The 72,089-nt window shown below is 38.2% G+C and overlaps 1 long non-coding RNA gene across 1 annotated transcript; it reads left to right on the top strand.

Moving 5' to 3' along the window:
• The first annotated feature begins 43,479 nt into the window (after nt 1-43,479).
• LOC116787762 lies at nt 43,480-50,581 on the top strand. Its single transcript, XR_004357442.1, has 4 exons — nt 43,480-43,502; nt 45,329-45,364; nt 47,896-47,954; nt 50,489-50,581. It is a non-coding gene; the product is annotated as an uncharacterized LOC116787762 (long non-coding RNA).
• Nucleotides 50,582-72,089: the final 21,508 nt, after the last annotated feature.

The raw sequence follows: 72,089 nt of genomic DNA, 5'->3' as shown, positions 1-72,089 counted from the left end.
ACAACCCCACGATGAGGATTTTGCAATAGGAAAAGGTGATGCAACAGAAGACTTTTGGAGAGAAACCCAAAGGAACAACAGATCCTCTTGCTTTCTATGTGCACAAAAAACTCTAGCTTGTACTTTTTCCACCTTCTCTGGATGGGAGAGAAGCCTCCCTGTGCCAAAGGTTCAAACAATACAGGCTCTCAGTGCAGAGGTAAGTGTAGTTCCCAGGGTGTTTTCTCTGTTTAGCTGCAGGATTGTAATGTTCTGTGTTTTGTCTGATCCAAATAAACCTCTTTTAAAGGTGCTTCAGTCACAGGAAAGGAGACAACAGTTAGGCACTTCCAATGAATGTTTTAAGTCTAATGACTTATGGTGATCAGAAAAAGGAATAAAATTTCATGGGTTTAAATAAATGGTGGACTTTTTCCTTCCCGAAACAGAGAACAATTGTTATAATTATGCCACATTGGCTAGGTCTGGACAAAAACTGTCTTAAGAGCTATATTCAAAACTGATTTACGTGACATGATGTATTTATGTGTCAGGAGACACCTGTAAATCTAATTTTAAAAAAAAGAAAGATTACACCCAATACCTATAGGTTGTATAGACATATGACTAATTGAATCTTCTTTAGCAAAAAAGAAAATATTAAGAAAATTAATGTCCTATGTGACTGACCCAGTGTAAATGGATAAATACCTACATAATGTATCTCATATATACCATTTGTTGTTATATATATGTAACTACACACATATAAAACTCATTTTCGATACTTCATAAAATTTGAAATAGTAGCACATTTAAAAATATGCTAGACACAAACAGACATTTCTGAACAGCAGAGCAGCACTAATCAGCCTAACTTAAAGAATGCTTTTTTAAAAGTTGCTGTGGATCTCATATTGTGATTAGACAGGAACTCTTATCCCCTGCATCTTCATTAGTCATGGAGGTTTGAGGCTCTCACACCATATGCAACCCTGGGTTGCAGAGAGATTTCCTCCATCCCAAACAGAGGATTCAGAAAGAAGAAAAAGAAGAGGCTCTGTGTTTCCTGCTTGGGAAATACACAACATATAGGAAAGATCTCAGGCACCACATTGATCTTGAGTTCTTCAGGCCCTGTTCCCAGTTCCCTCCCTTGTCCATATTTTCAGAGAAGCACTGCGGCCTAAAACTTCTGGAAGGAGATAAATACCCGTCTTGAGCAACTATAAAACCAAAAGCCATTTACTGGAATACACTGAAAGTCAAGGAGCCAAGGGATGTGCATTCAGGAAGATTGATGGGCTGAGAAAAGTAGGACTGGATACAGAGGTATCAAAACCACATCAGAAGAAGAGGAAGCTGAACAGCTGTGTGGGCAGTCCGTGTCACAGACCTGCCATACCTGCCACGACAGGCAGTGCTGCTGAGACAGGCTGCAAAACAATGTCCTCCCCTCCTCCTAAACACTGGCTGAAGGATATCTGACAAACCCCTCTACGCCTAAAGGAACAAAGCATCTTTCACTGTGAGTTAAATGATAAAGGGAGAGGTCCCTGAATGGTGGTTGAAGACAGAGTAGTATTTGGACATGTATAATTGAATATCATATGAATGCTTGTCACATCGTGTCCTGAAGTCATATGATATTTTATTGTCCAATTACTCCATTCTTACCTGAAGGCTCCTTGAGTTTGCTCTTGTCATTCAGCAAATCTCTGCTTTTGTACTTCTTTTACAGTTCATTTCTTCCTCCTCATTCCTTCATTTCAGAAATGAGGAAGGGGAGGGAGAGGGAAAAAGAAAGCAAAAAAACCAAAAAAGCATATCTGGAAAATGCATTCACTGATCAAACAAATCTGAGCAGGAAGCCTTCAGGAGAAGGGTCAGACTGGAGAGGGAGAATCACTTCTTATGAATCACAGGTCAGATCTCATACAGACAGATAAAGGCTCCATCTTCTCCACTGTAGTTATGTTTCATGGGTGTAAATGCAGAGAAAAGAAGTTCAGGCTGGCTTAGTCACACTGATCTGCAGGAAGAATCACTGAGAAAGGGACATTGTGACAGTGTGAATGCCCATCCCATATGAATGCCCATAACTTTTAGTTTCATAAGGGCAGGATAGATCTCAACAACCATAGGCCTTCAGATACTATTAAGCCACATTTTTGCAAGGCATAGAAAATATGACAGTAACTCACTATTACATCTGCCCTTTGTCCTTCCTGGTCTCTCTCATGCTCATCATTGTATATTTTATCCAAGTAAGGAGGATGGAACAAGTCAGGATCAAATGGTTAATTTGGCTGCTTCTGGATGCACAGATATTTGCTTAGAAAGATGTGAGCATAAAGAATACAGCAAATTCTTTCTGTTTCACTATTGTACCTCAGTCTTTTTTCATTCCCATCTCCAGGATGGCCTGGAATTTCCCTGGATCTTCTTTCAGAGAAGAAACTTTGCTCATAAGAATGGGCTTTTCAGAAAGAGCAGAACAAAAACCCACCCTATTCAAGTTTAGTAGAGGCTGTTTTAGATCCTGTTAGGGCAGGTTTCTCTTTCAAAACCTGGAAATATATTAACAGAGCAGAATGTGGTTCTTCTCTGACTATGAAGAAGGAAACATGCCGATGTTAGTTCAAAATAATCAGCCTGAATTTCTTTAAGCCTTGTCTATACAGTTTTTCCATCAGTAAATTAAACCTTTTCTTATCACTTTACCCTTCCTGGTAACTGTTTACATGCAGCATACAACATCATTGATAAAAATATGGAACAGTTCCTGGAACAAAAATTTTCAGTGCATTCTCTCCTGGAAACACCAAAATTTATTGCCCTTACATTCAGCAGGGAGGAATCAAGCTGCAAAAGAATGAGCTGTCCATGCAATGCTTTTCCTTAATGTTTTATTGATTAGAATGGAATTCCCCATTTTTCCTTCTCCCTTCCTCATCACTCAACACAGCTTCTCAGGAGCCAAATCACTCAATCCAGCAAACTCATACCGTCCCTAACACCTCCTCTTTTCTCTTCACACATTTAAACCTTCCCTTTCTTATCACCTCATGAGAACAATTTTTTAAATTTTCCTATAGGTTTTGAGAGTGATGAAACAAATTTGCCATTAGGTTTTATTCCTACAGGCTCTTAAATCTTCCAAGTCTTTTCCTTTCATATACTGATTTTATATTCTGGATTTACAGGTATTTTATTTTAGGTCTCCCATTACCATCATCTATTACAATGCACAAACTCAAGGAGACCTTCACTGGCTTCATTGTAGCTCTGCAACTGTCTGTATTTACCACTGATGAAGTCCAATTTCAGGATCACAGACTTCAAAAACAATTGGTCAGGAAGCTGCATAGTAGTTTACATGGAAGACTTTTGCTTCTCTAGAAGCAAAAGAGGGATGTACAACTAAAATAGAAATTCATTACATTTCAGGGAAACCCTGAAAGTGCAACTTCTGCCTTCCTGAGTAATTAGGAGATAAGACAGTCTTGTAATGTCTGGTGAACAACTGATGTCTATCAGAATTGTTAAGACAATTTTTATCTTTGTTTCCAGGACTACTGTACTAAATAAACTATTTCAGTTGTGACAAGGAAGAGAGAAAGTGTGGGGGGGAAGAGAATAATAGGGTCAGTAAAATAAGATTTTCACTGACAACTTTGTTCATAACATTGCAGCAAGACATAAATGATGATGAAAGGTGGTCTCATTAAGAATTAAGAATGAATGGGTTTCTTGGCAGAACTAAAGAAAAAAGGTATTAATATGCTGACTAATAAGATCTACAGATACCAGTCAAATAATAATAAACTGAGTTAGCCAAAATAGTAATAGATGTGGACAGAAAGAGCAAGCCATGCTTTTTGCATTTTGAATATCACTCTGTTTAACTCAGACCATGCTGTCCTTCATCTTATAGATGGTTAATTAATCTAATTTGAAAGTAACAGTAAGTAAGTGTAAATTCACTAGAAAAATAAATATAAAGTAGTGAATTTACATTTTCATAGAAGGAAAAATTCACAATGGATCTGACACAAGTAGTGAATTTACATTTTCATAGAAGGAAAAATTCACAATGGATCTGACACAAGAATGAAACTCAGGAGATGGTTTTAAATTGCATGTGACTACAATGAAAGAAAACCATCCTTAACTGGGCTGTTATCTGTATCTTCAACATAGTGGCGCCTGTTATCATTCTTATAAAGTAGTGTCTGGAAGCCTTTCTTTTAAAACCTGTTTTTCAGGTGTATACAACCCTGCTGTTAAACTGAATCAGAGTCCACAATTGATTTGACACATTTTCATTTGGTAGAAATACATTCTCTAAATTTTATTTTTTTTCTTTTTATTATGGAAATACAAAATGCCGTGGTTTAGAAAGGTTATTTTTCAGGTTCATAATTAGCACTTCTTATTTTGAAACAAAACTTACTAGGGCTCCACTCTAAAGAGGCATAGCACACCTGCAAATCCACTGATCTGAAGAGCAGGTAGGTAAACCCAGCCTAGGAGGAAAAAGAGGGTAACACATGTTATAAAACTGAATTTTATTGAAAATATTCCTGAATGATAAGGAAACATCCAGCCCTTTGTGAATGTAAGCTGAAGAGGTCTAATTGCTTATGAAAATCTGAATCAGAACTATAATTTGTAGCATCCAAACCATCATTTGATAAAACACTAAATCCACACAAAAGCAAAGGAGTTTTATCTTGGTATCCATCCCTAAGTTTTGCATCCATCACTGGGATCTCTATTAAAGACTGATGGTAATAGGCTCCTGCTAAGGGATCAGTAAAAATATATAATAGGTAAGTACAACAAATATATTGTATTTTTATCTTACAGGGAAGCTCCATGAAATGTTCTTTTTTTTGCTTGTTTATTTATTCTCAACTTCTCATTCCACCCTTCCTGACCCACCCACAAACATATCTTGCACTCATCTTGCCTGATGCCAGCAATATTATATGCATTATTCCTGAATGCTAATTCTTCTCAAGTAATTTCAGAGCAATCAGACTCGGGAAGCTTCTGGAGCCAGACTACATCTGAATCAATTTTAACAAGCATATAGCAGGAATCATACAAACAGGGTAATAATGGGACAAATAGAGGTATTTGAACAGCTAGAAGGTTTAACTGGTGTTCTTCAGGGTTTGCCAGACAAGTTAAAAGTGCTCATGGCACAGCTTATGATTGTACATCTGTTAGAAACAGGAGCTCTGAACACAGCATTTTGCTTCTTTGAGCTACTTACACGACCAAGGTGCAGAGCTAATTACATTCTTATGAATAACACCAAGAATCTGGGAAAGGAAAATCGTTTCGTGGCATGTGGCATTGTGTCAGTGAAGAAGAGAGGCATTTTTAACTAGGACACAACAAAGAGCCAGCTGGTGATATTTTTTCCCATTGCTCTGAGTGTAATACCACATGATCTGAAATTCTGAGGACCTAATAAATGAAATAAAATAAATAATAAAAAAAGTAATTCAATAACAGAATTTGTAATGGCAAAAAACACAGTACGGCATGAAAATTAGATTTTAAAGTTACAGTATATATAGAGGGGTTTTTTACAAGTATTTTTAGGCTGAACTTTAGGTGAGTGTTAATTTCTCAGTAATGAAATCATACAGCAGAGCCAAAAACTACATATCTGTTACCATCTTTACCAAAGTTGTTCATCTGGTCTTCTAACTTTGGCTCCTTAGCCTCTGTGTGTTACCTTTTCCTTATATTCTTTTTAACAACTGAGCAAAGCTCTGAAGTGACCTGAATATTTTGTGTTGTATAGGAGTTTACAGAAAAAAATATTCCCTCTTCTCCAGTAGAAGAAAATCCAGACTGAATGAGTCAATGGTTAATTCAGATACTTAATCTATAAATAGTACAAATAAAGCGTTCAGTCAGTTGTAGTGATAATTGTACTCTCTGGACACTTACTTGCCCCAAAAAAAGACCAGGAATTAACTGAACATTAAAAAATTCCGTTTTGTATAAATGAAAAAAAAAAAAAAAAGAGAAAAAAATAGATTTAGGGTTCCACTTATTTGCAGCAGAAAGAAGTGAGTTTATCAGATGCAGAGATCTCCAGGTCATTACTAAAAACAGCCAGAAAAACATGTATCATCCTTTACACAAACACATTGTAAAAATCAGTATCAAAACCACTACAATGTTCTAATTCTCAAGCCCTACTTAATAGCACCTGAGAAAGCAAGAAGTCTTTGAATTATTTCTTTGTCCTGTTTGCCTTTGTATGTATTCCATGTGATTCTAAAGTCTTTTATTTATTTTCATTAGCAGGGAGAAAAATTAAAAACCCATAACTTAAGTTCTCAAGGTTTGTTCTCAGGAACAATCAAGGGAACCAAACAGAAGAAAAAATCTGAAAAAGAAAATTTTCAGTAGAACTTTTTAATTTGGATTCCTATAGAGCCTTTTTCTTCCCAGGATATTATACTGATATCTATGAATCTTTATTTATGTAATATGAATCTATTTATCTCTTTATATTTTTTCTTTGAAACATCTTGGTCACAGGGGACTTGAATAGAAAGGTGGATGACCTAAAATTGTGGAAGAGTTCTCTGACTGTCTTGGTCTTCTGGGCTTCTTATTTGATGCAGGGAAATCTTTCTTCCCCATGCTACCAATGCTTACATCCTTCAGTACTATCAAGGTCTTCCTGAACCAGGGACAGAACCCCCAATGTCAGAATCTTTGGCAGAATCTTTGAAGTTTTGTTTTCCAGGAGAAACTTCAGACTTTCTGGGTTTTGTTCAGATTTAGACTAAAATTTCTCATGAAGTACTGAATTTTCCCATAGAACAGACTTTTCAATTTTGGGTCTTTTTTAGTATCCTAGCACATCTGTGTCATTATTCTGATCTCACCTGTAAGGGAGGTTACACACACTTAAATCTAGTAAAATCTTCTTTTAAAGTTACAAAAATCAAATAACCAGTTTTCTACTGTACTGCAGACATAACAGTATTTCTACCAATTAGGAAAACTGCTGACTGTTCATACTATAACCAAAGGTTGCATAACATAAAACATGGAAAGTATGGCTTCAGCTTGCTTTAAAATGGTTTATTTTTTTGTGTGTTTTATCTTCTAAGGTGAAATATTTATTACTCTTTCAGAAGGTGGATATTAGGTCACCAGTAGAGAAGTAATCATGATGTTTGCTGTGTTACTACAATGTAGATCAGTAATGACATTACCTCATCAGTAGTGTGACATACCATCAATTATTCTGTCATCATGGATTTGCAACTGAGTCACCAGAAGTAGATTGAACCTAACTTATAACTCAACAGCTACTTTCAAATAAATTTTCATGGCTATTCAAGGTAAGAACATATGGTCTTCTGGTATACGAAAACTGAAAAGTATTCCATGAAGATTTGAACTACTTTTTTGAGCCAGGGATGATTTTGCAATGGACAAGTACAGACTAGCATACCAGAATTGGTTCCATTTGTCAGCTGAGTTATGATTCTATCACACTATATATATCAGTCCTTTCAGTATTTCTGGATTTTTTTGCCAAAATTAGCTTGGCTTTAGATTCAGCAATTATTCAAACCAATGTAAAGGCAAATTCATGTGAAAAAAATAGCAATGTTAAGATCAGGGAATTTATTTGGCATCCTTGTTAAACCTCACTAAGGCATTTGATTGCAAGGAACATACTCAATTTTTTTATGGCACTCTGTATCTACAGCCTAAAGGAATATTTAGCTTTATCTCTTGATGTGCCTTCTTTAGGCAATAAATACACAAAGGGTGCTGGTTTAAGATAACATTTACCTCATGATATTTATTGCTAACCACAGTTATCTACTCATCTTCAGCAAAGTTCGTCCTCTAGATAAACTACATTTTTAAACCAAGTACCATTTGTACTCTTTTCTCCAATCATTCAATTCAATTTGAAAATTATAGAAGTTACATCTGAGCTGAATCATTTCACACATATACAAAGGCAAATGAGAGAAAGCGTAAGAATGAAGCTACATTTTATCAGCATCTTTGGGTGCAAGTAATTAGCTTGTTTAATTCTAGTCCTTGAGCTTACGACTAACCTGAATTTCCAAGAGAAACCAAATGAACCTTTATAACACCTTTCAACGCTGAGCCTTTTCATTTGTGTAGTTAAAACTAAAATAGGTGCAGTTTCTATTTAACAAGGACACAGTCTACCCTGATCACCATCATCTAAAATTTTCATTCCATTAACTTCTGTAAGGTTTTTCTGCAAAAAATACATCTGTGAGCTACATTTCCTCACAGTTGAGTGAGGGAGAAATTTGGAAGCCCATTCCCCCACTGTGGTACAGGTGCTACACAATGTCAGCCAGAGCTTACAACTTCACAATCGTTGCGTGCAACCACAGCACAGAGCATCACTTGTGGGGTTGAAAAGTGGGATGAACACAACACATGGCTCCAGTACTGAGTTTTTTTGGAAGTGAACTGTGGGCTTATACTCAACACATCTTTATGAATGTGTTTAAAAACATTCCATATGACTCAGTCTTCCATTTGAATACTAATTCCAATTTTTAACAATTTCATCTCCTGGACATGACAATAAATATCAATTACCAAATGCGACCTGGAATATTTGCAATATAGGCTTCATAAAATGTTGTTGTAACTTTAAAGATAAGCTAGCAATCTCTTGCCTCCAAAATAACAGCAGTGTCCCAACGGTGTTTGGTACATCTGACAAAGAAAAGAGTCAAGCATTAGGTCCAGGAGCTGGAATGTGTAAGCAATCTTCATCCCATCTGTGGATGCATGCCATAGATGGGTTGGCCAAAGTTACAAATGTGATTGACTTGCTACCTAAATTGCTCTCCTTCAGAAGCTGATGATTATGGGATGTAGAGCTGCACGTTGAGAAAGTCCAGATTGGCTAATGGCAATTTCCTGCTGTGCCTTTGACACCGCTTGACTCTAAATCAACAAAAGGTTCCTTCTATATAGTGAATGTCTACAATTTCATTTGACAATGCTAATTGAACACTTCCTCTGCAAAATTTTAACACTGACATAGAAGATGTAATTGTGTGTTGACTTCCCATAGTGAAGAGTTTAATTAACATGCAACAGTTCAGGGCAGAATCAAGTTTCATGTGCACAAAAGCCAAAACAACCTTTTTCAAAACCCTATTCATTTAACACTAATTGCAGAAAATAATGAGAGGCCATGCAATAGACCAAGGTGTTACTGTCTTTCAGGTCAGGTTTGTTTGCTGGGAAAGGAAGGTTTAATTTGAGTTGATCAGCTAAAACAGTGTCAGCTGTGTTCATTGCTAAATGATGCAGACATCTAGACAACGAACTCATAGATACTCTGACTAGACTGTTTCCACAATACTGGTAGGAAATAAGAAGACCTTCATTAGAAATGATCACAGAATTAAAGACAAGGAAAAAATAATCAAACCAGGAAGGTAGCTGGTGGTAGAAAACACAAACAACATATTCTTTCCATGTGCAAATTAGTTCAGTGCTTAAACAACACTGGTTTTGGTGTATTTCTTGTGTTTAGCTATATGCTAAACCTGCTACAAAAGCCACAGTTTTCCCTGGACAGGGAATTCTTTCTGTGCCAAACCATGTGGTGGTTTTATACTGCAAACAAATGAGAACTGGTAAGATCAACAGCTCATTTTGGGTTATGATCTAAGACAGTATGAGCGGTGTTCCCCAGAGATGCACAGCTGATGTTCCTTTCCATTGCACTGTGTATTAAAATCTTCTAACAAGTAGCTGTGACTACAGTCAGTGGAAAAGAAATACTCATCAATCTAGAAGGTAGAAATGAAAGGATAATCCTTTCCTCCTACTCATGATGGTTAATATTTCAAATAAAATTTTAGGTACAGTAGAATTGCCTCCTTAGGGCAATTAAAGCTCTCAAGTATTGGTCATACTAGAGACCAAGTTCCAATGAGGACACATTTTCCTAAATCCTTCTTGCTAATGAAAGAGCTTCAGGCTTTGTGCATAGTTTTTGTCAGCTGGAAGTAAAATTTAAATGTGTTATTTCTTTTTGTTCATAATTCACAAATGTAGGCCTTTTTTTTTTCTCTCTCTCTATTTCCCCTTCCCTCTTCCCCCCTTGTTACAGTTAAATAATGTTACTCAATCAGGGAAATAAAGCAAACTAAAATAAACAAATAAATCTCTTCTAGATCACCAACAAAAGGATAAAAATGCCAATAGTTGCCTTCAATATTCTTCCTCTGGTTCTTTTAGATTTACATAGATCAGGGTACATTACTACAAATAAAAATGTCACCAAAGTCAGATTGCATCTCAGTTACATTAGGTGGAATTAGCTGGATTTCAAAAAACAATCACTATATAAAATTTTCTTTGGTCATTTCAAAACTATTACCAAATTAAAAAAAAGAGAAAGTTACTTAGGTAATAGTCTCATGTGTTAACCTTTAATTTTTACATCCCCAGACCAAGTGGCTGCCTTTAACTCAGTGGTTAGGGTTAGATTTACAGTAAAAATCCTCTGTGTCTGTCATACTGAGGAGGATTGAACTGAGAAGGAGAAAGAACTCTGCAGTCTAACAGTTTGGATAGCCAGATCCTAATTTCTTGCTATTTGAGCACTCAAGTATTTTGAAGAGTAGACCAGGTTTCACAGGAGATATCAACATTAAGGAGTTGAAGAGTTTATGGAAGAAAATTCTCGGACTAGGGTTCATGGTAAGAAATAATGTTCTTCTAAATCTCTTGTTCTTACTAAATACTCTTTCAAGTATTTAATAATTGACTCAGAATGTTTCAAATCCTACATAACTCTGGTCTATTCAGCAGAGAACATGTTGTAACATAATCTCTCCTCAGTCTGGAATCAACCTTTTGCATATACTTTTAGTGCCCAGAGGGGAAAATACAGGGGGAAGGAAAGTTTTAAAAATTAGTATCATATCATTCCATAAAATTTTTGTTCAGACACTGGAGTAAATACCAAATTGGACAAGAACCTGACAGTGACTGACACTCTAATAATGAAAAATATTTCGATCCCCAGGAGTCATTACAAGCAAGGTATGGACAAATGTAATATCTACAACTCCAGAAAAATCAATAAATCTAAAGCCTACATTAATTGAGGCAAGAGATAACACAGGTGTGTGGATGATTAACAGCAGAACAACAAAAGTTCAAAGAGAAAGAAATTTGAGGTTATTGAGCAAGAAGATGACAGAAATTGCTTGAAAACTGGAAGTGTGGGAAACAAGAAGACAAAGTCAAATTACTTCCAGAATATGAACGTGGAGAAGTGAAGCTTCCAACAGCTGTGGAGAAGAGTGAACAGAAGAGATATCAAGAAGAATTGGTACTTCTATCTCCTTAGAAACACTGAAGTTTGAACTGGCACTAGGATGTCAAAAGGGAGATATAAAAATAACTTCATACTGACTGTCCAATCTGGAAATGCTGAGATAAAAGAGTAAGTAAAAGTAATCCACTTTAAGGGAGTCATTCATATCCTGAGGTTATTAAAGGGAGAGGTAAGCAAAGAAAGACAAAAAGGAATGGACTATACAGATTTTGAGGCAGTGAGAAGAGAAGAGAAAACTGGGTAAACAACAATCAGACTATACAGAAAGAAAAAATATAGACCACATTGGGCAAGAGGAAGGCTGATGTGAGGCTGTGTCAGAGGCTGTAGTGAGGTAGAAAATACTTAATTTATAAACTATGAGAAATAAATATGTGGAATAATGCTTAGGCAGTTTGGTTAAAGCGAGGAGAATGTCTGAGTCAGTTGAAAGAGGGAAAATGTGATTGCTCAGGTCAGATTCACAAAGTTTTGGAGCTGAGTGATTAAATGTCCTTTCAGGCTTAACTTGGTGGGTTAGGCTTTGGGGATGTAGCTATGGCAGTAGGAATACTTTGACTGAAAGACATGAGTGCAAAGGTAACATATTCAATGTGGAGAGTTTTGTAAATGCAAAGCCAAGAGAATAAGGAAAGGGCCAGACTCATGCTCTCTTTGAATGTTTAAAATGTAAATCTCATTAGATCATTATAGACCATGTCTGGTCCCTGGTAGCTCAAGCCAGAAAACAATGCTACCTTTTAACTGCTGCTATGCACAGAGAGATATTCCTTTAATTCATGCTCACAGGGGCAAAGTCAACAAAAATGCTCCTATGCTGTTCCCCACTACTGTCTTTGTCTGGCAATTACTGTGAAAGGGATAATATAATAGAAAGGACAAAACAACTACTGTGTCTCTATCTTGAACTGTAACTGCAGCTCCTTTAGCTGTTCAAAACATTTCTTAGGCACCCATGCTGAGAGTCAGCCTTGGCTGTGCTGACAACTCTGGACATTTTCAATGCAGTATAACAGTAGGAATTGTTCAAAGCCACAGTCAGGACTTCTTTATTTAGTTGTGTTTACTCCTGCTATGATGTTTTGGATTAGTTTAGATGTCAGAGTGATTTCATGCACTGAACCTGCAATATATTGAACTGCGACACGAGGTAACAGCTGTGTTGTATGGTTAACCAGAAATGTAAACCCATTACATGTCTGTTGATGATAACGTTTTTGGACAGCAAGCTTCCCTTTGAACAATGGCAATATCCATGAAACCTGCTTATTTCTTTCCCAATCACTATCCCCTATTCGTTCCTTCTCTCTGCATCCACTTCTTTAGAAGAAGGCTCCAAAAGGCTCTGGTCAGTGCCAAAGCCCTAAGGAACATAATTTGAACCAGAATTTAAGCCTATACATCAACCCCTACTAACACCAGCTCCTTATCAAGCAAATTATTGAACTTTGATTCCAGTATGAAATTTCATGTGGATTCTAAAACAAACTCTCATTTTAGGCTTTTATACAGTAATATTTGGCAGTGTTTTTCTCATGCACTTAGTAACAAGTGATCTAAAATTCCTAAGACTTGGAAGTTTGGGCCAATTTCCATTCAGCACATATTCAGCACACACTTGAGCACTTTCAATAGGTGAGACTTTTGCTTTCAAATTCCTTTTCAAATAGAAACTTTCCAGAATATACCTCCAGCCTCAGTGTGTAAGAGAAGCTCTGTAGTTATTGCCAGTCAACTGAGAGGGCTCCTTCCATTCCTTCCTTTGAACTCTGCCAACAAACTACTTGACAACTATTAGAAATCCTTAGTGAGCTGTGAGATTTGTTATGGCAGTTGACTGAGCCTGCTGAAGCTCTTTCAACCCCTTAAAGAAAGCTGAATGTTGCTGCCTTGAGGATGAGAACTAAGAGGGTAACAGGTAAAGTTAAGGAGGCAAGATCCAGGGTGTGTTTGTGGAAGACATTCCCAGGGAGATGGAAGGGTCATAGCTGTAGTCACTGATGATTCAGGGAGAAGCTAGTTTAATAAAATCAATCATAGAATGGTTTGGGTTGGAAGGGATCTTAAAGATCATATTGTTACAACCACATTGCCATGGCCAGGGACACCTTCCACTAGACCAGGCTGTTCAAAGCCCCATCCAACCTGACCTTGAACTCTTCCAGGGATGGAGCAACCACAACTTCTCTGGACAACCTGTGCCAGGGCCTCACCACTCCCACAGTGAAGAATTTCTGTGTATGTATCTAAACCTACTCTTACTCGTCCTGTCACTACATGCCCTTATGAAAAGTCCTCCTGCTTTCTTGTAGCCCCTTTAGGTACTGCAAGGTGCAATAAGATCCTTCCCTTATCCAGGCTGAACAAACCCAACTCTCAGTTTGTCTTCACAGGAGAGGTGTTCCATCCCCCTGAGCATCTCTGTGGCCTCCTCTGGGCTCACTCCAGCAACAACATGTCCTTCTCATGTTGGGATCCCCAGAGCTGGACACAGTGTTCCAGGTGAGGTCTCACAAGAACAGAGTAGAGGGGGGGAATAACTTCTTTTGATGCAGCCCAGGATATGGCTGGCTGACAATCAGTAATCGCAGCCCTCATACTCTTATCTTTCCCCTGGGAGCAACAACAAGCTTTGCTTTCCCAAGTTGGGCAGAGAGGTCGTGACCTTCCTGATGCCCTCAGCACCTCCTGGTTCCCTGCCCAGCTGTCTGCTGGGGTCGCTGCCGAATGGTCACAGCAGCAAATCTCTCCTTAGTACAAAGGCACCCGGGGGTTAAAGTGCTGCCATGAACACAGCCATATTTTGTGAAGCTTATTCATATATTCTATCATCCTTCAAGTTCCCTGGATATTTTTGTAATGTTTTGGAAACAAACAGCAAATATCTATCCAAGGAGTCCTGCGTCCTGCACTGCAGAGTCAGGAATACCGCTCAATTTCGTCCAGCTGGTGCTCGACAGAGCAGGGACGCTGCTCTGTTTGTTTTTAAATATTAGAGGAGACACTTTGACTATCATCTCACCCGATAAACATTTGGCCTTTTTTTGTACTGAGAGAAGAGTTTCCTTGATGCAACAGCAGATTGCGTAGCCATGCTCAAAGGCTCAGGAGGTGATAATGATTTAAAGTATCTGCCATAAACAATCACTTAGCCACAGCCAGGGGCAAGGGAGAAGAAAACATCAACGAAGTGAGAAGTGTCAGATTCCATCCTGGCAGGGGGTGGGAAAGAGATAACATCCTCTAGGCCACAGTGTCTGCCCATAAACACCCCATTTGAATTGGTCAAGTAAGCACAGAGTTGTGCTGTCCACCTTTGGCATGGCTTCAATAAATCAGAACTACAGAAAGATGCTTGACAGGCTTTTAAATACGATGGGGAGCTCTATGGTGAGGGAGAGGATGTTTTCCTCAAACTGTAAGATTTGGACTTTTCAAAAAAGATAAACAAACAAATCAATGAGCCCCTTTCACAGATCAGCACGAAGAAAGGAAATCTCCAAGTTTTTTAGTGCCAGTAAAAAGATACAAGTTGGGACAGTGAAAATGTTCTGAAAATATCAAAAGTGTGTATTTTGATTTACAATGACAATTTTTGCCATCTGTTTTACTAGCTGAATTTGTAATCCAGAGTTTATTTAATCTAAAAGCCTTTTTTTTTCATTTACAGAATGTTAAAAGAAAATTTTCTGAGAACCATTTCCCCAAATACACCTTCATGAAAAAAAAAAAGAAGATCCCTTTATGTGTCCTGCATTTATAAGAAAAGTCCAAAACTGTCTTTGACTGGATTCACTGCCCTTCTGTGCAGAGAGCTGCCACAGTGATGTCCTGGCTCCAGCTGACTCCTTCAGTTCAGGTAGGTGACACAAGGATTTGTAAGATGCACAAGGTCAGGTAGGGACATGCAATCATATAGCAGCTAATTTCATTTTGATACCAGCAGCAGGAGCAAAGCTAACGTCCTGGAACTAAACTAGCCAGTCACATTTTTTGGAACAAGCTTAAATTGGCAAAGTGACCAGTACAGTGAGTAAACCAGAAATACAGACTGGATATTTTGTTTTGTATGATTGCAGAATTTTGATCATGTATTAAAAGTGTTATAAATAGTTTTATTGTCTCATGAAGTCATATTTCATGTCCTTTGAACTGAACAGCTTTTGCTGCCCCAGTTGGAGAAAGAATAGAATTCAATATGTTAATTATGACAACTGATTGTAGTTATTTCAGTTATTTAATATGGGACTAATCATGTTTGATGGAAAATATTCTGTAGAAATTGAATTTGCTTTGTCAAGTAGATGTATGAGAATCAACAGATTTAATGCAGCTTTGATATTCTTCTCCACTGAAGGCAGGAAAATGAAAGCACTCCCAAGTAAATTAACAGGCAGGATGTTACTGTAGATATATTTCCTTTGATTATCAATGCAGAAGACTAGCAAGAAAACTAGACAGAATTTTCTCTTCCTGCGGGGATTCCTTTACATAGAGGCTTCCCTAGGACTCATTTTAGCTTATTCTATAATTGCATGGCTATAAATTTCCTGTCTGTCTCCTGCAAAGAATAATATGGCTACAGGCATATAGGAGGAAACCCAAAACTACACCACACCTGCCCGGCTATACCCATAAGTAGCTGTAGATGGTTTAGATACTGACAAGTTAGTTCCTCTCCTTTACTGACAAGATTTATAGGGAAAGGGCTAGGCTCAGTGAAAGGCTTCATTGTCTGCAAGTTAAATGCAAAAGTGCTTCATTTTTAGATATCTTGATCTCCTGGAGAGGAAATCAGAAATGTCTTAGTACAGCAGAGATCAAATTTTCCAACAAAAGGTTTTATGAGAATGAAGTACCTTGTAAAAACTCTGTGTGCCAGTCGGGTCATTTACACAACTACCTTAGAGAAATAGGAGCACAGGGTTGTAACCAGAAAAATCTGATACTTGACTGAAGGCTGCAAGCAGTCACCTTCTACTTCTTGCTGGTCTAAAACTCAGGACCTTCTCCTAAAAACAACTGCTAGTTCAGAAGACTTAGCATGACTGCAATTCTGCCTATCCAGCAAACCAGTTAGCTTTGAACATTAAAATGAAGGACAAATTTGAAAAAGCTCATAGGAAGGAATGATTCTGAGAAGAAAAGTCCTAAAGGTTCCACAACCCCAGTATGTGCTAAGCTGAAGGGGGTCAAGGATGATTTAATGAGAGTAACATGAACAGCAGTATGTGGTTAGTTTGCTCCTGTGTTTTAACATTATCTAGCAGTACTGTCATCATCAGGGAGCCCTGTGGTTAGTAAGGTGTTGCAAATACATCATGGATGCCTCATGTGAACAGCTCAGGACTCAGAGGTTCACCCCTCTGTTTATGTAAGAAGTCAACAAGGAGGTGTTACTGTTACCAGGGCTAACTCAGCTGTCCTGGGTGATGGAACGGGTTTGTCTGTGTGTGTTAAATGCCCTTTGAGAAATAAGCCTTTCAGAGGAGTCTGCTGGAAGGTTATGCATAGCTGCAAGATGATGCTTTGTATAGGGAAGAAATGCTAAGATGTGATGTTTGGGTAGCTAAGGGTGTGAACAGCCTTCATATAAGAATCTTTAAACTCTATGAACAAGCAAAGGTACTTCAAGGTGCCTGTATTATTCTCCTTAAGTATCCAGCTCTGGGGTACCCAGCACAGCACAGGAAGGATGTTGAACTGCTGGAGCAAACCCACCAAGATGATTAGAGGGATGGAGCATCTTTCCTATGAGAAACATTAAGAGAATTGGGATTGTTCAGCCTGGAAAAGAGAAGGCTGCAGGACAACCTAATTGCAGCATTCCAGTACCTGAAGAGACCCTACAAGAAAGATGGGGAGAGACTATTTACAAGAGCACGTAGTGGCAGGACAAGGGGGAATGGCTCCAAACTGAAAGACAGTAGGTTTAGATAACAAATTCTTTATTGTGAGGGTGATAAGGCACTGGAAAAGGTTGTCCAGAGAAGTTGTGGCTGCTCCATTACTTAAAGTGGGACTTTGAGCAACTCAATCTAGTGAAAAGTGTTTAACAGGGATTTGGAATTAAGTCATCTTTATGGTCCCTTCTGTCCCAAGCCATTCTATGATTCTATGATGCTATGATTCTGTGTTTCTATGATTCTTAGATCTAGCTTTGAAGCTGTATGAAGGTTATGGTAGAAAGCCCTCTAGTGCTTGGTATGTTTTTTCATGCCATTAATACCGTTTTAAGGTCAACAAGAGCCTTGATCCTAATTATCCATTCCAGTGACTGCATGAAGCACTGATAAACCTCACTCTCTTCACTCTCATGACCAGTGACAGGACTCAAGGAAACAGCATGAAGCTGAGTCAGTGGAGATTTAGGTCAGCTATCAGGAAAAGGTTTTCACCCAGAGTGTGGTTGAGCACTGAAACAGGGTCCTAAGGTACTGAAACAGTACCAATCCTGTCTGAGCTAAAGTCTTTGGACAACTCTGTCAGGCACATGGTGTGCACAGGACGTCCTGTGCAGAGCCAGGAGTTGGACTTGATGATCCTGATGTGTCCCTTCCAACTCAGCATAATTTATGATTCTATTATTTCCATGTCCTGCAAAATACTTTAAAAACCCGACACTTCAGAGCAGCAGCATAATACCCTGATCCTTAAAGCAGCACTTTAATTTAAACACAGTTTAATAATAAGCTCGTGTCTTATCATCCTCTCTTCTCTCATCCTTTCTAAGGAATTTTCACTAGACATGTTCCAGTTCTGCTGTCAGAAAAGTCATCATCCAAAATTAATGGAGAAGCTCATGTAAAGGCTGTCCAGTGAATTAAGTATCAAATATTGATGTGTTTTCCTTATCAAAAGAGAAAACAGCTTGACTGAAAAAAAATCGATAGCACATATTCCTCCAGAAACCAGTTTGTTTGTCAGGTCACACAGCAGTGCAATCACCTCTCATCTTCTGATAAAGTCACAGATTCATCTCCTTTATCATCAGCTGTCTAAAGGTTAGGTATCTGGCCTCAGCTCATCAGCTGGGCTCCCCCAGTAGTCTCTGATGAAAGACAGACTTCCTCTTCATGCCTTATACACATCTGTCCTTGGAGAAGATGAATTGTCCTTTGTAGGTGACTACCTTTTCATAAACTACAGTCCTGACATGGCTTAAACTCAAGGCCTAGCCCCTAGATAGCTGAAATGAGGTGAGATGTATCTCACCTCCAGTCAGGGGACATGATTTCCTACTTCTATTTCTGTTCTTTCAACCTTCTGTAAGTCATGCCAAGAACTTTTATTCTTCCCTGAGTGCCCATTGAAAACATGGGGACAGACATTTGTCTTGAAGGAATGCTATTCACTTCAGTTGGACAATCCTGATCCAAACAAAACAACCTCAGCTCAGAAAACTCTGCCTCTCCTTCTGTGTGGCACCTTCAGGTTTGCTGGCTTTCAGTCTCTGCAAATCTATTCCTTTTTGACGGTGACAGAAAACCTTCTTAACCCTGTGCATTATGAAAAGGAAGGACAACAAAGGCCCCTGATAGAACCTCAAAAGAAAAGAAGATAGTTTTGATAGTGAACTCTGAGATAATCCCATGAAAAGGGTCCTGCTCTATCCTTTCAAATCTCCTATCTTTCTGTTCTCTTGGAGAGAGGGAGTGTGGATATTCATGGATCCCATTGTCCAGGAATCTGTCATTCAGATATGCATGATGCTACCCCCTCAGGGAGAGTCTCAAGCAACTGTGAGCTAAAGGGGGATTTAAGGTGGTTTGTTTTTTTGGGGTTTTTGTTTTGTTTTTTTTTTTTTTTTTTAAGTAAAAACTGCCTCAAGGGTCTGGAGATGAGAGGAAAGAATTCGAAAACTTCCATGTTTTCTTCCATTAACACCTGGACTTTTCTGCATGCCTGATAAGTAAGGTAAAGTTTAAAATCTGTAATCTCTTTCAAGATCATGGATGACAAGCTCAGTAGATGTAATTGAATGGTATTTTTTTGTGAACCTATATACTATTTCTTCAGTTTTCTGTTTTACAACTTTAATGACCTTCCATATTTTAGATTTCAGTGATAAATGTAAATATATTTTTTTAAGGTTATAGTCTGATGATTGTATAAATTGGGTGGTGGGTTGTTGTTTGATTGGTTTTCTTGATTTTTTTCTATTTCTGACAGAGTGACAAACATTGTTTCTCGTTGTCTTTTGTGACTGATTTTCAGCAGCACTGAAAGTGCTCCATACTTTTAATGAGCCAGCCACATATTTATTTTAGATACTTAACTTCTGGCATCCGACTCTGAATGCCTTGTTCAAGGATCAAAGTCGCTGAATTTGACAGATCCAGCTCAGTTTTTTTACTGAAGGTTTTATGCTATTACACAATTTATGTGCACTATGTTGGTGAAACAGGTAAAAACACATTCTTATAGAGAAAATTGAGCACAATAAAACTTTGGCTGCTGAGGAGGTAGGAAGAGATCTGGGACTCCCAGTTCTAGTTTCAAGCCAAATCTGGTGGCTCATTCTGCTGCTGCTTCAACCTGTTTCCCAGAGGGAATAGGTGTTTCTTTCCTCCTTCAGATCTCACTCCCTGCTCCCAGCACACATACCACCAAGTATGTGAGATCACGAACATGATGTGCAGTTACGGGGTTAGCCAGAGTCTCATCCTGTACTTGTGCAGGTCTTGGAGCAAAGTCATCACTGGAAAAGCACTATGGAAGAGATGTATAGGCCTTGCCTGATGAGAATGTCCCACAAGGCCACTTCAGACACGAGAAGAAGAAGACGATGATAAATGGAAATGGCTCCAGGAGAAACAGAAAACAGGAGATAAACATGGAATTAGCTGCTGACCACAGTTGCCTCTGAGGAAAGTTTGTTCCAGGAAGATCAGGGTGTTGGGGAAAGCAGAGGAAGGGGAAGGGAAAAGTGAGTGAGCAGAGTAACACACAAGAAAGAGAGGGATCTTTATGGGGACACTCCAGAGGGGAGAGGCGGAAGAGGAACAGACAGACGCTTGCCTGACAGCAAGCAGCATTTCAGTCAAAACTCTACCCTTGTTAGACACCAGAATTTTCAACAGAAAAAACCCAAACACTCATTTTCATTGTTTCCATAGCTCACATCATTCCTGATTTAAACATCAGCCTTTTCCTGGAGCAGGATAAATGCAAGCTACTAAGCAAACTGTGGTTAAAGAACCCCACTAAACTGAAATAGAGAAAACTTTGATCACAGTGTCTGTTGGTATTGTTTTCTGAGCATTCACCTTCTCTTCCCATGTAGTTCAAAAGTAGGGATATCATTCTGTGTTTGAGATAATAAAGAGCTTGCTGGAAGGCAGACATCAGCTCAAAAAAATATCTACCTAAGCATGGTTAACACACTTTTGCTCTGAGGCTGCCTCTGTCAACTCAAAGGACCTGTCAGAGCCAGATCACAACTACACACATCTCTGTACTACACAGTACTACATAAACTTCTTAACTGTACTACAGCATCTACCCTACAGTAAAATTTATTACCTAGTAACTCTGTTTTCTTATTGATGGTTCCTTCACAGCGAGGGTCTCCAGGGTGAGCTTTGATAGAAGTTCTCCCTTTAATGGGCTACTTCATTGTGTCTCACCCTGTCTGGTGAACTAAGCCTCCAATAAAGTCTTTCACTCAGTGGAAAACAAATAGGTCTCCCCCTTTAGTCAGCTACCTCAACACATGAAGGGACAAAATATCTCTGAGAACTTTGGATCTCTGTCAAAATGCACCAAGTTTGACAAATGGGTTCAAAAGGTATTGTGGGGAAGGGGATGTGACAAAATGTGTAGATGTACATGAGTGATCCCATAAACTCTCTTTTCTTAAAAGACTAAGCTAACCCATCAATTTGTTACTATCTGAAGCTTTCTTCTCCCTAGTCCAGGGATCTTCTTTGCAGTCAAGAGTATAACCTTCTGACCTTAAGCCACCTCCCTGAATAACAACTGGCCTGTACAGCTAATCCTTCAATTTTATGAGCTGACCAAAATAAAGCCATAATTATGCTATTTGTATTTCTCTGTTCTACAATTTTAGGCCATCCTTAAAAGACATTTGCCAGATGTTTGAGTAAGATGCTATGTGCTTATGGACAAAATCATTTTCCAAAAGGTGAAAAATAAAGGCAAAAATAATTCACCTTTCTATGGGCAATATTTTCACCTACAAAATGGTATATTATTTAACATGTCCCCTTATTTCCAAGGATTCATAGCTTTTGTCCTTCATCAGATTTAGTTTTACAGCCAATGTTGTGGTTACAGTGTTGTGCTAGAAGCTGTGCAAACACAAACAAGAAAACAGATCTTACTCCCTTAGCAGGGAAACAGTTGATAATTTCCCTGCACATCCCAGAGAGAGACAGGATCATAATCCAAGTATTTATTTCCATGTGACCAGCTAGTTAATAATATAGCTCAACATTATGTTCAAAACAGTAGAGCAAAGGAGAAATCATAAGGCTTCATCATGTTTTTAAACAATGATTCCTTGGTGTTTGTGATTGGACCAAGCTGATTAAATCTGCACAGAAAATCTCCTTCCAAGAGTTTAGGTATACAAGCTGGACACCCTTTCAAGAAAACCTATTCACCTGCAGCCCATGGTACAGCATTGTATACATGAGCTTGGGCATGAGGACAGCACAGATACTTTACCATCCTACCTAAGCAACTCTGATGCTCAGCAGGACTGAAGTCAGTAACACAGATCTGCTGTACCCATCTCTGAACCCAGCTCTGGGGACTTCAGCATCATTCTCTTTCAACAGAGAACAAATCCTATCCATCCAACCAGAGCAAAATGGCCTCAGAAGGGAGAAACAGATATTACTTCTGTAGATGAGTGCTGGGATCCTTGCAGACAGGACTAAATTGTTTGGTGTGAAACCAAAAGGTTTTGCAGAATGTGAGCTGTTGGTGACCACCACCTCCCAACCAACAGTATGGGGAGTGCTAGACTCTCCTTTGTACGTTAGCGTGTAGTTAATATAAATGTAATTCTTTGAGACAAACTGGTATTTTGGGGGCTTTGATACATTGTTCCTTACACATTTAAAGCTTCACACATTTAGCTCAGAGGGATAGTAAATAAGTTGTTAAATTGCCCATGGCACACTTTGGCTGTAAATGTTATGTACCGATACTTTACAGATTAAAAATGTCACTGCAATTTCAGCTGTGAGGAGAAGCAGTTTCCTCCCAACAGTATAAATGACATTTTTACCCTGACGAAGAAAGGAGTTGTTGTTCTGCTGTTATAAAGTAGCCATGGCAGGAGGGGAAGAAAGCATGTTGGGGAAAAATAAGGTTAAATGACATAGAACTGGCCAAGGGGGATGCTAACATCCATTTTATTGTGATTTTCTATGAAAGGCTTCTGTCTTTTGTCATTCCTCCCTTTCTGTGAGGAGTAATGTCTCCATTTCATTGCTTTTGTAAAAAATCTGTTCCCTCAGGGATTGCTCTGGTAACACACTGGTAGGTTATCTACAAGATAACCAGAAGTACAGAAATGAAGAAGTATGTCTAGCAATTATAATTTAAAATTTAGAACTATGATCGTAATAACAATAATGTGTTTGTGGCCATTTCCTTTTTGTATTTCTCTCTCAGTGCCAAAAAGCAGAAATTTAAAATGTCCTTGCTTAAGATAATAGTGGTTCTATTTTTATCCCAATAATGTCAGTGGTGATTTCTCTTTGGCTTCTATGAGAACAAAAGCATAAAATTGTACATTTTTTTAAATGTCTCTAAATGTCTCTTTTCACATTTTTAACTTATGGAAAAGAATGGGAGCTACAAATAGGAAAACTCCAAATTCAAATAGTTATTTCTTTTCCTGTCGCTCTAGTCATGTATTTCCAATGTTTTGCCTAGCTTAAAACAAACACCTTTCTAGTTTCAAGACAGTTTCCAGCAGAAGCCCAAAATAAGCAGTGTAGAAGGCAGAACACAGGGGCAATTGTAGACTGAGCAGATGGGAAGAGAAAACGCCTAAAAGACAGAGGTGAAGGAAATGCCTAAGATAGTCTCCTATTTCAGTTTTCAGAGGATTTTCCAAGCTTCCCCACAGTGTTAGTCAGCACCCCATCATTTCTCTTCTCCATATGGTAACAGTGAATGAGCTAACTCTGAAAAAACACATTTTCTTCACTAGTTAGAAAAAGGCAACTCTACCAGCCCTTCATGGCGACACTAAATGTCAAATACACCTTCACTCCCACGTGGTCTGCCCAGCCTTCCAGGAAGGTAGCCAAGTGGAAAGGTTTGTTCTAGCAAATATGTGTCAAGGACAAACAGCTCAGTCTCTTTGGGAGCGTCCTCAATGCTTTTCATCCCCAGAGAAATAACATTTTCAAAAAAAAAAACCAAACATTATTTCTTTCACAGGGGGACTTGACTATTATTTGAACCTCCAGCATACTGGTAAGAAGGATATCAGAGTTTGTTAGGGTGCGTTAGGTTTGAGCTGATTATATTTGAAAAACCTTGATCAGCTTTGGCATTGCTGTCAGTTATGGCATATTACTGTTAATTATCAAATTTCATTTATTCTAAGGCAGCAGTGTTAAGATAAACTCAAGTTTACAGTAACTACTACAATTGTGTTGATTTTCCCCCCATTGATGGAGTTTCTTTAAGAGAGTAATTTCCAGTTTCTTAGGGGACTTAAACAAAAAGACATGACAGAGGATGAGAGCACTGCCCTGCACTCTCGCCTGTGTGACAGACTCGCTGCCAGAAATCCAGAGAAGTACTTTAGGCTTCATTTTCTCACCTGTAAAACACTGATATTTGGCTCCCTTCCACACATTGTGCAGACTGGAGTCTCCCATACTTGGAGAGCTCAGAGGGAAGGATCTGCATTTGTCTGGGATCTTCCCTGATCCACAAGGCTGCAACCCACTCTGGTCTTGAAAAGGCTTGGGCAATCTCAAGTGTATTTTGTATTAGGTAGCACAATCCTTCTAGTAATTTGTGCTATTTGTTGGCTGGACACTACTATCACCTCATTTTCCTAATTTCAAAAGATTTTATCTGCTGTTTGTAATCCCTTGTAGAGATGGCTGGCCTGTATGGCCAGCTTGTGACAGTGTACATCACAGAGGTCAAATCTGAAACTTTTTCAATTCACTTTCAGTATGTATAATGTGTAAAAAGTAATTTCTATTTGAAAATTTCACGACAGGACTTGCATTATACTTTGTACACATATGCAAGACCTCCATAAACTTTAGAGCTATACAGTGCTGTAACCTACATGCAACCTTCACACAGCTTCTGAAGACAGATATAAAACACATGTGCTTTTAAATTTTATATTATACTGTACTGAGAAGCAGGCTATATATGTTTGACCAATTAGTGACGTTTTAGTCAGCTGTGCTTAGTTAACATGTCATTAAATGGCCAGCAACCACCACATAAGTGCAGATTGTGAGGATTTGATTATACTTCTCTTCAGTCAAACAAAGTTTTGTCAGAGCTTTGATGTACCCCTAACTTTCTGATGGTTTCCATATTTACACCAGAAGGCACAGCAATTCTCAAACTGCTGCTCAACTCCCTAAGGAACTGCCACTTTGGACACCTGCAGTGCTCTCCAATAGGTTTATCCTTTCTCCAGCTACTGACTCTTAAGTGGATTGAATTTAACATGAATATATACTAAGAAAAGTATATTGAGAGATAACATTACTGCTACTATAACCTCATCAATGGCAGAAGAGATTTTTCCCCGATTTAAAGAAACAGTATAGAAAGAATATGGAAGTCCAAATTTATTTTTTCCCAGGCAGCTAAAGCATTGATTATCTTCTAGAGTAAACAAAACCAGCTCCTTGTGGAAGAATAGAATTAAAAAAGCCAGTGTTTAGTATAATTCAACATGTTTTTTTCAACACCATCAATCAAAATATATCCCTTTCAGGTCTTTCTCTCTTTTGTTAGCTGAAAATTTTAGATTTTTATGGGATTATGATTTTTTTCTTTAGCACCAACGCTAATAAAAAAAATCCAGCAAAACCAAATCCTCCAGGAAATCAGAGATGTAACCTGCAAGTATCAACATTTTGTTCTTTTTCTGAAATCCAGCCCAAGATGGGTGGATCTATAGGATAAAACTTCAAAGTAGTTGTAATCTGCCAGGAAGCCCCTTGGCATTAGTGCATTCCCAGACAGTATCTTCTGGTTTAGGAAAACAGTTGTAGCTTAGTGAAAAGAAACAGTTTGTGTGCCTTGGGACTGCTTCTCTAAGCAGACCAATAGCACAATATTGAGGGACAATAGGCAACTTATTTCAAATGCACACTTCTGATGTGAATTAAAACACTAATGAAGATGTACTTGGAGGAGTCATGAGGCCAGTACAGTTTCTGTGACAAAAGATCCTTCTAGTAAGCTGCTGATGGAAAAATGACAGCACTGCTTGTGGTGTAGTATTTTAAAATAAAATATCAGCAATTTTGATTTGCTTTAATCTTCTGCTCTGTAAATTGCAATTGCTGAGGAGCTGTTGCCATGGGCAGCCCATCTGCCTGAGTGCCCACTGCTCCAGGGCAGGCTGGCTGGGCTTGGGCAACCCAGAGGCAAAAATACTCCAGCTGCTTGCTCCCATTTACATGGTGAACTAGAATGTTTCCAGGCTGGGCGATAAGAGATGGGATGTACCCCGAGGGCTTTTGGGACCTGATGGAAGGAGGAGACCACTGGCTCCCATTCCCTGTGACTCCGTATGCCACCTATGTTGGGCAGAGCCAGCAGCAAGGAAACCATCTCTCTCCTTCTGCCTTTTTGCCCACGTAGAGGATGTCTGTAATGTAAGGGCTACCAGGTCCATGCAACCTCTGTGTACATTTCTCTGTATGAGGTCTCACCACAGTGGTGATTCTACATGTATACTTTCACTTGAACTCCTAGATTTGCACAGCTGAATTCTATATGTTTGAAAAGTGAGAGTTTTACTGGAAACACTGTCATAACTTTAAGCATAACAGGATGAATGATGCTTCTACAGCACTGAGGTAATTTTTATAAGGTAAATAAATTCCAGTTATTGATGTTACAGAAGGTGCCTCAAACAAGGGATAAAATTACTTTGGAGGTGTTCTGGCTTCTTCTGCCCAGAATGGCAACTTTTACTGTAAGTGAACAAAAGTGTATATTTATTCTCTTTGTGTGTCTCTTTCCACATTACTCATATTCTTGATGGGGGATGACAGTAATAAGATGTGTGGTTAATGTTGCAGCTATATGATAGCTGACTTACAAACACCTCTCAGCCAGTGACTCACACATCATCCCAGCAGGTGAACTGTGAAACACGTATTTTCCCCACTGTTTTAGAGACTGTTTTATTAAAATACTACAATGAGCTGGAACACCAGAACTAAGTTACTCATACTGCCCTGAATTTCAGCTGCAATTCTATACTGGGACATTAGAAATGCAATTATGTGAGTTCTGGAATAAAATCTTTTTATTATTACTATAGTACACTTTGGATTGGTTTTCAGAGGAATTACAAATTAAGTATTTTTCTGTGTGCTTCTGTACAGAAAAAGGCTGCAAAGTCTTGCAGTTTAGCAACATTAAGGATTTAGTTTCCAAGTAATAGGTTCCCAAATGGTCTGAATACAAAACCAAATATATAAATAAATGCTACCTGAATATGTTTGTTAATCAGGTTTAATATTAGCTATAGAAAGGCTCTGATATCATCTCACAGCTTTCTTATAAGTTGCTTGCAAGTATGCAACTTGGCTCATTAAAATACTAGATGACATGTCTACTCTTGCTTTGGGAAAATAGAGTCCTTGGAAAACAATGTACTTTAAATGATAGCCATGTCAAATCGTGTGTGTGCAAATGAGAGCAGCTCAAATTTTTCTAGTTTCTTAGCTCTTTGTCTTTGGCATTATGAATTTGGCATAAACATGAGCTGGGCCTTTTACCATATCTTGTCTCAAGCTCACATTTTTAAAGACTTCTGCCTGGACTATGTTGATCTCTGGGTAAGGTTTGGAAAAGTTCGGTGGTCCCAGAATGAAAGGTGTCATGGTCCATGTTAGCATGGGCAGTACAGCTGTCATAGCTGTTTAGAAATCTGTTTCTGACTGCCTTACAGATGTTGGCTGCTGTTTTCCTTCTCATTGAGTAGCTACTTGGCAAGCATTTTCCTCCTCCCTTAAGTTTTGGGAGACATAAGGACCAGGCAGCAGAGGGGACATGACCCACATGTGCTCCAGCGCAAGGCAGTCCTGGAGAGTCCCCAGAATTGCTAATAGAAATAAAACATCTGGGAGAGATCCCCATCAATGCTTTGGTGCTTCTACTTTTGAAAATGATAGATAAATTAAACATTTCCAAATAGGCCACTAAGGAAGAAGGTGACTGAGCACAAATGGGGAGTGATTGTGTGCAGTAACCATGTAAAACCTGCAGCAAGCCCAACATGCTTCAGAGAAATAAGACCTATTGCATACAAAAATTGATTATATTGCACATGGATAGATTAAGTCTAAGTCTCATGCCGAGGAAGTATCACAGTATATAGCCCTTTCCTGCCACCAGAATATATCATGTGGCCTGTCCAGAGAGGCTGAGCCAAAAATTTCAGCTGAAGTTAGACAAGGCTTTCTAAAAACTTGAAGGGTGAAAGTTAAATAATTAGTTTGAGGGTTTTTTGTACCTAATTACTCAAGTATATAAAAATACATCATACTGATAGGGATTCAGAGATAAGACTCCTCTTTCTCATCCAAATATCCTAACCAAGCTAACAATAGATTTTCCTTTCTTAACACATAAAATTTTAAATTCTTTCTGAAGAGTGTGCCACACTTTCCAGGTAAGATGTAGAGTACCACTGGCAAATCATCTGTTTTGCACTAGCAAAGTAACAGGTATTGCTGTGAATCCCTGGAGACTGAGCAAAAATCTGAGCACAGAGGTCTTATTAAAGCTAAGATTTCAACCACATATTTTACAAGAAAAGCAGGGACCCCTGAACGCACATGTGAAAATAAAGCTGCAGACATCTACAAAACTTTCAGGTGAAAGGACAGTTGTGGTTCCAAGCATGTACAGGGATGACTGACTTCCCTTTGTTTGCTCTGGTCATCTTGCCCATAGTATTGCTTATGTAGCTGTTATCTCCCAAATTTTCCCGGAAAACATATATTTACAGACACAGGGACCACCGTTACCGTGTTAATACATAGTCTGTTCATCACACCTTGCAACACATTCTACCTACCTGTCCACATCAGGATTACCCTTAATTCTACATCGTGTTAGCAGAGTATTCAGCTAACTCTTAAGACCTTTACACCTCCAGAGCAGATGTAGTTGCTGATTTTTATCTACACCTCAGGTATAACTGTGGCCCTGAGCCAATGTACACACAAAATACATAAAAATTAATGTGTACTTGATCCTGGTGTTGGCAGCAAAGAGGCAGCTCCTCTTGGCTCTTATTTGGAAACATTCAGCTGGGCATCAATGTATGCTCCAATGTAAGCTTCCCAGAGTTACTGTAAGAATTTTGTTAACCACAAGCAGCTCTGGTTCACTACTCACAGTTCCACCTGGTCTTGCAACATACAGGCAGAACCATTCATTGGATTTAAACACGACATTGCTGGTTAGTGAACTCCTAAAGGCAAGGACTTTGCCTGTATTGATTGTGGACCCCACACCTACAACAGGCTCTGTGCCTGTGAGCATGAATGTGCAGCCCCTAGACTTCATTTGAATTTTTCATGGGACAATTTCACACTACTGATTTGCTTGCCCCATTCTGTTGACAGCTTTTAGAATGAAACAGATACTTGGGATGAGATTCAGCTGCCTAAATCTGGTTATCTTTTACCACATGAGATGCTAGATGATACTCAAGACCGGAGCAGAACAGACATGGGCTCCTAAGGGACACCTGCAACCTCCCGAAGGGACAGTAGATGACCAGGAAGAATTCCTGGATCATCACAGATGACATCAGCTTCCTGCAAGTATCCAGCTGAACCAGGCCAAGATCCCGGTTGCTTAGTGCTGCTAATAGAGCTCATCAGGTGATCAAAATGTGTGCATTTTATGGAGAGCTGCACAGTTCCTTGGCCAATGTGTACTAGATCAGTAGTGGTGAGAGGGAAATGTCCAAAATCTTCATCCAGACACCAAAACTGAGTATCTTGACCTGTGAGTAGGACCTGTTCCTGAACAGACAAACACCAGATGAACACCACACATCCTACAGGAATGAAGTTGTTTATGCAATATAACACTGATTATGCACTATCTTCATGATTTCTAAGTATAAAGCATCATTTCTAAGGGCACGGCTAAAATATTATATGAGATCTTGGATTTATATTGTGGAAGTGGATGTCTCTCAACTCCAGTATTTAGAGTATATTTTTCTTCTAGGTCAAGTAATATCCTGCCATTTTTTCCTGCCTTTGAGACATACTCAGGTGTCCTCTGGCAGATTTAACAAATACATGAAGCTATCTACCAAATACCTCAAGCTGCCTGTGACTGCTCATGACCTAGTACTCATCATTTCTGTAACTGAGATGTGGTAAAAGATCAGGTAGGAGCAAAATGGGCTGAGTGGCTTTGAGGGTTGTAATAAGCAGTGTAAGAGATGTTTGTGTGGCATTTACTGATGTGGGAAGGATAGCCAGCTTGATGAGAGAGTTGGTAAAAAACAGAGGGAGGCAGTGGTATCTTAAACTACTGTTACAGCATCCAAAAAACAGGACTGATTATATAGTCTACAGTTCTGACCAAATCAGGGCATGAACCAGCTTTTTCACTGTAAGTTTGTGCAACAGCTGACGCAAAGACACACTGGCCTCTCACCAGGAATCCCAGTACCTCCCATCAAATGCAATGAACAGTCTTTTGGAGTGACTGAAAGACTGGGTCATCTAGACTGGTGTTCCATGGGAGTTTTCCTCTTCTACCCCCATGACTTCAATACCTGCCACCTCCTCAGCTTTTTCTGGCACTGTTTGCCTGTGCTTCACCCACTCATTTTCTCAGTCATCCACTTGAGTGGATGGATTGCGAATGAGAGGTAGGAACATGCCCAAGTTAAAAGCAGGATATTTATTTATTCTTATTAATTTCTTTATTTTTCAGAGGCAACAGGTAAAGTGATAGCAAAGGACTGAGAGCAAATCATGGACTGGGAAGGAGGAAAGAGGAAAGAAACAGTATTGATTCAACAGGCATGCAACCATCCCTGTCATGCTTACAAGCTGTTCTCCCTGAAACCAAATGCTACATCAGCCAGTGTCTCTGCTTACTTTGTGGTTCATTTCACAATTTAAACTCTGGGTTTTCATATCTCTCTGCACTTGCCAGCGAGAGAAGGGTTGTAAACAGGCTGGAAAACCCTGCACACTACAAGGTTTACAATTTGTAATAGCTCTGGTATGTTTGTGTTTAGAGATTAATTTTACAAAGCCAGCTAGAGCATGCTTTGTGTGTTTGTGCTTACTACTCTCCTGACATGCATTTTTCCCCACAGTAAGTGCCTGAAGTAAACTAATGCATCTAAAGTCCTACTGGTAATTTCTGCCCTCCTTGTTTATGTCACATGAGGGTTTGTGCTGGCTGGAGAAATCTGCTCCTGTGATTTCACTCAGGTCCCCTTCTTTCAGCTTTTGGCTGAGACTCAGCACTAAGAGGATGTGGAAAGCCCATGCTATGAGCTGCTGCTGGATGTGACTCCTGACTCAGCATTATGGCTGGGTGGACACAGGACTTTGTGGTCACCCACCCTGTCCTGGTGACTCAGAGATAAAAATGCATTCTCTGCCTGAACTCTGGTGTTTGCAGCCTGACAAGCTTCAGCCTGGAGCATGCAGTAAATCTCAGAGAGCAGACCATAAACAAAAAAATGCAGCCCAGTATCAGTCCAAGCAGGGCTTCTAATAGATTGCTGTGTTTCAGAATATGGGAGTGTGTGCTGAGTAATAAAACCAGCTTGTACTGATAATATTATCCATCTCTCAGCTATAAATATTTCTTCCTATAGTAGCCACCACCACAGCCTTAAATTACTTCTAGAAGTTTAAATAGGATATTTTGAAAAATTTCTTCACTGAATGGGTTGTCAAGCACTGGAACAGACTGGCCAGGGAAATGGTTGAGTCATGATCCCCAAAGTTATTTAAAACATGTGTAGATGTGGCACTTAGAGACATGGTTTAGAGGTGGACTTGGTAGTTCTGGGTTAACAGTTGGACCTGATGACCTTAGAATTCTTTTCCAATCTAAATAATACTATGATTCTACTGCACAGCAAACTGGGTAATGCTGCCGCTGGGCTTTGGCAATGATTCCAGTCTCCCATCTGCAGATGGAAAAGCATCTCTAAGTGCAGAAGCAAACTTACTGTCCTTTCATTTGGGATAGTCTTAGTTGTTTTATTTTCACTGTAATTTGATTAATTTTTTATTGCTACTAATATGAAAATAGCATTTGTCATCTGTGCTGAGGATTTCATTATATTAGGAAATATCTGTATTTTGAAAATTAGAGCCAATCACACCAAGCATTCTCTGAGTAAAAGTTCAGGAGCATTTACTACCTAAATATAATAACGGACAACTGGTAACTGAAAGAAAAAAAGATATTGCATTAATAAAATAGTAGCAAGGAAAAAAATAAAGCAGAAGTCACAGTACTCCCACAACCTAAATTCTGAGTAGCTGGAGAAAAAGTTAATGAGACCAACAGATTATCCACAATACTAGTGAGTTAGGTTGCTCTGAGGGGAATTGCCTGACTGTGCCACCACAATTTGTTTGAAAGAAGAGCAGCTCTCCTCTCCTTTCTTCTAGATATTATTTATTCACTCAGTATGTGGGTTTGGGGAACTAATGTAGTTTGCAAATTGGACTTTGTTCATTCAAGAAATGGTAATAAATTTGGAGATGCTGAAAGCAAATGCTTTGTTTAGGGCTAGATTTGAAAGGGTATTTCAGAAACTCGAGGAAAGGGAAGACATTTTATCCCCTTGTAGTCGAACACAACAGCACAGTAATCAGGATGCTCACCTAAAATACAGGATGTTTTATCTTGGATGAGAAAAAAACCCAGATGTCTGGCTCCTCTGTAGATATTTAATCATCAGTTTATAGGTATCTATAAACCCTGGTCCAGCGAGAAGGAAATTCAGCTGCATTCGGAGGGACCTCTTCAAAAATCTCTGGTCCCTCCTGCTTTGCAGTCCATGGATTCAGACTGATGCCTCTCTGGATGCTGTCTTTCATTTAAAAAAGTGAAAAGCACCTACAACAAAAGGACAGCTTTTCTATGCCTTGGTCAATCATAGCTATAGTTGGTAGGTTGCCTTGAGGTCCCAGCAGGCCTTCAGAATTTAAATTAGTTGCAGGTGGTGACAATAGGCAGATATGCTTTAGCTGTGGTCTGGCTCCATCAAGTTTTTGGCTTGCTTCTCCAAGGTTTTGGAATCAGGTTCTTCCTTTCAGCTACCCACTCTTCTCTGAACTCCACTCTGACCTGGACATCCCTGGTCATTGTCATGCACACAATGCTTCACTGAAGGCTGGTCTTATAGAGACTCTTTAGAAGAGAGTCAGTCAACATCTTTTGTGTTCTAAGAGGTATAGAAAGACACACTGAGAACCTACCAAACTCTTATACAAAATGCTAACAGAGAGCCCCTCATCTCATCTAGTATTCACCGTGTACAACACTGAAAACTCATAATAAGGCTTCATAATAAGGTTGTCTTGTTTTTCTCCTTTCTCATCTGCTCTCCACCACAAACACAGTGAGGTCACTGCCTGGTTTTGTGAATCACATCGGGTCCCCTTCCTTCCATTCCTATCTTGGACTCCTTGGGGTTGTAGGCGCACATCTGGGCCCTCAGCCTGCCAGTGCCAACATTTCCCTCTCATTTGGCCACCAAGAGTAGGCACACATCTCTCAGTGGTTGTGGTCAGCCCTCACAATGCCTTGGGCTCACTCCGTGATGCTGCTGTTCTGCTGAACCAGGGACCTCTGATTGCCGTATGGGCCTGGATAGATCCAAGATGGAAAGTTAAAAGAACCTTGGTAAAGGCAAATTGTCGATGGGTCACTCAGTTATGCTGCAGTCAGAAATCTGAGGGTTCCCACGAGCCTCGCTAGCGCACGTACGGTGTTGGTGCTTTAAAATGTCACAGCTGACAACCAGAAAGCAAGGCTTTTAGGCATGCTGGACTCATTCCCTGTATTTTCATTTGAGAGTGCCAATCTCTGTGGTATCTAAGTACTAGTTGTCCTTTTGAACAGCCTGTGTCACGTAAAAAGGGATCCATCATGCTTATAGTCATCTTTCTGAAAGCTGCCTGGCCTCCCAAGTTCACCAGTCTCTCCCTGCAGATGAGGCGAAGAGAGAAACATATCCAGAGGGTTAATTTTCACATTTGTGGGTTGTCTTTTTTTTTTTTACCCCTGTCTTGCAGTAGAAGGCAAGGAAGGTACAAGGTTCATGAGAGCTGTTCCTGCTTTGGCTGGAGGCATTTCAGACTGCTGAGTGAAAGTAGAAGAAAAAATCAGAGTGCAAGGTACATGTACCAGAAATAGTTAAAGAGCCCTTTTCCTTTGATATTTTGCTGGTTTGAGATCTGGTATTGCAAGGTGCTGTGGAGGGAGAAATTTCTGACAGTATGTATTTAACAGATCAGAAACAGTAGGCGTGAGATCTAACAGCCAGAAGCAAATCCTAGGCAAATTTAGACTAGAATTCTCACAGGCATGCCTTTTTAGCAATATAAGTAATTCACCATTGCAGCAGTTTGATGAAAGATGTGGCAAGTTATCTAATGTGAAATCTTCAACATATGAACAATGTCCAAGAGTGCTGTAGCTAATATGGGAATTACAATGCAGGTGTGCCTGGGGGAGGTTCGCTGCTAAATACAGAGAATTACATATGAAAAAACAATGTTTCTTTCTAAACCCATCTGATAAAATTCCTGAAGTGTACAGTGCCCAAAGATGGTAGCCATAGTGGAAGCATGCAGAGAATACAAAGAATTAGGAATTTAAACCTCCTGGAGCAGAGATGTGCTTGGTATGACTTTTCTATCAAGTTATGTATTTATGGTATTATGCATTTTGTTGTCTATATTTTCCTTCACAATTTTGCCCTTATTCTAACTGCAAGAAAATTCATTGTTATACCAATGACAGGAAAGCTCACTCAGGTTACAGGCAGAATGGAGCCAGTGAGTTTTCTGCCCTTTTCTCCCTTTGCTAACTCCCAACAAGTCTGATCACGTTGTCAGGCTGTAATGATAGCTGCAATGCAAACCAGTGCTACACTTCATGACCTTGAACTGAAGGCAGTTGAAAGATGTTTAGCAGCGACTGAATGACAGATAAGTTCACTATTCTGAATGGAATCCTGCTAAAAATGCAAAGATTTACATACACACAAAGTACGAGCTCCTCTCCAAACAGAAAAGAGTGCACAACCTTCCGCGTAGCTGCAATTTTACCTACACCCATCCCCATGAGTCCAGAGGGAAAAAATCTACAAACTCCCTGCTTTTCCCTTGGAGCCGATGATCTTATCCCCTTATCCTGATGCCTTTGTCAGCTATCTGTAGCTGCCTATGCAAAAACATCTCCCAGTTGTGGGAGTTTCAGTCACCAGAGTCCCTGGAGTGCCTCTTCTCCCCAATGTTTCCCATGGCACATTGCCACAGACCGGGAGACACAATACTTCCAGCAACCCAAGGTCCCAGATCGATTCCTTGGCAAAGGAATCCATGCCTGGAGCTCTGTCAGGCGCTGCATGCAGCAGATGGCAAGAAGTCAAGACATTGCGTTTGGTGGAAGATGTTCAACAAATGTTGTGACCAGAAGATTTCAGATTTAGCTTTCTAAAGGAGCAGAGCTGTACCACAACATTTACAGACAGCTCCAGTTGCAACTGCATAACACCAGCCAGTATTCAGAAGCTGTACCAGGAAGCTCTCCATGTTGCTACACTGCTTTATTAATAGCATTTTGCCAAGCTGCCCTCTGGGACAAAATTATTGTCTAGTGGTTAAATGTCTGCTGGTGGAGGAACGCTTTATTTTACCGTTTAACCGCAATCTGAGTTGAATGCCAGCGCACAAACCAGGAGGTACCTGGGATGCGTTACAGGCTGCATCTGGCTAGATTTTCTGGCCCTACAGACATGAGTGAGATTGATTTATTGATCTCTTCTCTCTCCCACAGCTTACACAAGCAGTGGCAACAAGCTACTCCCACACACACACCTGCACCTTGATTTACAACGTAAATATGTTACAACAAGTAACACTAAGATCACATCCATCTTTTCTTCAGCCTTCCAAAGCTCCTAACCAAAACAGCATTATCAAAACTCTGACAAGACCTTAATATGAAGTATGTCTGTCAAAGCAGAATAGGGAATATCTAAGAGAAGCCCATTTTGTTGTATGCTGTGAGTGGGTAAGTGGCTTCGGTATGTCCCATTGCTGATATCTTTTATACAACGATCTCCTTTTGTAAAGTAGGGCTGCAACTGCTTTATATGTTTCTGGCTAAATATTCAGTTGTCATTACTGTGAGAGGGGAAAAATAAACAAAGCCCAAACTGGCACAGTGAAACACCATCCAGAGAAGAGTTTCTCCTAATGGCACAAACCAGAGCGAGCAATAAAGGCCAGGTTGTCTGCATCTAATACAGATCCCATGTGTGTTTTAATAACAAAGAATAAAAATCAATGCATTTCCCTCCTGTATTGAAATACTAGGTTACAAAAAGTAATGACTAGAGCAGTAAGATGTAGCTGGAGGGAAGTTCTAGGAGAGGTTTCTGTTGAAATGAGACAGACATTATACAATACTGAGTCCTTGTCTGAACCCTTTAAAAGATGATTTTCAGCTTGTTCATACACTCGAACTACTGAAAAAATGAATTGGACTAATTAAAAAGTACTATCCTTTGGTGTTTGGCTGTTCTACAAATGTAGCAACATTTTTAAGCCAAAAAAAATCTCATGACATATGCTCAGTGAATCCAGTTCTTTGTGTTTTTCATTTCAATTATATGAAAACAAGGAGCACCTCACTTATGAGAAAAGGCTGAGAGAGCTGGGACTGTTTAGCCTGGAGAAAAGACTCAGGGAGATTCTGTTGATGTGTATAAATAACTGAAGAGAAGATACAGAGAATACAGAAGCAGGCTCATTTTGATGGTGCCCAGTGACAGGACCAGAGATTATTGGCAAAAAATGAAATACAAGAGGTGTCATCTGAACATCAGGAAACACTTTTTATTTGTTGTGAGGGTAATCAAGCACTGGAATAGGTTGCCCAGGGAGGTTTTAAGATCTCCATTCCTGGAGATATTAAAAAAACTGTCTTGGGCAACTGGCTCTAGGTGGCTCTGCTTGAACAGGAGTTGTGGATAAGGTGACTTCCAGAGATCCCTTCCAACCTCAATCATTCTGTGATTTTGTGACCAGTGATTCTATCTCCTTTTTTTGCTAATAGCTAATATATGTGAAAGTGGAAAATGAGTGCTACAATAGATGCACATTCCTACCTTTCTCCCATTTCTTCATCCAGAACATTAAGCATGTGGCAGTTTGAGAAATGAAAAACACAAAAAAACCCTTCCACATGTAACATGGGGCTTGCAGTAGAGTATTCTCATTACTATGGTCTGCACAAACATGTGAGACTTTCCTATGAATGGGGAACTATGACGCACAAATTATAAGGATCTCACATGCAAAGCAGGAAACTCAACAAGTCCATAAAAAATATATGAGTTCAAGTGTTTTCTGGAGGACATTATTGATTATGAGACAGCTTTACTTTTCCCTTTCACTCCCACTCTTAATTTGATTTTCCCAAGTCCTAACTGTTGAACAGGACCAAAGTAAAGGAAATAGGGCAAGTAAATATGTGTAAAAAATAGAGTAGGATGTGTCATCAACATGGTGGAAGATTGACTGGGACATTATTAGGTTCATTCTGTTTCCTCCATTTGCACTGAAATGATGTTTCCTACTTATGCTGAAGTTTCACTTCTGTCACTTGTATAACAATGGATGCAAAAAATGCAAAGAGCTCCTGTGGTTTGTTTGAGCAGGCTTCTGGAAACATGAAGAGACGTGATCAAAAAAGTATTAGAGTAATAGAAGGGTTGTCACTGCACCAAACTTCACACAAGCCAAAAGCCAGGAAGAGGAGAGCAGTGTTCAAATATTCAGCGTACTGAATGTTCAATCATTGCTAATTTTATTTCAGCCAAATCAGGTTTTAAGACTGACTAAAGGAAAATGAGGTGATTTCTGGACTTTGATATTCCTCACTCTATGTAGGAGATCAGATCATGCTAGTCAAAAAAAAAAAAATCAGGGAAGGATAGAAAAATATTTACCTCAGTTTTGTTTGTCAAGATTTTTGTTAATCAGAATAGAATTGTCAATATACATCTCTAAACTGTTTGAAATTAAAATTAGAGCAATGAAAGTACACCCATGTAGCACTATATAACATGTCCAGGATAGAGTTAAGGATCATTCTAAAATAAAGAGAATATTATTGTACAAAAACACCCTCAACAGCTTGAACACTGAGATTTTGCTTTTTTTTGTCTCATCTCTCTCTATGAAGCAGTCACACACTGGAAAGATTTCAGGATTTCAGTTTTCATGTTTTGTTTTTGCATGACTTGACTCTGAGCACTCAGAATACTTTAGAAACAGCAATAAATAATGTAATCTTTACCCCAGGTGAAACTAGATTATGTACATATCCTCTACAAATAACAGGGAAACTTATCAGACATGACAGTGATTTGGCCCCATGGAGCACTAACAAGAACCTAAATTAACATATACCAGGTCACAATTCCCAGACAAAATTCTCCCAGGGAGTAGAATTCGCAGAAACTTCCAATGAAGCAGTTGGGAGGGAAACTTCGTATTTCCCAATGATATAAGATTAAACTGGCACTTGATATAAGTGCTACTATCCATCTTTGAAGAATATATCTTGTACACAAAATGTAAAACCATTGAAAAAATAAAAATATTTATTTTTCATATGAAATGCTTATAGGTTTAATTGAAGTGACTAATTGTGTTTGGAATTTTGACGTGACTATAGTCTTAATACCTGGATTTCCACATACACCAGGCACTCTGCCACATTACCACAGACAACAGTGAGAACTCAAGAAAATAATTTCCCAGAAGACACTTTAATGGTAACCTTTAACTATTAAAATTGTTTTTGTTGGCTTTTTCAGGCCAATAGAACCATTTCCATGAATGTAATTTAGGAGCAATTAAATTACTGCTGTAACAAATAATTTCAGTCCCAAGAAAGGATGAAAGAAATATTTCGTTTGATTCTTTCTGAAGTGATGGTTGTGGTTTTTTTGGTGTTTTGCTTTTCCTTTTCTCCAATGTTCTTTTAAGCTTGATTTCTTCTTTTAAAAAATAATGCACTTATCTTCTTTCCTCCTTCTCCCCAATTTGACAGTAGACAAGAATGAAGAAAAAACCCCAAACCCATCCTCTGAGTGCATTTTTGATTGAACTAATTGATTTTCCCCACTCTAAAAAAATTGTCATTTGTAAAATCAATTTGGGTGCACGTTAAAATTTGCATATTGCTGCCTTAGTCTATCATGGTGCATCTATGGTGGAAACTAAACCAGTTCAAGCACTGTGATATAGCTACACGTGTTTCATTTTTTACATCCTTGGAAAGTATTTGATTTGTGTCAATTCTGACTCTTTTCGAAATGCCTTGGCATGATTCAAACATGGCAAGAGTCAGGACTGCTCCTGACAGAAAGCACGAGTAAAGTAAAGCCATTTTGAGTGAGGGCTGAGCTCCTTTTGTTTGTACACTGACTACTGCGATGTGGTCCAGAATCTGACTGCATCCCTCCAGGTAACACTTGTGGGTGATGTAGGACCTCGAGCTCCTGATCTTCTCACAACTCTGACTCCTCAGTTCAGTCCTCTCTGCAGCATTACATCAGCTTTGCAATGGATTGAGTCAATCAGAGGACTGATGTAGCAGGAATAAAAGTGGAAGAGAGAAGGTAGCTGAGGTGGTGTTGCTATCTTCATGTGTTGGTACATCCAATCTGCTGAAAAACTGCCTCTACCTTGCATCACTGCTGGCAACATGTCTGGGACAGCAAATAGCAGAGAAAGGGAGCAAAGATGCATGAAAATATTGGTGAAGACAGCCTAATGAAAGCTGAAAATAAAGGTGACATCCCTCCCTCTTCAGCTCTCTTGACTGTATTAACTAGATCTTCATGGATTTCAACAGTGGCTTATATACCTTTCTTACATATAGAAGTGTAGCTGTAACCCTCTGGTTACATATTTGAATCTGTGGTGGAATCCTACCCCAAGGGCAAAGTTAGTCTTCAAATCAGAATTTTTTTTACTTTCCAGAAAAAATAGAAATTCCTATTTTTTTTCAGCTGAAGAAAGAGAGATAAAGTGTTTCTTTTTACTAGGTGTTTCCTTTGTAGCTATATAACCACGACCACAATATTTATCACTGTAGCTGGAGGATTGACATGCACATATGCACTCAGCCACATGATCAGAATCAAGCTACAAAACCACCTGATGATACTGGAGCAGGAAGATGAAAAAGAGTGAAAAAGGAGAATGGATCCTATTATATGTACTCCAATTGATAAAAGGAGGATATTTTCAACTTCATGACAGTAAAGCATTAACAAACCTTCATGATGGTAAACTAGTATTCAGCTTGTTGTCAGCAAAAGAAGCACAAAATATTTCCATTCTTGATATAAAATATGGACCTGGCATACTAATCAGCCATTTGGAGCAATGGCTTTAAGGCATTTAAATACTGTAATTGTACAGAATGGGAGCAGAAGAAAAAAAAAAGTGTTTGTTTACATATATCTCCAATTTTCTTTGGTTTGAATTTGCAACACAAATATTTTGGAAATAATTTTGCTATGGCAAGAAAAGAGCATTTAGAAAAGTCATTACTAGAAGAAAGTTTCAGTAAAGAAGAAAGTTTCATTTTGTTTCAGTAAAACTCTCCACAGTATGAATTGCAAAAGTACATTAGTCTTATAACAGGATATCCAGAGCTTTCTATAACAGCAGCAGGAGCTATGCAAGCAAGCCTGAACACAAAGCTCTTTGCCAATGCATATTAACTTGTCCCATGTAACTTCTACTCTTCCAGTCATTGGCCCATGTCCATCCAATTTAAATGTCAAATACAGAAGGGAAAATTGTAAACCTTCTGTACTTACACAGTGCATTATTTTTTTTTCCCTTTCACTGAATTTTTATCCAGGGAAGAATAGGTCAGAGTTATATGCTTCATTGAGTCTGCTTGATATGAACTTTTTAAAGGTTTCAGTTTAATACTGTACACCTGGTATTACTGGGAGTTCAAACAGTTTTATATTTTTTCCCTACAAGCTCTCCAATGACTTTACAAGAACAAAGCCAATAAATTCCACAACACCAAACACAGAAGCAATTGGAAGCTGTTTTCTAATCCAGACCTACACAGTCGTGTGTCTTTCCCCATATCCCACATCCCTAATGACTGGATTCTCTCTCTATATAGATATAAAACAGTCTATCATTTGTATTTGAATCCCTTTCTTTAATATTATTAGACTACATAGGTACATATTTAAAGAGGTCAGATGGCTTGTTAACACAGCATATATGGTATTGTGTAGTTCTCAGCAAGCAGATTTAGAAGAATAGACTTTTAAAGACTTAAACATGAGCACTTACAAAGTTAAAGAGAAAAATAAAATGTTACTTTCTATTCTTAATAAACTCAATCTACCTTATGAAATTACCTCACTGAAGGAGAACAAGCCAGTGTTTTGCCCTGTCTCAGCATCACTACTGGATTGCAACTTTATTACTCACCTACCTCTTTGCTGGGAAGTTGTAGAAACATGATATGTATCCTTTCCTACATGTAGCTTTAGTTTCTTGCTCCTTTCATAACACTTAATTGATCCAGTAAAAGGGAAATACTTCTTCAGTCCTCAGTGTGGGATCCTACATATCTTCACAAAGGCTAAATTTATGTAAGAACTCTATTCTCAGAATGACTTAACAGGGAAAAACTGAATCCTTCAGAAGTCAGCTGAATGTTAACTCACTTTTGGTCTTCCTATAAGCCTTTCCCTCATGCAGGGAACCTGGGAAGTCTCTTGTCTTTGAACTAAGCTAATTTTTGTTGTCCTCTATAATGAGGATAACTTTGGGCTCATTACCCTGTTATTGTTTCTGTGCAGTGAGGCTGGGATACAGGTTCCTTCAGGCATTTCCTTTGCTCATGTTGTCTCTGCACAGTGGTAACACATTGTGGACTTTTTCTCCACATATAGTTTCCCTCTGTTCAAGTAATGTAGGCAAATGATAGAGGATATGATCCTCAGTACTGCATGGTTTGCTAGTTATTTCTCTCTGTAAAAGGAAATGCAGACCTTTGAGAGGATTAAACCAAAAATCTCATTCTAGTTATGTATAAAAAAAATGCAAATAGTTATCCTTTTAATACTAGAAAACAAAAGCAATCCATTTTTGTTGATGCTGTTGCAGGTGTTTTGAGGCCTAAACTCTCCTAGGTTCTTTATACACCCAAAGCTTTTTGCTGTAATTGTAACTTCCTTTTTTATGACAACCCACATTTCCCAGAAATTCTGTCTTACCCCAGAGAGAGCAAGAGAGATAGGAAAAGAGGATTGGAAAAGATATCCTCTTGCAGACTGTTAGGGTGGGATTTGTCTCACCTAACTCTAAGCATTTACACTAATAGGTGTCGATAGCTGAGCTGGTCACTCTGGGCTCCATTTGCAGTCAGTAGGGAGAAATTGTAACATAATTTGTCTAACCTGTTCCAGGTGTTTACTTTAGACAGAACTGAACTTTAAAAATACAGCATTCTCTGACTACGAAGGCAGCCCAGCTCTACTAGATCACATGTCAATGCCTGTTATCATTCCATTAGATGAAACATGGGTTTTCTTGCTTCTCTTATTTTTAACACACTTCTTTTTTTGCTTTCCGTTTTTCATAAGTCATTTTTAATCTTTCTTTTCAGGACAGCTTGTCCTTGCTGCACATGATCATCTAAAGAAAATGATTGTCCAGCCACTCCTGCTTGAGAAAACTCAGGGGAACTCAGCAGCACAGTCAATTGACAGCAATCAGCTAAATGATGGGAAAGGAGCTCACGGGAAAGTGCCTCAGATTTGGAATAGTTGGATACTTGTTATGTTGCACATGGGAGGAGAGTCATGCTGAGGAATGCAGTTTATTGCAGAGCATGAATATGCAGACTGAGGATTGACAGATTTCCTCTAACACATCAGTCAGTTCACCAATGTAGTGTGCTTTTCAAAAAAAAAAAAAAAAAAACCATGATAAAGCACCACACAAAGGATTTAGCTCTCAAAACACAGCAATACTTCTCACAAATTTTGCAGCATTTGCACTAGTGGCTGAATTCTGTTAGCATGGAAATATTTCTACTACTTTGCCACTGTCTACATATTGATGAGCCATGCTTCTGTAGCACAGAAGAGATCAGGATTGCAAAAATTGAGCAAAAGTCAAATTATTACATTCTAACAGTACCCTTCTGTTGCTATTGCATTACCATCAAAGCCCAAAATAGATAGTTTAAAACTAATTTAGATACATCTGCAGTATCTGCAGCCATATCTCTGAATAAAATTACCAAAGTAGTTATACCTATAAAATACTAAGGTTAAGGAACATATAAAATTAAACAATAGATATTTAGGGTTGCCCAGAGAGGCTATGGAGTCTTTATTCTTGGACATATTCAAAATTTGACTAAGCACAACCTTGAACAACCTGCTCTATTTAACCCTGCTTTGAGCAGGGGGGTAGACATGATGATCTCCAGAGGACTAATGTTCCAAATTCTGTTGTTCTGTGAATCTAAGCATAAAGTCACAATTAATTTTGACTTCACTGAGGTTACTGAGATGATGAAGGTAAGGGCACCTCATACCTGTGTGTGGTTTTTCAGAATTATGCCCCAAAGACAGGAGCACACAACCTGTGTTACACTCAGAATTGAGAATATTAATGTCTTTATTTTTGCAGTCTAGAAATTCTTCAGGTATAGCTACTTGATACATAAAATATTGAAACTTCTGAACAGAAGTTGTTTAGAAATCTTTTCTCATTCAGGGTAGTATTCATTTTGGCAGTACTTTCATGAAAATATATTTCTGGACTAAATTCATCACTAAAGCTTGCTTTTTCATCTGTCCAAAAATACAGGCACTTCTGAAAGATGATTTGACCTGTCCCAAGACAGGTAAAACTCCCCGTGGAGTTCTCCATTTGTTTTTTTTTGCAGTATGGAATGAGCCTATGCTTCTGACTGAGACTGCATGCATAAATTTTGATGTTGAAACCTGATGAGCACAATCTGAATCTCAGTGCAGATCAAAAAAAGTGCACCCTTGATTGTAGCAGTGTTCATAAGCAATTAAAATTTACTTTTTTTTTTAAATGTCTTTTGTCTTCAAAAACTGTCTCAGTGAAATTTTAGTATGAATTGTGGCTCGAAAAACAAAACAAAACTCCAAAATTATGAACACTCTTCTGAAATCCATCTATACTGGGTAATTTCTGTAAGACAAACATGAATTAAACACTATGAACAATAAGCTGCACATAAAACTGTGCTTCTATATTACTGAATTTGTTTCTAAAAAATTTACAGTACTGTCCTAAAAAAACCAAAAAAACAAACAACAAAAACCCTCCAAAAACCAGTGAAGTTGATTATATGACTTGTGAGAATTCTTTATTATTTCAATATCCAGTAGCTACCATGCAGAAGGACCAGTTAATTAACTATTTGTTATTCTAACTTCAATAGCTTATTTTCATATAGACTGGAAAGCCTTGCAGAGATTCCCCAGAGCATATCATGGCGATGATTTTTTAGAAAGACAACATAATCAGACATGAATTCCATTTCACTCTGACAAAAGTGCATTTTCTTTTGAGTTTTACTCTTTGGTCGCGTTACAGAAGCAGTTTTAGTAGATGAGTTTTTACAACCCACAAGAAGTGTATGTACAATAGACGTTTAAAGAGATGTTGAACATCCCATACCAGATAGTAAAACCTTGCTTGCTTGTGTTTCACATCATTAGGATGCCATGGAATAACAGCAGAGTAAACTGAGCTTTCTTTATTATGACTGTAATTCTTGATTATGGAAGGAAAAATAAATGTTAAGGATCTGGAAACAGATGATAGTTTTATAGTTAAACTCTGATTTGCACATAAAGCTGAGGAAGTAGAATACTTAGTTTGCCATTATGTCATGATTCATTTGACAAAAGTTGAGTGATTGTTGGGCAGAGTTAACCTTTTTAGAGTTCTAGGTGGATGTTATGAACTCTCTCATGGTTCTAACATAAGGACACCACAGAGCTGTCTTGGCTAATATTAGCTACCTTACAGTCTTCTCTTTAGATCCACGAATTACCAGCACTCAGAGTAGCTCATTCAACCATCCAAGATCTTTCTTAGGAACCCTGGGGAATCTGTGCAAGTGCTCTGATTGCTTTGAATGTGTTTCAGTTTCCTGCTCTTAGAAATCATTACCCCAAAGGATGGCTGTCTTAGGAGCAGCACCATTATTCATAATCAGCTTTATAAAAAGAAGATTTTAAATTAAAAAAGATATGTTAACTTAAAAACTCAGATTTCAGTAACAGAGAAACATTTAATAAACATGAGAAAATTAAATTCATTATTATGGGCATACTTAAGGATTTGCTTTATCATTCCTTAGCTTGTGGAGGTAGCTAATAGCAGCTGGCATAGCCTGGTAAGTTCCTAAAGGGAAATTTGTTCCATTTAATTTTTTTATGGGAAGTTTATAACTAATTACAATTCAAGGTCCTGCTCTGAATGGACATCTCTTTGTAATTTGGAAATGGGACCTTATACTGTACTACTGAAATTTATCTATCAGGATTCTCCCTTCTTTTTATAAATGTTGCTGAAATTTTAATAATAGAAGGTCCTTATAAAAGTTAAAAAATTCAGCTTGCTAAGATTTTTTTGCTAAGATTTTTTTACTAAGATTTTGTTCTTAGAACAAGAGAATCACATAAGGACACAAAGAAATTAATTGGAAGATTGTATTTTCCCCACTCATTGACTGAATTTAGATGAATCCATCACACTGAACTATAATACACCCAGGACTTATCTCCAAAGTTATTCTTCATAGCTATTTCAGCATTGTCCTTAGTGCACCAGGATCTAGGTGATGATTTTTCCCAGTGTTTCCTGTACCATGTGAGTATCCATTTACAACTAATATTTAAGTACCAGGCCCATAAAGGAAATGGGTGTAAACAATCAGAGTTTGGGGGTTAGTGAGATTCTTGAAGCTCTTGGATTTATTTTCAAGGCATTGTCCCCAGCCCAGTACAGGCTGATGCTGCTATATCTCAGCTGAAGTCAGTTGTCTTTCTTTTTTTTTTTTTTTCTCTATTAGTGTCTGCACAGAGATATACCCTCAGCAAGAGGAGTTGACAGAGACTGCTTGCAATCTCAATTTTAGGTGTTTAGGCCACTTTTCAAAGAAATGAGTTGTAGTTTTCCAGACCAAGGAGGGAGCAGGACCCAAACAGCCTGTTTGCCAGAGAGCATAAACATAATCCAGAACTGACACTGAAATATTTAAGCTGGAGAGGATGAGTAGGCAGAAGCAGTGCTTTGGAGGCTGGATTCCTTCCTCTCCACTTCAGGTGCCAGTCAATCGGCAAGAGAAAGTTGGGCATCTCAGAGGATGTTTCAGCTCCATGCACAAGCCAGATTGTTTTTCAATCTACTTAACAATCAATTCACCTTCTGCAGGTCTCTATCTGTCCTCATTAACTCTAATGAAGAGTCTACAATGACCACAATCCTTTCTAAATGTCTCAATTAAATGTTTAAATTGAGGTAAAATCTATCTGGTGCTGAGAGTCTCTAGAGCTTTTTGTCAAAGATATGCCTCAACAGATGCAGCTGCATAGGACATTTTAAATTAGGCATCACTGTAAAGTCTCTCATGAACTCTAGGCCATAGTCATTAAACTTCACGCTTTTGAGTTTTGTTGTTGATTGCAGAAACTTCTCTGTTAGAAAGTCGTGTTAAACCCCAGCGTGACATCCAAGGTTACACTATTCAAACTAAACTGCAGTTCATATCCAGTAATATTAGGAGCAAAATTTCAGCATTGTCTATATAACAAATTTGTACCTCGGTTGTTACTGTGCATTTCCCAAGCTTATATCAGGAACACTTGTGTTCTGTAATTAGTGTGGAAAAATGATGATCCTCATAAAGTCCAATTTCTCTAAAATGTTCAGTTGCCATTACCCATAGCTTACTATGTTTCATTCTGCTGAATACTAAGTTTCATTTTGCTGAAATGACTTGTCGGGCGTGGATGGATGTGAGCTCCAAATGGCAAACACAGATACATGCGCAGACCCTAACGAACCTGCGGTACAATTATGCAGAAGCATGTGTGTGGGTTACTGTCAATGAATAACAAAAGCATAGAACCTTAATTAAGAAGTGGGAATATGATACTGTTGGATGGTATTATTGCTTTTTCTGGGAAGAATTATTGCATCTTTAATCGCATACCAGGTTCTCAGAAAGTCATTCGCCTCAAGCAAGTAAGAAATTGGAAGAAGAAATGAGCACACAGAAGACTCCCAGAAATCTTGTTTTTCCAATGGGACTAAACAGAAATGTTTGGATGCAATTAATGTAGTTGAAATAAACGTATTGTGACACTGAATATTTTAGTGACACTGAATATTTAAACTCATTCAAGTGCAGCAACTGCATCCACTGCTGCTAAACTAAATTTTAAAGAAAGCCCATAAAATCCCAAGAGTTCTTCTGCCAGAACTATCTCACAAACTCTCCTACCATCTCACAAACACTTAACCATCATTATTGCAAATAGTCCTTTTCCTTAACCTTTAGCATTATTTTATTGTAACATCAGTGACTACATTGACAAGTCCCTTTCTGTATTGTTTGTTTCTGTACATGGCTGAAGCTGAGCAGAGAAGTGAGGAGCATGACCACAGTGTTTAAAAGCAATGTTGGTGGTTTAAACACATATTTACTACTGAACTGGATGAAAAGAAGGTTTTAAGAGGGACAAACTGCTAAGTGTGTAATCAGTCACTGGGTAGATCTCATTTTTTTTGAGTGAATGTTAATTAAAGCACAGAAATGTGGAAATTGGAAGACTTTATGGATCCAGACTGGTCTTTGTTTCCTGTTCATGTGATAATTGTATTAGGTTTTCAACAATAATATTTATACATGAATATTTACAGCAATGAATTCCACTATTTGATTTCACAAGGATATGTTTAAATCACCCACAAAAACAGAGGTAAGAATTTGCAATGGCAAATTGCACAATCAGAAATTATTAGTAAGTAGATCACTTATAAGCAGTTTGGGTAAAAATCCTACCCTTCTTCTCTAACTGTATAAGCTCTGATGCCCTTAGAATAACAGAATTCTGCATTCCTTGACTTTTGAGCTTTTATAGCCTAATAGATGCTGGAGTGTATCCTAAGTGCCATTTTAAGTTGTCTGAGCATGACTAAGCCACTAGAGAGCGTCCAGAGGAGGGTAACAAAGATGGTGAAAGGCCTTGAGGGAAAGCTGTGTGAGGAGCAGCTGAGGGCATTTGGTCTGTTCAGCCTGGAGGACACCGAAGGGAGACCTCATTGCAGTTACAACTTCCTCCTCAGGGGAAGAGGAGGGGCAGGCACTGATCTCTTCTCTGTGGTGACCAGTGACAGAACCCAAGGGAATGACCTGAGGTTGTGTCAGGGGAAGCTTAGGTGAGATATTAGAAGGAGGTTCTTCCCCCAGAGGATGGTTGGGCACTGGAACAGGTTCCCCAGGGCAGTGGTCACAGCACCAAGCCTGACAGAGCTCAAGAAGTGTTTGGATGATACTCTCGTGGTGTGACTCATGCAAACGGTCCTGTGCAGGACTAAGGGTTGGACTCGATGATCCTTGTGCGACCCTCCCAACTCAGCATATTCTGTGATTCTGTGACTTGCAGAGCCAAATCTCAGTTTCTCTTTAACACAACTGTAGATACAGGAAAAGATCCAGAAAAACCTGCAACAGAGCTTATATTGCTGATCCACAGCCACTGAGCTGTGCAGGACCAATGCTCACCTATCCCCTTTGAGGACAACATGGGCTGTTGCCATCCAGCGTCCATTCTGGGGCATTCTGAGAAGGACATTTTTAGAGACAAGTAAACAGCATCATGGTCAAGGAGGTGTCAGGTCTTTAAGTGTATCTACAGGGACCCTTTTCCTTCTTCCTAGGGGTTTAGCAGCCTGTGTAAACCTGGTGAAGCCATGTAAACTTGGATCAAACTTCTGTAAACACGGAATAATGTGTGGGAAAACAGTCAGAAGCCTCACCTATTGCTTCCTTACCCCAAGAACTGCACTTCAGCCATGTACTTGGTCCTGGTCCTTGCCTGCACTTCACTATAGAATTCCTATACCCCTCTTGCAGTTAAAGTCAGAAGGAGAAGAATGTAAAGGGAAATATTTTAACTTTTCTTTAAAAATGCTAGAGGCTGCTGGGTGTAGACAGTAAGGGAGCTGAAAATAAACAGCACTTCCTCATGCTCCAAAACACACCACATCCCTGCAGATGCCTGGAATGAGAAGTGCAGGAAAGGTTTCAGAGAGATTCTTCAAATGAAAAATAATGAGTCGCAGGGGATTTTGACAGAGAAAGATAAGGCTTGGGACCTGGCTGGTGGGATTTGAGCAGAAGATGCAATTGTGCCAAGCAAAACACACATAACTTCACATTCATTCTGGAAGCCATAAGAAACAATAGGGTATCATCATACTTGTGGTGTGGTTTGATTGATTTGTTGGAAAGAAAGTAGGGTTGTTTTATTTACTCTGAACTGGAGAGAAAGGAATGTCACATTGTCTTTATTAACCATATGCTTCCACCCTCTCCCACATTTAAATGCATATATATTGACATTTTTTTTCTACAATACACTTTTCTCCTAACCCTGGTTCCATGCTTCAGTTAATTCAGTTAAATGTAGGATTAAGAGTAATAAAGGTTATATTTTTATTTTGCATACACTTCATGCAACTTTTAATATATGTCCATTTATCTGAATGACTTTCTTATACATCTGTGAAGCAAACACAACAATACCATCCCAGAAGAGACTGAGTAAAGATGCACAGGAGACTAAAGTTGAGTTTTATTCAGTCTGGACTGTTTTTAGTAGTCATTTGGGTTCGTACTCATTACTGCTCATATTGGTATTTCTACATGCTGTGAAATCAGAGCAGAGATGGATATTGCTTCTAATCCAACTCTTTCTAAAATGCATGGAGGAGTCTCAGTTACTTCCACATCAATTTAATTTACATTTGTATGGGAGTAGGCAACTAGTTCCTCAGGAGTGAAGTGACATCTTTTAGAGGAACCCACTGGAGATTTCGGGGGCTGCTGCAAACATCCAATTAATTCAAGGAATCTACTCAACACTGTCTCCTCCTGACACTGAGACTGAATGGATTTCCTCCCCATGTATCTGATACAAGTGCTTCTGAGGTTGATGAAACTTCTTTGGACACAAATAAAGAGATGGGCATACTTTCAAAATTCCTAATCGCTAGCAGGAAATAACAGTTATATCATGATCTGCCAATTGGTGATAAACTATGATGCTGATGTAATCAAGTCTATAATGAAAACTATGTAGACATGGCAAAATGGTTTTATAAGTAAACAAAACCTTAACCTTATTTTGACCCATCAGAAAATTTTTGGGTTTCAATCTATACTTAACACAGTAAATGTGCCCGTCTCCCAGAAACTTCGGCATTGTAATAGCTTCTTGTTTGCACCCAGGTGTTTTGTTGAAAGGAAATCCAGGCAAATATTCCAGGCAAGAATTTCAGCATGTAAAAGAGAAAATTAGTGTTGATAACTGGGGAATAAGAACTCAGGAATGTGTCAGTGGAGTTTCTGGTGACTTTTTCTTGTAGCACTGAACTTTGTAGGAACTTTGGCATGACAGGGTACCTGAGTATTGCCTTTTCTTAAAATATGGAGGGAGGCTGGATTCTGTGTTACAGATCTCTGTGTTACAGAGAAATCCCAGGTAATTCCAGACCACAAAGAACTTGGATTGATAGCAAGAACTTCACATTTCCAGCTTTGCTGTCTGAGCCTGAAATCTACCTTCTGGTACTTCCTCAAGAGCTGTGGTCGTGTGTTACATTAGCTTAACTGTGGAGCCACTTCAAGGCTCTGCTTTGATAACAGGAGCTTGTTCACTCATATAAATGCAGTGCTTTGGGGAATTATAATGAATATGCTCTCAATGTGATTATTGACAGATATAGGGCTTATGAAATCAAAGGCATGAATCAGAATAGGAAGCTGTTTTTCTCATGCCATGCTCTGTATACGATTGGGGTTTTTTATGGTCAGGCACTTATTTAAGAAAATGTCATGCTCCATTTAGTGAAAGTAATGGAGCAATGCGTGAGACAGAAATAAAGAATGCAGTGTAGGGATGGAGACCTCCCATCCTAAATATGGTTCTGAACAACAACAGATTTGGTTGTTGATGGGGTCGTGTGTATTTACAATAGGACTTACTTTACTGCAGTGCTTTGTCTTTTCATCCTCATTCATTAAGTTACTTAATCCCCTATTTGCCTTTGGAGAAGGAACCACATAAATATACACTGTGTTCTCATTTATTTTTATATGGCACTGCTCATATTTAGATTCCTTCAGTGTGTTATGATTTGATCATTATAATGATCCCTAATACAAAGGTTACAGTCTGTAAGCTTGCAGTTTACATACACCAGAAAAATCCTATCTGTTGATATGTGGAAAATACTGAACTGTTCACTGCTTATGGGAGCAATGAGTCAAAATAAATTTTGTGTCTGAAGTTTTTGCCATCTCAAAAAATTTTAACACACGTTTTCATTCATTCATAGATTGTCACCTTTGGTAACCTTTGATATTCTCTGAAGTTGGACTCATTTAGGAAATGTGTTGTCATCTTATCATTAAATTCTCATTTTAAAGTTTTTTTGTGTATATTAGTAGGTTTTCAAGTGGTATTCATAGGCAGTGGTTAGGTTGTGTAACTCTTAGATGAGCATTCTGTGTTTACAAATATATTCTATTTTCTTTGCAAGTTTATTTCTTTAATGCATTCCCTCCAGCCACTCACACATGCAGGGAATTGTTTTGCAATAGCAACATGACACTATCTATCACAGCTAATCTATTCCTTGGCTGGTCAGCTATACTGGCCCGTGCTTTATGTTCTGCCAAACCTTGAAGGTGGGGAGATCATAATATTTTGATTATATCTAATCCACTCTGAAAGCATTTTCATTAATGGGCAAAATAAACAGAGCAGTGGAATGATATAGGACATGAAAGTGTAGGGTGTTTTCCAGCTGGGTAGAGCAGCTTTATAGATCAGCCAGACAAAGTAGTTTTCTGACAAACTAGCATAAGATATTTAAGTTCTTGCAAGATTGCAGGCCTATTCCCTTTCACAGCAATGATGAAAGATGTCAAGATGCTTACGTGTCTTTCTGGACCACAGCCTCGATAAATTACAAGTTTAGGAAACTCATTTGTCCTATGGCTTCCCTCTGGAGCACACCAGGTGTCGTGTACACACATCCCCTCAGTTACTGTGGAAAAGGATTTTCTGCTAGACAGTTTTCCATTAAAAGCACTGATATTTAGCCAGGTACTTGCTAAATTTTCTTCAGCTGAAGATTTGGCCCTATATACTCTGTGTCCTTATTTATTTGTTCTGTCTGAGAGTATAAGTTTACCATGATAACTCTGGATGGGTATTCCAAAAAAAGATTTATGTCAATAATTCAGCCAAGTGAATTGCTTAAATAACCCTCTAAGACAAGGTTAGAGGTTAATGTTAAAGTCTTAAACTGCTGAGATCCACACGTATTAGTGTCACTCTCACAGCTACATTCTCAGTTTCAAAGCTGAGTGGGAGTGCTGTATCCACAGTATGGAAAACTGATGTCCTCCCTTTTGTATGGATTCCTGGTATTGAATCACAGAATACATCCAGAAGATACTCCTAAATCAGGTGATAAATGACAAGATTAACTTCCCCTAACAGTAAGCATGATATATAGATCCAAATTCAGAAATTCATGGGCTCATTTCAGCTGTCCACACATAGGTATCCTGTGCCACTTGAGATGCCCTTGATCATCTGTGATATTTGCTAAGAGATGTGAATTATGGGAGACTTGTGCTCTCCTACGGTAGCTGGAGGCCAGACCAGGTGTCCTAAAGCATCTGAAACCACACTGTTTATCTGCATGTGGGCAGCCTCTCAGCATTACAGCCAGAAATTGGGATTCTGGTTCCTTGAATAAAAAACCTTGTTCCCCTAAAAAGAGTCTAGGCACCATGAGCATGATTCATTTGTTTCAACTTTGGTATCCACTGCTGTTTGAGATGCTCCATGGCATCCCAAATATGCGTCTGTATCTGTAGTTCCAAAAAATGACATAGGATTCTCAGAAAACCTGTGACCTTCTGTAGCAGCAGTTGGACATCAGATAGGATTTCATGAGTCATCAAAAATGGTTTTAGATGCCAGTTACTAGACCTTGAATTAAAACCTTAACTAAGAAGTAGAAGTTTATGTTATAAACATATAAAGCAGGGAAAAATAATCCTATCATTAAATAACAGCATCTGACATCTGGGCATTTTATTTTCCTTCCTACCAGGGCAGAGTTATACCTTGTAGTACATTCATGAGTCATTCTTCCAGTTTTACTTGATACACTTCCAGTAATTTTTCCAATGAAATTGCCAACAAATGCGTTTTTGTGTCAATAAGCATTTTCAGGATATAAATCTAAATACTGGAGATAAGGGAACAGTTTGGATTTAAGGCTCATTTGTTTTAAGGCCTTTGAACTGACATTATCAATTACCATTTCAATTAGTGCTAATTGAATTGCTGAGGTTTCTAGATGGTCGGCTGATAGCAGTAACTCATTTCATCTAGACCAAAGACTACCAGGATCTTTCAATCACAAACTCTCACTCGTGATTATCATATACATATACTAAAATGTTGTGTCAGAAAGATTTTAGGCATCAACAAAATGTGGGCTAACTAGGCAAAAAAAAATGCAGTTGTCAAATACACCCTGAAACTCATGGTGACTCTGCAACACCTTGAACACATGCAGGACTTTTTAAAAAGCTCAATAAAAGGAGTACAGTTTGTTGTAGCAGCCTGAAAAAAAATCTCATGACACTTCAGGAGGTATCTGGTATATCAGGCGTCATGGTCATAAAGCACGACTTCACCTGAGCATTGCAAGGAGATGTTCCTCTAATTTCTGAATTTCTGTGAGATTGGTGATGGCAATACAAATGCACATTCATGTATGTGCTTTTAACAATATTTTTCCAATGATCTGACAAATGTATAACCAATGTCTGCTTAATTTAGACATCCCAGAAGGGGTTCTGACATTTCTATGACTGTCACACATTATGTTTGAAAGGACATCATTAAAATAGATTTCGTTGGTAGTGAATTTGTACCTCCTTTCTTTCCATCCTACAGTTTTTTCCGTGTGTTTGTCAACCATCATGAAAGGTTTTAAACAGGCAATGTCACTTCCATTCATGGGCTCCCTAGAGCCTTCCTGAAGCCATTGTGCAATGCCAGGGTCCATCCAAAGGGCTTGATTGCAGATCTGGAGCCCAGGGAGCTGTGTCTAGTCCACATACCACAGCATTCTTTAGGTCTGATGCTCAGATATCTGTGATATCTGAGTGGACTTTGTTGGTATTGTTTGGTCTGTTTATAGAAACCTAATTAAAAAAATCTTTAAAAAAAAATCCTCAACAAAAAAGACTGTACACTTGGCAAAATGTACTCAAACCGCAGCTTTTCACATAGTATTTTCACTGTTCTGTTGTTTCCCCCCCACCATACCCCAGTATCAGGAAGTTCCATTGAAGCAGATGAAGAAAATAAAAGCAGTGTACTAAACTCTTTCAAATCTCAGAAGGGCTTTGAGGTTTTAGGAAGGATCTCAGCCAACTCTTATTTTATCTGAATCTGGTCTTCTTTATTCCTGAAGTTAATACAGTTCCACTCTCATCTCATCCTCCCAAATGCCTAAAAACTTGTGGCTGAAAATAACCCAAGAGGAAGAATTGTCCAGAAATTAGTGAGTCCATATAAAATTGAGAAGATTAAGCCTTAATTTCCTTTCCAGACGTATGCATCCTATGTAACCATTCCATTCTGTGCCTTAACTTCCCTTTTTATAGAGAAAACCTCAAAGAAAGAAAAGAGAATTTGCTTTTGTCACAGCAGTGCTGAGAGGCTAAAGCTATTAAAATGACAGAGTGGAAAAAATACTCTGCTAAGGGGCACCGTAAGTTCCTTAGTACATGTTCACAACTTTCCAAGTGATTAATTTATCACAGCTTAATGCATTATTGCTTTCCAGTCCAATTGTGATTGCTGACCATAGCATTCTTGCTAACTGCAAATGTGTATTCAATGTTGTAGCATAAACCATTATGCAGGAAATTAAAGGCATAGCACATTACTTTGCAAGTAGGAAAGGGTAGGAGATCACATAGAAAGCTACTACTAATAGGGTCAAGGGCAAAAACCATTCCACTCATGTGAAACCTACCCTTTGGTGAAAACGTACTTTAACTGGGCTTATTAAAATTCTGCCAGAAATATGTAATCATCCACTGACTGTGGATATACACATTTTCAAATTTTCTTTGGTGTTCAGAGCTTCTTGGCTTCCCAGTTCTTGTTCAAGCTCATTCCTAATTGATTATGTTGTAATGAAGGATACAGGAAGGGAGTAGGAAGAAGAAGAAAGCTCAAAATTGCCTTCCAGGCATAAAATGTGTTTTGATTTACAGTTAATGAAACTTTTTTATTATTCAAATTACACCTTAGCATTGAGGCTGGATTTACTCTGGAATGAGGTTATCACACACATATGTCCCACTGGTCTCCATCTCAGCAGCCGGGATGGGTTTATTTTGGCAGGCTGGAAACAATGTCAGTGGTTCTCTTTTTATTTAAAGCAGCATTTGGCACACTTGCAGAGTGCTTAATGGTTTGTTTTCAGAGAAAAGAAACTTGTTACAATTTGGGAAAATATTTTTATAATCTTAGATATGTAGATGTAGATTTATATGTGCATATATAGACGTGTATATATATATGTATGCATATATAAATACTATACATCTATATGCCTGTGCACATATCTGTGCATGTTTTAGAAGCTTTGAACTTCTAAAATTACCTCCTTCCTTTCTTAAGACTAAAATTGCCTTCTGCAATATTCAACCCCAGTCAGACTTCCCCTGTTTTCATCTCCTATCGAAGAGCATTAAGTGATCCTTATGAACTACAGTTGTGGATGGTTTTGAAAGGCAGTTCCAATGTACTAGTTACTTGCCCAGAAGATTTTAGCAATGTCTCATTTTAGTTGTTGAATAGACCTAACAGCAGCTTTTGCCAGAGGAATCATAAATGAAACTCAAGAGCTTAGGTTTAGACCTACTAGGCCTGCAAAAGTTCAAATATACATCTGGGGGCCACTAAAACCACAGGAAGGCTTGCTGTTGACTTCATGCCTTTAGGAGTTGGCCTCAGGATTTGCGTAAAGTCCCCAGTGTATTTAGGCTCCTCCTTTCCCTCTTGGCCCCACATGACCTCCATCTTAGAAAGACACCATCACAAATCCAGCTCTCATTACAGAAGCGGAGTTCAGATGTTAAGGTTAAATTCTGCTTCTTAGTTTTTCTTAATGGATGAATTTCTAAAGCCCTACACCATTTCCAGCTGCTTCAGCTGAAAAGGTATTTGTCAGGTGCATCTGACTCCTGCTTCCTGAAGGCAGTCACCAACAGGAAAATCTTGGCCCAGGCAGAATACAAATGGATCAGCAGCACAACATGGCTTGCTTACATGGGATATTCCAGGTGGGAATGTCCTGGTTTTTTTACAGTTTTCTACAAATGCCATTAATACAAAAGAATATTCTGAATTCAGTTTAAAAACATTAAGCCAAAGTGAATTAAAATTAGAATGATTTTATTAGATGAAATTCAAGACGTACTTAACACATCTTCAGGTACAGTCTTAATAATCTCTGAATATTTTTTTTTTACTTTCTCCTCAATCTCTTTTTTTTTTCCTTTTTAATTAATTGGTAAAACACTGGTGTTTATACACTCTAAGTCTGATAGTGATGAATTCTTCCTTTGTAATTTGATATTGTCAAATTGTATTTAAATCCTTCAGAACAGCCAGTTCCCAAACAAGACCCCACAGAATTCACTAGCCAACCTCCCAATACACAGTCAGTTTCTATGAGGGCAAGCAGAGTATAAAACCATAGATATCTGATAATCTTTGATAGTTTGATTGTTCAAGTTTAAATGAAATGAACACGTATTTCGAGAAAACTTTGCTGCAGTCATATGTTTTCATTAGCTTGACCCCTGCTTTCTTTGAATCTCAGCTTCTCTCTCCTTGACAATGATTTACTAAGTCTATACTACTTAGAGAGATTGAGCCTGTGTGCTACTGAATTAACCAAGTAACATTTTAAACAAGTATCATATGCAATATAATATTTTTTCAACCATTTGTGATTCATGCTTCTTACTGCGTTAGATTAAAAAAAAACCCACAAGATATTTCTGTTCATATTTACTCTTTCAAACTTTACCTTAAACTTCAGGGAGAACAATCATGTCTTTACTTCCATTCATCAGGTTATTTCTGCTATTCTTCACTTATGGACTATATTATTCTCACTTGGAATATAAATTTCAAGCAGAAATTTTTCATGTAGACTAAGGAATTACACAATAGATTGTAAAATATAGTCCCAAATCTAATCCAAATTGCTATGGTTTTTCCCTCTACTTAATTACCTGTAAAAGCCCTACTAAAAATGATTTATAAAGGGATTTAATGCTGTATTTCAGCAACTCCTTTCTGGAATTTGTACTCTTGTGCTGTGTTGTAAATTTATATATGGTGATCTATCTTTAGCCTTCCTTGGAGGCTACTTGCTTAGTGCTTGATGTGATATTCAGTTCATTCTTTGTGCTTTCTGCTTTCTAAACACAGTAATCATGATCAATAGGAGAAAAATCCTGATGGCTTTTCAAAAGTTTTGTGGTACTTTCTGGGAAATTGTTTTTTACACAAAAGTTGTGACTGATTCTTTTCTTCTATGTTAACTTTCTTCATTTTTTTGTAGATGTTAAAATTTTTTCAGGGATGTTTTGTGGTGAAGCTCAGAAATCTATCCAGGAAAAATATAGATTTTTAATTGGTATTCTATTACGTCACAAGGCTGGCTTCTAATGAAAGAGAAAGTTTCAATGGAAATTGATAAACCAGTAGGTTGATACTGAAAAGTAGCACAGAAGAGCTTGTACCTGTGTAAGATGGCTGACCAGGGGACCACGAGTGGACTGCAGAGTGACATCAGAGCTTTTGATAATATATTCGGAGACCAGAAATGGGCATTTAATGGGATCCAACCCCGCACCTGTGGTCAAAGATACAGTGTACGTGAACTATGTTTTAGAAAGTGAGTTTAATCACATGGAGAAACACTATCTTAAAAAAAATGTTAACTTCACTTTTATGTCTGTGAGCAAGTAAATGTCGCATTTATTGTCTTAACCTTAACACATGCCTTTCTTGTAAGAAATTTTTTACTGAATACTCCCTGGTGAACTGAAAGAATCAGAAGCAATCCTAGCTCTGAGCTAAGACATTGAGAAGAAAAGTTCTCATACTTCAGTATGTTTGCCATATCCCATATAATAAACAAATGGAATAATATGGCTTAGGATGCACATCATTTTTATAAAAAACACCAATGGGGTGCTTTACTTTATAGAGTATTGTAAAATTACCATACCTAACCTCCTGTGAATGGCATTTTTAATCCAGAAGTACTCCCAATAATCTGCATGGGAATGAGTAATTCACTATACAATGTGATTATGGTTGTCATGGTCTGGCTTTAATCTCTTTTTTTGAATAATATAGAAAATTAATACATCCTAGACAAAAGGGAAAAATGTGGCAAAAACTTTCCTACTTTCCTTTCTGTGTCTGAGGATTGACATATCCATTTATTTGTTTTTTAATAACTGACTCATGGTATGGTGGAGCTTTGGGTCTCAGATAACTCTTCTAATATTTTTTCTAACATCATGGCATTTCTGGCATGCCCACGGCAAAATAAATCTTCCCTACTTAGAGGAATCCTTTGAAAAACAATATTTGAATAGATTTTCTCTTGCTGAAGACAGCTGTCACTTTTGTTTCTCCTATCTCTTGGGTACCCAGGGTTGGAAAGGTCTTCTTTTGAATTTATTTTATCATTCTGTATTTGTTGCTCATATGGTAGACATTTGCTGACTCTATGGCATACGTGTTATGCAAACCCCAGTGACCAGAGTGTTTCAAACAGCCATGAGCTGTAATTCCAAACATATTAAGAGATTAAAATAATTGCACTGTTTACTTTTACAAGCTTTCCACAACAAATATAGCCACCCACTTCTATACTAAAAGAAAACAAAGTGACGACAAGGTCTACACTATTTTCCAAGGTTAGCTGTGAAATTACTTTCTTAAACTGCATAAATTCAAATAATGGCCTTGCTGCCCTTGCACGCCCAAGCCTTCCAGTAGGGCTGGTTATAACATAAATAAATTATTCCTGATCTTCACCTACAGCTCTTTTTAATAATGTTGTCAGGAACCACAGGAGTCTGAGTTGCTACTGGCTGTCAGAAAAGCCCTTAAGTACTGTAGTGCTGCATGATCAGGGCTCAGGCCCTTGTACCTGCTCATCTCTGCAGTGTGCTAGACTAGGCTTCAGCTTGGTTTTAGTCTGTGCCTTCTCCTAGACAGTGCTTAGACAGTGTTCAAGACCTTATTCCTCAGGGAAATGTGAATCTGAGCTGTGCTGTGCCACCACGTCTCAGAAACAGAGGAATGGCCACAGTAAATTTCTCTCTGTGGTTCTTTCTGTGTACCTATTTTATAGACTAATTACATATAAAATGCAACATTATACCAAGATAAAAACAAAAACCTTCTAGTAATGCATGTTTATCTGGCTGACAGTTATACCCTGCATCTGGAGGGAGGTCCAAGGACTCTGAGGATTTGGCTTCCAGGGGCCAGACTCAGGGGCCTGGTAGGAATTTTAACTCATCTGCTTTAAAGCCAGGTCCTACATTAATTTGCATGAGGAAAAAACACAACTGTGTCTGATGTATGCATCTATACTACATCTATGCATCTTTTCATCATAGTGGTCTCATGTCCACCTCGTTTATATATAAATAAGTACATGTGTGTAATTTATAATCTTACATAAATAACAGTAGAATAGTACCTTGGTATAAAGCTTGATCCCTTTATTATTTCTTTTTATTTTAATATCATTTAAACTGATATTCTTATTAAAGTAGGAATACACTTTGTCCTTTCAGTATGAACCATTTAAGAAAAGTACAAAGTACCTGACTCTTATTACAAATGAAGGGAAAAATCTCAAAAGAATAATTTTCCCTGTGAGATTTCTGATAATTCCTTCTTGCAGTAAGGCAGGCACTGGTCCAAACCACACATTCTTTTTTTATATATATATTTGAAGTATTGCAGCTTCTGCTAGAAACCTGAAATTACAGAGACTTGCAAGGGAGTGCATTCCTGTGACATATCATAAATCACAAGAGAGAAATATCTATGCTTTCCATGATCAAGTATAAAAAAATGGTGTACATATTTCCAATAGTTTGGGGAATTATGAAATGTATTTAGGAAAAAAAAAAAAAAAGCTGGATTCAATCATTACAAAATTTGGACTTGTTTTTATAATGTTGTCAAAACCACAAGATTACAATTTCTGGCAGAGAAAGTCCTGGGGCTGGGAGATATCCTTGGAAGATGGAGGACCATAATTGTAAAGTGTCACTCTATCCTTCCCCTGTTCATACCGTGTCCTCCCCCGACACGTCCACTGACTGACATGTCAGAGACAGGAGGTTGTGTTTAAATGAACATTTAATATGACCCTGTACATTTGCTCCTACATAAAAATCACAAGCCAAATAACTCCAGGTTTGCAGAGGAATAACTTTGTACAAAGTCTTCTCCAAGTCAACGCCAGAGCTTCCATGGCAGACATTCAAAATACCAAACAGTCCCCCAAATTCTTTGGGAACATTCAGCTCTGAATTAAAGCAACAACTACTCACATTTTTGATATATCTCTTAGTAGAATATCAAATTATTTCTCCTTTCATCACAATTTTGCATCAACACATTCAGCTGCAATCTCCTTGAAGTTCTAACTGGGTTGATGCCATCCAGTAAAAGTATGATGTTTAGCTTCAGTCATGCTTGTAAAATGTTGATGAAAGTTTCTGGCCTTCATGTTGGGGAAGTGTTCAAAAGGGAAGTGGTTTTCCAAGTATGAATAAATGCTGATTAAAAAGATATGGAGAAATCCAACTAAATTCATCTTATTTTTCTCTTTTTCTTGCATTATCCATTTCTCTACTTAAAAAGAACACTCAAATTTCAGTTTTTGTCGGAATGTATTTCATTTTTTAGAGGATTTCTGGTAAGAAGAGAAGGAATGAGGGTATAAGAAGGAAGCAGTTACTTGTGCTTTTTTAGCTACTTTCTTGACAGAGTTTTGGGGAGTTTTTAAGTGGATTTCCGTACAAACTGAATCACAGGATGTTAATAGAGATTTTTTTAATCTCAAAGGAAAATTCATTTCAAAAAGGAATGATTTTCATAAAGACAAAAATAGGTTTTGAAGTCAGAACTAACAAAAGCACTACTGTGTGATTTGGTCACATGGTACAAATACTACCCTACCAGGCTCAAAGCTTCAGTAAGTTAACAACCATTGGCCACCACCAAGAAAAGGATCTAAATGTGATGAGCAGATGAGATATCCCATTCAAATTAATGACATATGCAAAATGAGGTACATTTGTGAATCTCTTCCTGGCACAGTCATCAGTAAATTTCAGAAGACAAAGAATAGAGGGAAACTAGCTGACTAAGAAAAAATTATTGATGGGAGAAAACAGACTAATTCTAGAAAACTTCTGAACTGTCCACCCAGGTTCAAGAAAAGTGCCTGAATATCTGATATGATCACAGCGAATACAAAATCTCCAGTTTCAGTCTCCAAAGGGCCCTGACAGTAACTCCAGATCAGGTCTCAAAAACTCATTGGAAGACAGCTTTGTAGCCATGTCTCCAAGTATTCCTCCCCTTTTCTCTCATATCTAGTCACACTGTTCTCATTTCACTGTGTTGTCATCTCATAAACTGAGTTTTATGTGAAGGTTTTTGTCTGTTATTAAGTGACAATCATCCTTTCAAGTTAAATCAGTTTCTGATCTCAATCCTAAAAAAGGCCTTCTCTTAGACATCTTAAATGTGTTGATAGGAAATATTTCAGCAGAACAGAAATCATGTGTGGAAGCTTTAGGAACTGCCTCTAAATCTGACAAATGTTCCCTTATTTCCTTCTTCTCCCTAATAATGCTAATGAGACTTAGATTGGCTGGTGATAGTAAAAATTTAAGATGGTAATCACTAAATCACAACCTCCTTCATCATGCTGTTTTCCCCTGTGGTAGAAAGGTCCGTTGCAGATTCAGAAGGTATCAAATCTATTCCTTGGATGGTTCTGAGATTTTTCCCCTCACTCTGCAGTTGCTCCTTTCACGTCACTTTTGTTCTATCCCATTTCTCCTGCTCATTGCTCACTGATATAAACTCTGCTTAACATCTGGGAAACTTCTCCAAGCCTTTTCCTGAACCTACAGATCTGGTAACAGAAACAGTAATAATAATGAAACATTTATGTGTATATTACTTCAGTTTCTAAAATACCTGGGGCTCTGTGCAAAAACAAATGTCACCCAATCAAAATAAATAGGATAAAACCATAATAAATACATTAAATAAAATGCAAAGGGATTTGCAGATGTTCAGGCCCAAAGTCACCAGACACATGTGTTTTAGCTCAGCATAGATTGTAGCAGTCTGCATAGCCATTAATTGAGTTAATCTTATTGCAGCAGTTTCTACAATAAAGTTCAGGCTCTCACACAAGCACATGTTTATTTTGTACATAAGCATGGTCCTAGCAGTAAGTCCATTTGAGCAGCATGTGTTCAATACACCTGCTATTCACAGGATCATAGAGCTATAGAGTATGTTGAGCTGGAAGAGACTCAAGAGGATTGTTGAGTCCAACTTCTGGCCCAGCACAGGACAAACCCACGAATCACACCACGTGCCTGTGCTACTGCTGAGATATATATATCTCCTGATATTCATATGAATATCCACTGGCAGATCAGTGCTGTTCTAACCTTGTTCAGCAATCTTTTCCTCTTCTATTTATCTCTTTACATCTCATACAGTCACTACCCAGAGTGTTCTCTCCTGAGCTGTGCAATCAACCTTCTTCCTTCCGTGACAGACAAGTCCTGGTCATCATGCCAAGAATGCACTTTTGCTACATTATTTGGTAGACTTGTGTTTTCCTCTGCTGGTGTGATTAAATAAATAGTCTGCACTCAGATATTAGCAAAATCCAGTGGGACTATATGTCCAAGTTACTGGGATATTTTTTTCAAATATCCACACTACATGATTGTTTTTGCTTCAGCGCTTGAAAAGCAGCCATCCAACTCACTTCTGAAAGAAACAATGATGAATAATCCACCAAATGTCTTAAAGTCTCCTTTCTGCCTCTGTAGTTTTGCATGGATATTATCCACCCTGGAGAAATGTGCTGTTCCTCAACTTCATGACGGCCCATTTTCATTTCAGATTGCAAAGGGCTGTTTTCCTTGGCATTGGGACTGACTAAATGAATCATCCTGATCATGCACAGCAGGGTTGTCTGGGACAGGGTGGTTGAATAAATTGCCAAAGCGTTCTTTCTTGCTTTTCCCTTCTTTCATCAAGACCTTACCATCTCTAGACTGACGGTGGTTTTAACAATTCATGAGCTTGTTCACATTTCCTTTGTAAGCACGTAGGTGGCATTTAACTCACCCTAATTTTAGCTGTTCAAATGTTAATACTTTTGCCTTAACTCATCATCTGGTCTTCCTCTAGAGTCACCACAGAAACACTGGCAGCTTCAGCAAAGGGGTCCAAAACATTTACATCAAATGTCTGGTTTTAATTCTATTATCTGTTTTGTGAGTCAGGTTTTTTTGCCACTTCTTTTCACTTTTTCAGTTTCATCACACCCAGACTCTTCAATAACTCCTGTGTAGGATGAACTGCAAATGCCCTGAATTCTTGGAGATCTGGACAGGTATTCAAGGTATAGTAAGATATATTGGTAAAAATTTTACTGATAGGACTGTCTTAATTCACAGAATCACAGAATCACTTAGGTTGGAAAAGACCTCTGAGATCATTGAGTCCAACCCATGACCAAACACCACCACGCCAACCAGACCAAGGCACTGAGTGCCACATCCAGTCTTTCCTTAAACATCTCCAGGAATGATGACTCCACCACCTCCATGGGCAGCCCACTTCGATATCTAGTTGCCCTTTCTGTGAAGACTTTCTTCCTGATGTCCAACCTAAATCTCTCCTGTTGCAGCTTGAGACTCTGTCCTCTCCCATTTCTTGAGAGAAGAAACTGACCCCCACCTGACTACAACCTCCCTTCAGGTAGTTGTAGAGAGCAATAATGTTCCCCCAAGCCTCCTCTTCTCTTGTTGCTAAACAACACCATCTTGAGCTGCTTCTCACAGGACTTGTGCTCCAGACCCTTCACCAGCCTTGTTGCCCTTCTGTGGACCAACTCCAGTATGTCCCGAACTGAGGTGCCCAGAACTGGACACAACACTCAAGGTGTGACCTCACCAGTGCCAAGTACAGGGGAAGCCCAATGTCTTACTGCATTCTGAAGCAGAACTTGCCTTTGAGAAATGTGGAATGCCACAACTATAACTGATGGATGTGGTTTTCAAATATTTTGTTTTAATTCACATTTGAGAATTCAGCTTTGAAATGCAAAAGCAGACTGTAAATTAGGATTGGAGAAAATCTGGGTGAAATCACAGGAAAATAATAAAGCCTATTTTTAAAAAATTCAAATGACATTGGAATGATGAAATTGCTAGGTGGTTCCACAACTAGCTGAATGACATTATTCCAGAGGACATGTGTAGCTACTCTGAGGTTATGATGGAATATCTAATGAAGAAGCTGACAAACAAACAGAAAATGTCATGCCATTAAAAAAAAAAAAATCTCTTCTTTCTATTTTAGCTTGTGTTCATTAATTTATAATTCAAGAATTATTGACAGAAAAATACAAATCTCTGAACTTTTCACCTTTCAGAGTTCTAAACTGGATGGAAAGAAGCTGAGTCACAGACACACAAAGAAATGCTGGGTATGGTGAGATGGTAACAGAAATTCAGACTGCATGTACTAAAGTTAGGCTTTTATGCCTTTCTGACAAATAAGGGGAAAGGCTCCATGTCATACAGCCCATATATTCTGTGTTTGGTGTATGAGTTAATACTATATTATAATAATATTGTGTGACATGAGTCATATAATTACACGAGAATGCATAATTAATGTTTGACCCACTGAAAATGCAAAAAAATGCCATCTTCAGTGAAGTGCCTGCCAAATGTGATCTGCTTGCTGTGCCAAAAAAGTGGAAGGAGCCTCTGTCCACCTCCTTAACATTTCTGTTTTGGAAGGACTGGTATCTCACAGTAGGCATGACTAGGTCAAAGCTGCTTTAATTTAGAGAAAGTTTTCTGAAAGTTTTAGGAATGCAGATTTATGTATATTAACAATTATTTGCATTCTGCTTAAGAGTATGCTTGCTTGATATTGAACTTTCTGGTATTCTGCATTTGCTACAGCTGTAGATTTTGGCAATAGTCTTTCCAGTCACATATTCTTTCAGCAGTCACTGATGGATGTCTGGGGGAAAACTTAAAGACAGGATGAAAATGGAGGGCTGCTTTTAAAAAGCATTCCTTTAAAACAATAGTTTAATCTCCAGTTTTTGTTGCTTACTAACTTCTTGTGCAGGAGAAAATGTCTTCAAAATTATTAACCCTTGTTTAGTTTTTATATATGATTTTTTTTAGTCATCTCTTGAAGAGGTTTTTCTTCAAGGAAATTTTTGCATAGGAATAAACTTTTAATCTTTTCATTAAAGAATGTATAATCCTGCACACTGTGCCTCTCTGCGCCTTTGGTCTCTCTGTAATGTTCAGTTTAAATTTTTTCCCCTTAGACTCTTAGATCCATTTTGGTTTAGACAAAACCTCTATCTAACATTTTATCTTCAAACAGATAAATGTGAAAAATGTGAACCACTTTTCCCCGTCTTTTCAGGGTCATCACAAACCTTTGCCTTGCCAAATTTGTGCCTGCCCATGTGGAGGTTAAGTTATAGTCCTCCATTACCATGAATGCCCTGGATCTTCTCTTTTCAGCAACCCCAGCTTCTGGTGAGTGCTGATATCCTCTGGTGACACCTGGCACATGGGATCCGTCTGTGGAGCTCTTGTGGTCTACCTCAGACAGAAGCTGGCAAACACAAACTTTCAACTACCTTTCCTTCCATGTCTTTTCAGACACAATATAACCACAGCTTCCTCAGAGAAAGAACAGGATTCTTCTTTTTTTTTTTTTTTTTTTTAGATTTAATTGTCTGTTATTGATTAGACACTTCTGAATATGTAAGGGCAAGCCTACACCAGTAAATCCACATTGAGATGATCTAATATGCCTCTGCTGTATTATTGATTAACTGCAACATTTATCCTCAGTGACAGGTCTGTATAAACATTACAACAGGTCTGTATAAACCATACTGACTCAAGATAGTTTTAGTTTGCTAAAGATTTATTCCTACTATAAAGGAAATATTTCCTAATTTTTGATTATACAATTTTCATATTTTGTAGGGGTGCTTAAGGTGTAAACTAGGAAATAATTTTTTGTTTAATGTAAGAATAAACAGCAACATTTTTAAAGTGAAGTTCTACCACTGATATTCACAGTTGAACCTAATTCTTTACTGCTTCCATCTGCTGTAAATAACACATTCACTGTGGCAGGAAAAGGATACAATTGAGCAAGATCAAATGCATGTGTGCAAGGAATAAAGAAAACTTAAGTATGACACATAGAGACTCATCTGCCTATATGTCAGGATTTTGTGTGCTTATTTTATAGCAGTATGTAGGCATAAGTAGAAGATTAGATATTTTATTATAACATTTTATTGCCTAAGGAGCCAATGAGTACTTAGTCTCCTCTCTTCTTCTCCTCTGAAAATGTGTTCTATTATATGGAAAAAATAGTAAATATATAGAACCATTATATGATCCATGAATTTAGTACAAATTGAACAGACAGATTGCAGTTATAGTACAGATGTTCTCTTTATTGGCTAGGAGTCCAATAAAGGCAGCATTTTGAATTTTAAAGTATAAATGTGCAATTTTCATTTGGAACATATACAGAACCAGGTAACTGGGTGCATATGGAAATTAACTTTAAAGGCATTTCTATTTGCAAAATCCCTATATACAGAGCACATGCCCAGAACTCTGCTTGTTTTCCATTTCAAATCGCCTATAAAATTGGAAGTATTTCCATAATTTTAAATTGCTCACATAACATAGGAGGGATTGGAATTACAGTTGCTCCTCAAATTTGTTTTTATAAGCACCTGAATTTGGAACTGATTCAAATGGCATTTTAATATTCACTGGGTCAGGCCATGTTGATTTAATTTATAAAATGTATTTATCAAGAGAAGGGAAAATTTAAAGAAGTAGAAAGTATAATAGAATACAAAACTAGATGGCAGAAATGCATCCACCAAATGTAGCTGTGAAGTAAGTAAACATTAAAGGGCAAAACATAGGACTCTGTGGGCTATTGATGCAAAGATTATGAAAAAGCTGGTGAAAGTATGTGTCTTTCACTTCAGAAATGCACAAAGCCACATCAAGTGATCTTTTGAGCAACTGGCAAACTGAAAATCATTTTTGTTGAGCACACAAGACATGGGCTGGTCAATAGTGTATACAAGTGCCAGTACAAACAAAAAACCTCATATTAAAGCAGAGCAGTAAACCAGTAAAACGGAACATTCAATCATACAGTAAGAAACTACTAAAGAAGGACATATAATTATTTGAAAAAGTGAAAAGCAGAAAGACAACAATCAACCAAGACCCAAGAAAAATCCAGGCTTTAAGAAGGAAAGTTCCTTTCAGGTACATGAGTACCTAGAAAAGGTTTTCCTGGAGCCTTGCTCAGTGTTCAGAGAGGTGCATGGAAGAAAAGAATTCAGTGTAGTTCAGTCCGCAGGAGCTACACTAGCATATTCTTTAGAGTTCTATCACCTTTCTGTGTTTTAGAGGTGTGTTCTTTTAAAAGGTGCATTGATTGAGATGGTAATGAGTCCTGGAGATATTGTCTATAATGTCAAACAATTAAGGCAGGGAAATGTTTTGAGAAAGAGATGGAATAAAAAATAGAGATACTCAAGATAATACAGTTCAAAAAGTCATGAATATGATGAATAATTATTGATAATGCATCGTCTCAAGCCTGTTTTTGTGCCATCAGAGAATACAAGTTCAGTAAAGGGCAATCCTGATCTCTAAATTTATTTGTCTTCAGTAATACTTTTTATTAAACTTCAATACACAGTTTGTTCATCACACCTTCCCTCAGTTTAGGGGATTATCTCTGCCATAACTGAATTGTCTGGAAACAGAATCAAGAGGCAAGTGGAAGGTAAACTAGCTAGTGGTAAAGTAACAATGAGAAGGAAAGAGTCCAGTAAATGTAAAACCTATTTCACGTAAATATGCCAAGACTTAAAACATGTTTATCTATAGAGGTATTTGTCAAAAATGCCATCATTATATCTTGTGGCAGATAAGTTATGAGATAGAAGTAAATGACCCTCTTCGAACACACATAAAAACCCACTGTTTATATCACACAAGGCCATCACTCAGAAATGCAGGTATGGATGTATTTGGACACAGGTGAGCATGTGCCACTCATTTTAGATTACATCTAGAAATGCTAGTTCCTCGTAGAGACAATCTAAAAAAATAATATTCTCAGATTATTTTGGAATGCTTCTTGAAGAAGGAAACCAATATAAAGGATTTTCTAAAATAACTGTTCCTTTAAAAATAATATTAATAACTTATAAAACTGCTGAGGCTTTTACAGGATAGGGGGTGTTTTATTTTGTTTGTTTGTTTGTTTGTAATTTTAGAAAGAACAAATTCAATGATAAAGTGTCAAAATGTTCTTATAAAGGTAGAAAGTGTATGCCAAGGGACTAATGTTACTGGGTAGTTTTCCTGAGAGAACAACTGAATGAACAAGCTTTGCTGGTGATTGCTGCTTTGTAAAGTTTTTATTACAATTCCATACACTTAGGATCAATTCCTCCTAAGCATCCCTGTCAGTGCAGACTGATTTTCAAAGGAATTTGACCCCTAGTGATGCACCAGAGGAAGCAAGTTGGCTTTCAGAGGTACTCAGTGTGCTGTGTGCTCTCAGAGGAAGGCACAGTATGCAGCTGATCTGAGTGTTTGCTGCAAACTCATTGATTTATAACTATTCTGGTTTCTCCATGAACCATTTCAAGGAAGAGAAAAACTGAGGCAGAAAATTGGAAGAAGAGACAGGTAAAACTGTTGCTTTTGGACACAACCTTACTGGTGACCCAGTATGTTCTGTTGAGAGAAAACGGTGGGAGATCGCTCTGCTTCCCTTCAAACATTTTCAATATATTCTAAATGTAAAAACAGATTTCTCTTCTAACATATTCCTCTCCCCTGGTAAAACAAATGTTATTTGATTTGGCACATTGGTCGTCTTACTTGTAAATGCCTCTATCCTGTTTAGATATTAGCACACAGCTTATGTTTGAATAAAAGGACTTCAAAAAAAAATACAGAAAGGGAAAAAAGTGGTAGGAGAAAGTAAAGAAATAAGTAAAAAAAAATAAAAGGTCAAGCTTTTTGCCTTCATGACCGATTGTCAGTGGCTGACTGCTACAAGAAACACCTTCATAAATTTATATTTTCAAAATCATATATTTTTAAGTATTGAATGCATAACAAATCAATGTATGTATGTCAACACGTACAAACATGTTTATATGTACCTAAACATAGTTGTTGATGTGTATACACGTAAATACAGATCCAAAGCACATATTTTTTGCAGTTTGCTTCTAAGCAAACCTGTTGCTTGTCTATCAACTTTGTGTCCCCTTGTTGGAGTCATCCTATGCTCCTTCTTCAAGAACTGTATCTGGAAATTGGAAATATTGTGGCATTTCAAATTCTAACATTGAGATGATTTGTTTAAGCCCACCGTGTTTCACCTCACCCGTGTAACCTAACAGCCCTGAACTACGGGGTGCTTTATGCTTCCCCAGATTTTGTACATGTGACTAATTCCCTGAAATAAGCCCTGGTCAATATAAGCAGATGACTTTTACTGCATAGATTTAAACATGTAGGACTGTGACAGCAAGAACCTGAGTCTGGATGTGACTTTTTAAAATTTCTTGAATTTTTCAAACAATTTGAAAATAGTTTGAATTTTTATCAAAGGTAGAGGGAAGGTGTGATGCACTTTTCTTCTGAACTGCTATGAAATTTAAAATTATATTTGAAAAGCTATTTAGGAGAAAGGAATTGAGGAAAAAAAAGAAAACAAACCTCTTCACAATATATGCAATTGTAATTAAAAAAAATTATTACAGTTGGAATTTATGGAAGACATTACGTATTCCAGGATTGGCGGAGTAACACTCAAAAAAGGCATTTTAATCCTGCAAACTATTATTCTAACACTTCACTCATTTAAGTATTCCCTGAGTGGGCAGTACTACTCAATTCTAGCAGTGTATTCAGACTACCTGTATTATGAAAGTGATTCATAACGAAAATTTAGGAGAAAAAATGTACTGCAGGTGTCAGCAAGCTCAAGGACACCTACTTGTACTTTCCCATGTTGTTTGAAGTTTGCTGACTGTGTACTGTCACCATCAACAAGGGCTTGAAATTCACTTCTTGTCTGCACATAGAGATGGAGTTTTGGGCAAAACTGAATACACAAAGCAAAATCCACAGAAAGAGGAGAAACTGATTTTACCACTGTTTGACATAATGTAGACTTTTTAAGATGTAGAGGTAAAATAACAGACTAATTGTTAGGTATAGTCACTTATGTAAGCTGAAAGTCAAACAACTGCCAAAGGCTCTGTTGGATGTGGGGTTCAAACAGGTTCAACTGATATTAGAGTAGCTTTGAGGTATGAAAGAATTTAACAGTAAAGAGGGATTGTATGAGCTTTGGGAGACTCAAAACCCAATCACATTTACATTTTTGCAGGGGAAGGAAAAATAGTTCACTGTAGTTTAGGTCAGTCTCCATTTGTTTGTACAATTTCATGATGTATTTTTCCAGGTGTTTTCAAAATTCCAACTTTAAATACAGATGCTATCGGAACCAAAGCAGATTCTGAAAGAACACTTTGACAGAAGGCCTTGACAATTATAATATTCTGTAGCCACAGGAAAAATGAAAAATATTAATTTCCCTGAGCTTTTTCACATGATGGTTCCCCAGAATATTGATTATTAAAAGTGTATGGTACTCACACAGAAGTCACACGTCTCTAATTTAAAGATAAACTGAAATCAGGCCCCTAAAGCAAATAGCTTTGGTCCTTCTCCATGCCTCTGCCCTTGATAAATGAGTATCCTATCATAGTCCATTATATATTGTTGACTTGGTCAAAAATCCCAAGCTATGCCCAGGAGAAATCTCCCAGGGGATTTCTTGATATTCAGAATGTACCTTCATAGCATTATTTTCCCCATTATAAGGCCACGATCAACCTTTTAATTTGACAAAGTCCCTCAAGGACTGCTCCTTGCAATGTGCACTGACACTACTGAGCTTGACAGAAAACCTGTGGAGTTTTACTACTTGGATTGTCATATCTCTAATATATTGGTGGGTTGAAACAATAGCTGTGAAGACAAGAGTTGATTCCTCCATTTTTTCCTGCATCTTGAGAGGGCAGGATAATCAGTAACATCAGATCACCTTGGATGACATTGGCTTTTTACGCTTTTCTTTGATTTGTTTTTGTTTTGGGACAGACTGTGTTCTCCTCCTCCTTTTTTTTTTCTCCCTTTAAAAAAATCAACAAAAACTAACAGAAATTTAAGGCAGAACTCACTACCTATGCACCATTTTTCTTCAGAG

Source organism: Chiroxiphia lanceolata, chromosome 5, assembly GCF_009829145.1.
Source record: "Chiroxiphia lanceolata isolate bChiLan1 chromosome 5, bChiLan1.pri, whole genome shotgun sequence".
Taxonomy (NCBI): Eukaryota; Metazoa; Chordata; class Aves; order Passeriformes; family Pipridae; genus Chiroxiphia; species Chiroxiphia lanceolata.
The sequence above is the reverse complement of the archived record's forward strand: the minus strand, read 5'-3'. Positions and strand labels throughout refer to the sequence as shown.